A 72,089-nucleotide genomic window follows, 5' to 3' on the forward strand; every position below is an offset into this window, starting at 1 on the left:
TAATTAACCTCCATTTGCTTCTGAGAGTTAACTAGCTTTTAATGTTAAGAGCCATTGGAAGGCATTAGAAAGATTTAAATTTAAGCTTAGGAAAACCTTTCATAACTGACTAAATTGCTCAATATTATTGCAAAGCCATTAGTATAATAACTAAAGGAGTTTTTTTGTGTTGGGTTCACAGCAGGCAAAGCTGGGTGAAATTATCATACTGCCCACCCGATGGCACTGGCAAAATGTTTGAACCACTTCATAGTTGAGCCTCAAGAGAATTCATGTGGGCCAGCTGCCAGCACTCAATGAGTGCTAATGGACAGTATGCCAATCTGGGAGGGCTTGCTCTTCTGTACAGTCGAGCAGGTAGTAGGCCCTTAAAGGAGGAGGCGATCCAAGGGGAAAATCGCTGCAAAGTGCCTGGCAGCAGGTGGGAAGATTTTTGTTGAATATGATAAACGTTCATGTTCCTTTTGGCTTCAAAGAAATCAGTCGCACAGCTTATTAAAAAAAACGCTTTTCAAGCAGCCTGAAGCGGTCATTCTAAGGACTAAAAAAAAACAAAAAAACTGCGGATGCTGGAAATCCAAAACAAAAACAGAATTACCTGGAAAAACTCAGCAGGTCTGGCAGCATCGGTGGAGAAGAAAAGAGTTGACGTTTCGAGTCCTCATGACCCTTCGACAGAACTGTCGAAGGGTCATGAGGACTCGAAACGTCAACTCTTTTCTTCTCCACCGATGCTGCCAGACCTGCTGAGTTTTTCCATTCTAAGGACTGTTGGTTTGGCCACATACAATCAGTTCCATTGAATGATGCTTGGCTCTAATTGAATGCAAAAATTACATCAGGAACCTGCAGGTGAAGGAGGACTCTAATTTGCATATGTATGCTGGTCCCACCTCTTTAAAGTGGGAGTGTGGCATGCCTGCTTCCTGGCCTGGTCAAAAACCACAATGGACTGGATTTAGAAGGGAATACAGTGGCAAGTAATGCCCCAGCGATTTTTGGCATAATACCAGCCCATTCCCATTTGAACATGGGCACAAATATTTTTTTACCAGGATCTTGTTTAGAATTCAAGGTGCGCAGTTTTGAATGGACAATCTCAGGAACAAGGCTGAAGCTAATCCTTTCCAATATGCACAAGTAAACTTTCTTTTAACACAGTGCTTTTGAATTAAAAAAAAATTTTCCCAGGGAATTCAGACTTGTTATACAGCCAGCAATCAATGGTTACCTACACCAAAGCAGCATAAGAGTCCTTTGTTCTGTGTACTGAAGGAGAACAATAGGCACAATGTTCAAGAGCATAAAAAAGAAAAAAGAATGAAAGCAGCAATCTGAATTAATGGATCTACCAGCTAAGATACTCGAGAAAAACATTTGCTGGTGGCAAGGTCAAGAACAATCTGTGCGCAGCTTAAAGCGAAAGGTCTTACTTTGTAGTTTTTAGAAACCTGGCGAGTGTTATATGAATGTGAACATGTAATAAGCTCCCAGGCAAAACAAGGTGGTGAACAAAAACTAAACAATAATGAAATTCACTTATTTTAATACAGCGTTTTATGAACAGTGATTATTTTCTCCCAATTAACAGCATCATTCAGCACAAATGCAACTTTGAAATCTAAAGGAAATCTAAATCTTATTCATAACAATGTTTTTGGCACTGCCTTGGCATGAACACATTAAATTGCTAAGTCTTATAAGTTTCAAAGCCAACACTGCATTTTTGTCAATATTTGGCTGGAAAATTTTCCTGAACTTTTAGTATTTTTTAGTTGCAATAACTATTTGTTTTTTGATGATTTGTATATGCTCTAATTACGCATCAAAAAAATGCACATTGACCCTTTTTGTCTTCACAAAGTTATAAAGTTATAAAGGCAATTTTTAAATTTGGGGACTTATTTTTTATATAAAATTTTAAATAAGTATGCTGAGCAATTTATACACATATCTGAAGTAGACTTTATACAATTGTAATCACTTATACCCACAATTACACTATCAATCGTCATTTAGGCCAAGGACAAACCAATTTAGAATGAAATTGCTTAGAAAGAATTGTAGACACTCTTCCTTTGAAGTCCATAGAAACAGATTCATGCATGATATTAAGAAAATTAAAATAGAGAGAAGCTATGCGTTTAAAATCGTGCATAACACATTTACAGCCAAAGCATTACTCCATACATTTTCATGTCAACATTTAAATTAGAAAAAACATATATTAATACTTGTTCAGAGTTTGATGAAGCAAATTAATTCCCAGATGATTAGCAAAATAAAAATTGTCTAAATTAACCTATTACAATTTTTTTAAAAGGTACATCTTTCACAGTACATTTGCCCATTACTTTTTCTTATTCTTATCTTCTTCTTTAAGCCTTTTCTTCAAGGTGACAGACTCGCAAAAGCCTGGGCTTTGATTCCACACTTGGAGGGAGGTTTTCAACCACATATTTGCGGTTTATAGAATTTTCCAGTATGTAATCTATGCAACAGGATTTGAAGTACGTGTCCCTCCACCCTGTGAGAACATTCGTACTTCTTGTGGCTCCATAGAAACCAGTGACATAGCCACTGAGTGCTCAGTAATCTCAGAGCCACCTTCAATGATCTCTTCCACTAAGCCTGGATATCAAGACTACTGCATTCAGATCACACTTCTGCTTTTTCCCCAAGTCAAGTGTATAAACAAGGCCAGTGGTATTGTTTACACACAAGGAACTTAACTTAGATCTTTCAAGTTAGCAAGTTAATCCTTCAAGTTATTTCTGCAAACTATCTACTTCATTTAACTTTTATATATCCTGGTAGTTCCTCAGTCATCATTACTGCTAGTAGCTTTTTATTCCAGGATGAATTAACTTCTTAAACTTCACTAGTGGGATTTGAACGCATGTCTTCTGGTCAGTAGTTCCGACCTCTGGATTGCTAGTCCAGTAATAAACACTATGCTACCCTACCCCATATGATACCTGGAATCTACGTGTTAAATTACAAGGAGAGATTACAGAAACTAGGAATGTGGTCTGAGGAATTTAAGAGATGGTTTGATTAAAGTGTTCATGATATTAAGTAGAACAGATAATGTAGATAGAAAATATTTCTGCTGGATGGCAAGCCCAGGGTTATAGGGCATATTCTAAAAATTCAGCATAAAATTAAGGAACACTTCTACACAAAGAGTGGCAGACATTTGGGACTTTCTTCTGCAAATGGCAATTGATGTCAGATCAACTGTTAATTTTCAATCTGAGGCTGATAGATTTTTGTTAACTAATAGCTATTAAGGGACATGAGACAAAGGCAGTTATGTGGAATTAGGTCACAGATCAGCAACAATCTTACTAATTGGCAAAACAGGCTCGAGGGGCTAATTACCTTAATTTTGTTTCTATGTTCTAATTTCCATCAAATTACTTCAATTCTCATTTTTCATAAGTGCAGCCAAATTTTTTTTGCCCTCTCAATGTTCGCACTTCTGAAATCATGATTAATTGTGCAAAATCTCCCAATTCTCAAAATATTGTAAGGAAACCTAATAAACAAATTTTCTGACAAACTGAGCATAAGACTCAACTTTGTTTGGAATCAATACTGGAGGAACAATGTAGATTATTACAACTCCAAAATGGCTACATGTACTGCGATCCTGTATCACAATGAAGGAATTCAAATGTTAGCAACAAGAGCAAAGCTTATTCCAAAGGAGACGTGACTGCCAAAATATTATAGCTTTGACACTCAGTATTAGTTAACTGTTATTTACAATGCATAATGCATGACTGGAACTTTCAACTTTAAACCCAATGCTTGTTTACTGGTTGTCGTAGTTAAGCGATATTGTTATGGTGAAGGTGCAGTGAAAAAAATCTCCCAAGACATGTATTTTTAAATATGTATACTTATTACAAATCCCTCCATAGCTTTGTTCCATTCTACCTTTGCAACCTTATCCCATCGCAGTTGGCTCTTCTGATTCTGGCCTACTGTGCATTCCACCTCTCTCTCCACTGCACTAGTTGTGACAGAGCCTTTAAATATCATGCCCCTGAACTCTAGAATTCTCATCTGCCTTCCTACAACTTTCCCCCAATTGAAATGCCTCCTCAAAGCCTATGCTCTACCACACTTTCAGTCACCTCCTCAACATTTCATTCAGTTCCTGCTCCGTGCCCATTCATTTACACTGCCCTCTTCTACATCTTCTGAAACATCTGTTTTAAACGTGCTATGTAGTAAAGCAAGATTATCTAGTTGCAAAACCCCCAAAAAAGCCACATCTTTATTCTCTTCACTTACTAAACAAATGCAGCTCTCTAACTTATCTGCCTCCATTACCCAGATGAGTAATATACTCCACACACTGACCAAACTCTTTAGTTAAATATCAATTTTGTTCACCTTTACTTTGAGCACAGATCTGTGCCCCATGTTACAGAATTTGGCATTATGCAGAATAATTAATCAGAAGTCAGTTTATCTGTACCTCAAAGTCTTGAACGTTTCAGTGAAGTCTCCCACTTGTTTCTCCATTAGAAACATTTATTTTTATTTATTCATTCATAGGATGTGGGCGTCACTGACTAGACCAGCAATTTATTGCTCTTGAGGTGGTGGTGAGCTGTCTTCTTGAACCACTGTAGCCCATGTAGCGGAGGTACACCCACGGTGCTGTTAGGAAGGGAGTTCCAAGATTTTGATCCAGTGACAGTGAAGGAATGGTGATATATTTCCAAGTCAGAATAATGTGTGGCTTGAAAGGGAACTTCCAGGTGGTGGTGTTCCCATCTATCTGCTGCCTTTGTCTTTCTAGATGGTAGAGGTCTCAGGATCGGAAGTTGCTGTCGAAGGAGCCTTGGTGAGTTGCTGTAGTGTATTTTGTAGATCGTAAAGACTACTGCTACTGTGAGTTGGTGGTAGAGGGAGTGAATGCTGAAGGGGATGGATTGGGTATCAAACAGGGTGCTTTGTCCTCGATGGTGTCCAGCTTAAGTGTTGTTGGAGTTGTACTCATCCAGGCAAGCAGAGAGTATTCCATCAAACTCCAGAATTGCGCCTGGTAGATGGTGGTGGACAGACTTTGGGGAGTCAGGAGATGAGTTACTCACTGCAGAATTCCCAGCCTCTGACCTGCTGTTGGAGCCACAGTATTTATATGGTGGTCCAGTTCAGTTTCTGATCACCAGTAACCCCCAGGATGTTGATAGTGGGGATTTGGTGATGGTAATACTATTGAATGTCAAGGGGCACTGGTCAGATTGTCTCTTGTTGGAGATGGTCATTGCCTGGAACTTGTGTAGAACAAATGTTACTTGCCACTGATCAGCCCGAGCCTGAATATTGTCCAGGTCTTGCTGTACATAGACACCGATGGCTTCAGTACCTGAGGTGTTGCGAGTGGTGCTAAAAATTGCACAATCAGCAGCAAACAACCTCAATCTTATGATGGAAGTAAGTTCATTGATGAAGCAGCTGAAGATTATTGGGCCTAGGACACTACCCTGAGGAACTCCTGCAGTTATGTTCTGGGGGAAGATGATTGACCTCCAACAACCACAACCATCTTCCTTTATGCTAGGTATGACTCCAACCAGTGGAGAGTTTCCCCGGTTCCCATTGAGTCTAGTTTTGCGAGGGCTCCTTGAAGCCACACAGTCAAATGCAGCCTTAATATCAAAGGCAGTCACTCTCACTTCACCTCTTTTGTCCAAGTTTGGACCAAGGTTGTAATGAGGTCAGCAGCTGAGTGGCTCTGGCAGCACCCAAACTGAGCATCAGTGAGCAGGTTATTGCTGTGTAAGTGTCGCTTGAAAACACTGTCGATGACACCTTCCTTCAATTTGCTGATGATCGAGAATAGACTGATGGGTCAGTAATTGGTCGGGTTGGATTTGCCCTGCTTTCTTTGGACAGGACATACTTGGGCAATTTTCCACATTGTGGGTAGATGCCAGTGTTGGAGCTACATTGGAACAGTTTGGCTAGGGATGCGGCTAGTTCTGGAACACAAGTCTTCAGTGCTATTGCTGGAATGTTGTCAGGGTCCATAGCTTTTGCAGTATCCAATTCCTTCAGCCATTTCTTTGTATCATATGGAGTGAATAGAATTGGCTGAAGGCTGGCATCTATGATGCTGGGGTGTTCCGGATGAGGCTAAGATGGATCATCCGCCCAACACCTCCAGCTGAAGATAGTTGCAAATGCTTCAGCCATGTCTTATGCACTGATGCGTTGGGCTTCCCCCATCATGCTGAGGATATTTGTGGACCCTCCTCCTCCAGTTCCTTGTTTAATTGTCCAACACCATTCACAACTGGGTGCGAAGGGACAACAGAGTTTAGATCTGATCCATTGGTTGTGTGATCACTTAGCTCTATCACATGCTGCTTCTGCTGCTTGTAACACAAGTAGTCCTGTGTTGTAACTTCACCACGTTGACACCTCATTTTTAGATATGTCTGGTCCTGTCATACCCACCTGCACTCTTAACTGAAGCAGGGTTGATCCTCTGGTTTAACGGCATGGTGGAGTGGGAGATTTCCGGGCCATGAGACTAAGGATTATGGTTGTAAACAATTCTGCTGCTGCTGATAGCCCATAGCACCTCCTGGAGGCCCATGTTTGATTCGCTAGATCTTTTCAAAACCTATCCCATCCAAACCAGCGAGTGCCACACAACACGATGGAAGGTACTTCTCAATGTGAAGGCAGGATTCATCTCCACAAGGACTGTGTGGTGGTCACTCCTACCACAATTGTCATGGATCGATGCATCTACAACAGGTAGATTGGTGTGGACGAGGTCAAATAGTTGCTGGTCCCCTCACCACCTGCCGCAGACCAGTCTACCCTTTAGCACTCGGCCAGCTCGGTCTGTAGTGGTGCTACTAAACAACTCCTGGTGATGGATATTGATTGCCCCCCCCCCCACCCCCCCAACCCAGAGTACATTCCATGCCCTTGTCACCCTCAGTGCTTCTTTTTAGTACCTCATGGAGGAGGTACTATTTCATCATCAGAGGTGGAGTGAGGGTTCTAGGTGGTAATCAGCAGGAAGTTTCCTTGCTCATGTTTGACCTGTCAAGACTTCATGGGACCCAGAGTAAATGTTGAGGACTTCCAGTGCAACTCCCACCCAACTGTCCACCACCATACTATCACCTCTGGTGGGTCTGTTCCACCGGTGAAACAGGATGTACCCAGGGATGGTAACGATAGTGCCTGGGACATTGTCCGTAAGTTATGATACCATGAGTATGACTATGTCAGGCCATTGCTTGACTTGTCTGTGAGACAACTCTCCCAAATGTTAGTAAGGAGGGCTTTGCAGGGTGTTGCTTCTGGTGCCTTGGTCAATACTGGGTGGTCGTCCGGTTTTGTTCCTTTTAGGATTTGAAACAGTGAAATAATTGTCAGATTGCTGTGGATCTGGAGTCACATATAGGACATGAACGAACTAGATAGGTTTTTATGATAAACAACAATGGTTTCATGGTCACCATTACTGAGATTAGCTTTTTAATTCGATTTATTAATTGAATTTAAATTCCTTGGTGGGATTTTAACCCATGTTCCCAGACCATTAGCCTGGGCCTCTGGATTACAGGTGGTGACATTACCACAATGCTACTGCCCACCCATTAGCATTCTCAGCTTTCTCTGTAGTTCAAGTGCTTAATCCCCAGTTAAATTGTCCTCTGCTATAACCCCTTAAAGCGAGAACATCCTTGCCATAAGAAGCTACAACTGTACACAGTATGGCGTAAATGAACCAGTGGATTATACAAGCCCATTCCATTACACCACTGGGTAAACATATTTAAAATTGCTGAAGAAAGACATTTTATCAAAGCTTTTCATCTTGCACTCATCAGAGCAGCTACATAAGAAACCAGCAAAGCGATGAAAAACTTCACAAGTATTGCTGAAAAAGAAACATACTAAAGTTCTGTACTACCAAACAACTATCTTTTTAAATCTTATTTGTTTTACTGCCTCAGAGTGCACTGACTGTTTCAATGAGCGACCCATGATCATTTCTGTAGTGTGTTAGAATCTGCTTTTAGTCATCATGTCACATTGTCATTCCTGTCCCCCAGATTTATTAATGTTCATTCCTTAGCCATTTGAGGCATGTAGAAATCTAGAAACACATTTCCCCAATATAGACATCCTAAACAAACTTGTTATTGATTAAAAACTAGGATTGATACCCTACTTGGCGGCTTATAGTAGAATCCAATTTGTTCCCATTTGTTTCGTATTAATTAATTTACTTTGATCCAAAATCAACACTGTCAACACTAGTTATATATTTCTGTATCTCATTTAAGAGCTACACTGATCTCTAGAAAGCAAATTAAATCCTGAAAATGTACCCAATTTACATTACTGAGCCAAATCTTAAATGGTGCCTATGAAGTCGAGTTTCCCTTGATAAAATAAGAATCTAGAGGTTTATCATATTTAAGATTCCTAGTATTTGTGCACAATCCTGAGGCACATTATTCCACTTCCTTGCCAAATTCTTTTCATTACTTTGAAATAGCTATATCTTATTTTAATTTCACTGTCTACACTCAAACTGCCATCTATCATGCCTCACAGCTCCACAATATCCAACTTCAATCTTTTCTAGCTCCAGCATTCAGTATTTCTTTTTGTTTAAGCTTGTCCGCTTTCAGGACCCTCTTGCTAGTTTAAATTGACCTCCACTATTTATTCTGTCTACAGAGGCAATAGAACTCCTGCTTGTGAAATTGCCTGCCTTTTACCCCAACATGGGCAACATGCCTTCAGTCTAGGGTTTCCAACTTCAATTAAATGTATCCACGGAGGTTTAATCACATGACTTGCCCCCACACTCCAGCCATTAGTTGCCAACATATCCATCCTAGTGATGCATTGCCTTCCTACACCAATGGGAAAGCAAAACGACTCATTACCTAATTGGATGATGCTTCACTGTCAGTTAAACAGCCCTTTTTGCCCCCCATTTTCAGTATTTTTACACCTGGTAAAGAGAAATGTTCAAAGAAAATGACTAAGCATTTTTTCTAAAATTCCCAATAATTTTTCTCTAGGGTTGTACACAGCAATGCCCGGGGGATTGATCTTCAATTCCTGGAGACTCCAGGCCAATTCTGGAGGGCTGGCAACCCTACTTCAGTCACTAAGCGCCACACCCAAGTTCTGCTGTTTCTCTATCTCCATCCCACCTTTAAGGTTCCTGTTGAAACCCACTTTTTTGGATCACACAATGGTAATCCCTCCTCATATCTCTTCTTTTAGCTCAAAGTCCACAATTGTACTTGGGCAACAGCATAACGAGTTGCAACATTGTTCTATGCTACAGATGCCATATAAATCCAAGTTGCTCTTCAAATGTTCTTTGCTATGGCCTCAGCCTTTCACTTCAACTTGAAAGAAACATCATAATTTGAATGTTTAAGCAGCTTTCCTATGCTGCTGGGGATATATGCAGCTGGTGACAGACAGGTAGTATGAACTAGTTACTGATATAGATCTTTGGAGATGCAGCAAATATGGAATAATAGAAGCTAACAAAAGTAAAAATACATTTAATCGCATCAAATCAGACCACATGAAGTGCTTGCACAACCTTTAACCCGATCAGCAAAAGTACATGATCCTAAACTTTCAGCCAAGGCCAATCTTATCAATGCATCTGAAGTGTTTAAATTTTGAGTAATTTATGTTAAGAATAAAACTAAGCATCTAAAAATGTTGTGCACAATGCAAGGGAAGTAAAAACAATGGTGTGTGTGTGTGTGTGTGAAAGTACAAGAAAAGGCACAATTTGTGTGTGGATGTATTTATTACAGCATTAGCTTCATCATATGACAAGAGCAACAGTACATCAATCACCCACAGGACAATTATTTGACAAGTCGATTGTACAAGTCAACAAGCTATTATATATGACACGGTATGCATCAACTTCAATTATTTATTAGCTTCTTAAAACTGCAGGATAAAGGATTCACTTAAAACCAGTTACAGTTCAAGAAAAACACACTACAAGCTATTAGTCCATCATTCTCCTTATACAATAGCAAACACTGCTAACCATTAGCTTTTACAGCCAAGTACCTGTATGTAAGCAAATTACTATCTAGTACAATATTTATCACAAATCTGTATGTTTTAAAAATTTCAACGATTTGGTTTAAATCTGTATGTACAAAACTGCAATTGAAAACAGATTGTAAACTTATTTAAAAAAGGTAAGTCACAACAAAAAAAACAAGCTTGTCACCTGTCATATTACCTGTCAAAAGTAAAGCTACTTCAATGTGCAACTATAGGGATGTGCTATTAATATAGCAGCAGTTTAAACACTTAGGGAAGCATGCAGGCAAAAAAGCGAGAAAATTAAAAAGTAGATAATAGGAGCTTGTCTCATTTCCCCATCCTGAGTAGATTTCTATGCTTTAATGGTGCTTTAAAAAAATTACATGCATATCAAAAAAAATCTTCAAATCAGCTATTAAGCATGAACACAATTTATTGTATGTGGCAAGGATCAGTGAAAACTAGTTCAAGCCACTTCGCTGGACTTGTGATAGTGCTAACTTTTACAAGGTCACAATGCACATTTTACATGTCAAATAACAGAGAGAGATACCAAACTGAAATAATATATGGAGTCTCTCTGTAGTCCACCATTTGCCATTGTTAGAAATGACAAACAGGCTTTCAGTAACAAAATATCCACACTTGAAGGGTAAAATTACACATACATACATGAACTCAAGGCTATATTTATTCCCTCTAATGTTTTCCCCAATTAGGGTTGCAGGTCTTGTAAATGACAATTACTTACCAACTTCAGATGTTTGTTGAGTGCAAATTCAAAGCCAGATATCTGGCATTTGCTAATGCGAATCCCCAAATAATTGGAGGGGTGTTGAAAGTTTTCTTGTAATGAATCAGTAAAACATTCATCACCTTACTGTATATGGCAGATTATATAATGACCACGTATCTTCTCTCTCCATCATTTACCATTAACAGGCATTCATCGACCGGAGTCTTTTATATTGACATCTAAAACGTCTCACAATTAAAGGTACAAGAGATATGGCTTCTCTGTAGATGACCTGCATTGACTTTCTCTATATATATATATATATATATATATATAAATATGTTAGTCACTGTGTCAAGTAGCTCCATACTACCCACAATTATTTTTGAGGTGCAAATAACAAGACTAGCCTTGTTAGGTGGAGCAATGAAACAAATGTATATTTGCTCAGTAACAATTGGGCCACTGCATGAATCCCCTGAGCATGCTCAGCTGATGCAATGGAATGTAAATGTGCTTCCTCAATGGCAACAACTGTGGCATTCTGATAGGAGTTCCATCCTACAATGGGGCTTCATAAGCATGCATATTAAAAATAAAAACATCCCATTTATTCAATAACAAAACCCCTTTCAAACTGACAGTGGGTAAGTTTCACAAGATCAGATTTAGTAACTCAGCTTAATTATATAAAAACATAAAAAAAGTGCAAAATAATATTGTACACTCTCTCATGATAAAAACTTTAATTTGACCTCAGTGTTGTCGGACAGCTTTCTAAACTTTCTTTCCAGGGAAGGAGGTCGGGATTAACTATGGCAGGTCCTGGGCGAGTAAGAAATCAACATCCTTGCTTTCAGCTGCGCTTGGTCTTTGAGTGTTGAATGAGCCACTGTAGTGTTATATCTGAAATTAATTTGTAGAAAAAGAATTAGAAATGCAAGTGGCATAAAAGTCTACAATAAGCGATTTGTAATACAAAACGTCACTGAAAGCCAAGTGCAATTTTAAAAACACAAGAAGCAAATCCCAAACATGAATTGCTTTCTGCACTTAAAGTTTATTTATGAACTACAAATTTCTTCAGTACCCAATGTTCAAATTTGGTAGCCTCTCCCAAAGACCTGCCAATGTATTTTGGGTTGAAGTCTAATATATTAACCAGAATTCAATCCATTGATCAGTGCATATACATACCTAACAGTACAAATAAAACCAAATATATTTATAAACTATCTACTCTGATTTTTAAAAAGCCTTTCACTGCTTTTTAATTATAAATATAAAAAATAGGCTGATAGGGTCAAAACGTCTAATTTATTCCTAGTACAATAACATGCATAACTGAAATGACAAGATCTGGAAAGAACTCGAGCTTTTTAAAAATTATGCATTCAGGGGATTTGAGCATCACTCGTATTTATTGGCCATGTCTATTGGTTTTTTTGGCCATTTCAAAGGACAGTTAAAAATCAACCACATTCCAGTATCTGGAGCCATACATAGCCTAGAATGATTAAAGATGGCAGATTTATTTCCCTTAGTGAACCAGCTGGGTTTTTACAATAATCCACTAGTTTCATGGTCATCATTAAGATTACTAGCTTCTTTTATTCCAAATTTACTTAATTAATTGAAGTCAAATTCCCCAGCAGCCACGATAGAATTTAAATTCATGCTTCCGGATCATTCGTCCAGGGCTCTAATTACTAGTACAGTGACAATAACTATGCTACCATACTTTATTCGTGAATACATCACTGCTACTAGAGTTCCATCACAGGATCAAAATGCAGTTGATGATTCAGAATTTGGCATTCATTAGTTTTGGTTTCCTCAGGCCCTCAATATATTTACTGCTTTACAATGCATTCCACCTTGAGGAGTTTGACATATTACAGTGGAATCTGCCTTTATTGTATACCATATCAGCTACTAAATGCAAATGAAGAAACAACCACAAGTTTGAAGTTTGCAGCTTATCTACTTCAGGAGTAGAAAAACAGTAATAGTAAAACGAAGGAGACTACATATTTAAAAAAACCTTTTATCTTCAAAGACTATTTCCAAGAAAAATAAAAATTTAATTGGGCCAAAACCATGGAATGAATACTGGATTGCCTACTTTGTAGGGGTATCCCACATAATGCAGTAAAGAGGAGTGTCATAGAATTTCTATTTTTTTTAGTTCACCATACAACTGCAAGAATGAAAAGCAAAATAGACAGGTTTCAAGCAGGATTTTTAAAACAAAATTGAAATAATGCCATACCCACAAAACGTTTTGAGCAAGTTTTATGTAGTGAAAGGGACTTATATAGTACTTTTAATTGATCACTGTAAACACTGAAGCTGTACTTGGCTTGCTGACTTTGAAAATAACCTTCTCCCTTTTAGCACTATTTCCCACTTCCTTTCAAGGCCACTGAATGGACACTGACGAACAGGGAAAATCAAAAGTTGGTCAATCAAGCCTGTCCTATACAATCATTTGATGCAAATCAGCATCATGACCCCAATGCTGTCGCTGCCAGTGTCCACGTAATCTCAAAGAGACATGATCCTAATTGTGCTTCTCACATCCTTCAATGACCTGTATCTCACTGCTGACTAGGCCATCCTCTAAACAGCAGTTAATTCCTCATCTGAAAGACAAGTGGTGCAAAATCAGGATAGAGAAAGATCAATAGATTAGACTACGGGAAGACAAATGGTTCATTATTTTCAGCAATGACCATAACAATAATGGCCATGAAAAACTAACAATGGTGTCGCCAACATACCGTTAAGCAAACACTCAGTTTACATGTTCCTGGGCTTGAAGATCTCATCTGGCCTACCCTAGGAAAGTAACTAGTGAAAGTAACTGGAAATACTGCCAGAAGTGTGGCAATCTGCAAGAAAGCTGAAGCTTCTTTTATCATCAAGACTTCAGGTCTTTGACAAATCTTATTTTTGCTTGATGCTGGAATATCGTAACCCTACATGCCAGGGACACAGAAATCTGATCTCTTTCTCAACAGACTAAAGGAAAACCCATATTGAGAAATGGATTGGGTAAATAATAGTATATTGACTCATGTCAAATTAACTTCGATGATCGCACTCTTGCCCAAGTCAAAGTTGCAAGATTAATCCTGGTTCCAGGATTAAAGCACATATTCTAGATTGACATCACAGTACTATGTTGAATCAATGGTTACATTATCAAAGGCGCATGCTTTGAATTAAATGCTAAAACTAGGCCAAATTGGCTGCTCTGTTGATTTAAGTGAATGTTAAAGAATTGGCATTATTTGAAGGGGGGGGAGACGGGGACTTTGTTTTAGCTAATATTCTTCTGCCAATCATTAATTTATTCAGTCATTCACCTCATTGCTGTTTGCAGGATCTTGAATAAAATGGGTGCACTATATACCTGTTAACAGAGGCTACATTTCATAACTTATCGGCAATAAATCACTGAACTTTGGAGAAAAGACAGTACATGATTACCAGACTCTCTGACTACCACTATCCACTCTCTGCATCAGAAAGATGCTGCTGGACATCAGCCCTCTACAAGACTACAAAATAGTACAATTGTTTATGCTTAAACTAAAATTCCAAAGTGATGAAACAAATTAGATTGGTGCTTCCATGATTCAAATCACAATTAATTCCAGCACTGGAAATTGTTATAAATGTGCAAACTTTGCTAGTTTTAGAGCGTTACACTGGTGAGAGCAAAACGTCTTGCATCAGTTGCAAACAAACTATTATCTCAGTCGAAGCCAGTATTTTTTTTTAAAAACGAAGAAATATGAAATCCCAGTTATTTACTGAAAGAATGAAGCCACAATATTCCACTCTTTAAAACAGGAGAAGTTTTATCATGCAAAAGTCAAACAAAGTAAACACTAAATACCATCTTAGGATAATCACCCATACTTTCAAACCCAGAATCAACAGGAGTTAAACATGAATTAACTGGCAAATTATGGTACAACTAAGTCAGATCTTAGGAATTGGCTCAGCAGTCCACACAGCACATTGAGGTCAACAATCTCAGGCACAAAGTCCTTCAAAACTCTGCCTTCCTCATGAAGAATTTGAGCTCCTCTCCTAGGAGACAGCCTACTCCCCATCTAACAGCAGTGCACAACAAATCAAGTTCCATGAGCATGGTCTTAACTTAAAATGACACATACCCACAGGACCTCCTCAAACGTCTGGATGGTGTAGATCCAATGTTATCTTCAAGTAAGAGAAACAGCTGCACTAACCATGTCTTAACTTATTCCCAACTTCTGGAACTAGCCTCTTTTTTCTTCAGTCTGCCTGTGCTGCACCACTGGACTTTTTTATTTTTGCTACTGAGCTTGGATGGTTTTATGACCTTTGTTATGGTTCAACAACTGTGTCTCCTCAGGAGTTTTGGTTTCCAATCTCAGTTTCAGCCTTGATTTCCTTTAGAAAAAAGTTTAGTTTCTCTTTTCAGTTAGGGTACATCTCAAAAAATACAAGCTTTGAAACCACGGATTCCATCACACTAAGGGATTGCATAACATGTAAACCAAGTGAAGCTTTGAGCAAGCAAACATTATGATACTCCAATACTACAGGATTGAATAAAGCACATTGTCTACCCAGGAATGTATCTACAAGAATCTAAAAACAAACATTATTGTTTTCTGATGCAGAAAAGATATTCAAGACGCCAGAGAATAGAAGGCTTGAACAACACACTGCCAAAAACTGAAGCTGCTTTTCTCCCCCTCGTACTCTCCAGGCTCATCCACTTCCCAATCCTCCAACTACTTAAACTCCAATTTTCAGCCTTTGCTTCTTTCCTTCAAAAACTATCAACCTTGCCTCGAATAACCCACCTTTGAAGTGTGCAACCTCTAAGATCCTTAAGCCAGTTATCACTTCAGTAATATATTCATCAGTCCCCTCATTCAGCATTCAAATCCCTTCATTCATTTTCATCCTACTAATTGCAGCAAGACTGGTCAAAGATACCAATGACATTCTTTGTTGTAAACTATTCCTCCATGACCTCAGCTTTTCAATAGTGTTGACCTCACCTTCCTGTTCACTGCATCTCCTCTATAGTCAACCTTCCCAGGACCGCTCTTCAGTGCTTTCACTCAAACAGATTCACCTTCTACAACCTCCTTCAGTTTTACATTCCATTAGTTACCTCTTATTTTCCACTACTGCTTGCTATAGGCTTAAACCTGTTTAAAGCATCTCAGAATGTTTTCTACATTAAAGACACTATATATTATATAAAAATAGGCGATTATTTTAGGACAATGATTTCCCAGGAGGACTCCAATGTGGGACTTGCACTTTGATTCAATTTCAACCAATAGGCACCAAAATTTAGAAAGAAGTCAAAGATGAGCAAAAGTAGAGGCTTCACTATCCAAAGACATTTCTTGAAAATGATGTGCCTTAACAGGACCGGGACTAATGTCCTCACAGGGAGATTTGCTTGTGCTGTTGGGGAGGGTTTAAACTAGCTTGTCAGGGGGATGGGAACCTGAGGGGTAGCTCAAATTGGAAGGCAATAAAGCCGGTTACAGGAAGTAGAAAAGTAGTAAGCAAAATTAGAAGGCAGGCAAAACAAAGTTGAGCATCAATTAGGCTTAGAGTGTGGAATAACTTTTTTTTAAATATATATGCATTCATGGGATGTGGATGTTGCTGGCTAGGCCAGCATTTATTGTCCATCCCCAATTTCCCAAAGGTCCTTACCCTTTGTCAAAAAGACAAAGTTAAGGGCACTCTACCTGAATGTATGCAACATTTGCAACAAGGTAGATGATTTAAAGGCACAAATAGAGGTAGATGGGTACGATCTAATTTCCATTATGAAAACGTGGCTACAAGATGTCCAAGATTGGGAACTGAATATTCAAGGATATTCAATATTTAGAAAGGACAGGCAAAAAGGAAAAGAAGATGGTGTTGCGCTGACAATACAGGATGGGATCAGTACATTAGCAAGGGAAGACCTCAGATCAGAAGAACAAAATGTGGAATCTATTTGGGTGGAGCGAAGAAACAGCAAGGGGCAGCAAACATTGGTAGGAGTTGTTTATATGCCACCAAACAGTTATGTTAGTGTGGGGCATGCTATTAATCGGGAGATTAGAGAAGCATGTAGCATGGGCAATACAGTAATCATGGGTGGCTTGATTCTGCATGTAGACTGGGTAAATCTAATGAACACTAATACTGTGGAGGACAAGTTTCTGAAGTGTGTTAGGGATGGTTTTCTAGAGCAGTATGTTGAGGAAGCAGTATGTTGACTAGAGAAGAGTCTATTTTAGATCTAGTATTATGTAACAAGAAAGGGCTAATAAATAATCTAGTTGTAAAAGAAACTCAGGGATGAGTGACCATAGTATGATAGAATTTTACATTATGTTTGAAAGTGAGGTAGTTCAATTTGAAGCCAGGTGTTAAATTTGAACAAAGGAAATTACACAGATATGAGGGGCAAATTGGCAGAGGTGGATTGGGGAAATACATTAAAAGGTATGACAGTATGACAACAATGGACAGTCTTTAAAGAATTACATAGTGTGCAGTAATTATACATTCCATCAAACCAAAAAGAAAATAGTCAGTCAACCTTAGCTAATAAAGTTAAGGATTGCATAAGATTAAAAGAAAAGGCCTATAAAGTTGCCAGAAATAACCTGAGGATTAGGAGCATTTTAGAATGTAGCAAAGGAGGACCAAGAAATTGATGGAGAAAGGGAGAATAGGATATGAACGAAAACTAGCAAAAAACAAATAGGCTGTAAAAGCTTCTATAGGTATGTTAAAAGGAGGCGTCTGGCTAAGACAAATGTGGGTTCATTACAGCAGACTCAGGAGAATTTATAATGGGGAATAGAGAAATGGCAGAGAAGCTAAATGATTACTTTGTGTCTGTCGTCACTGAGAAAGATACAAGAAATCTCCCAGAACTGGAGGTCCAAGGAACTAGGGAGGAATTGAATGAAATTAGTATTAGTATGAAGGATGTTTTGGAGAAATTAATGGGACTGAAGAGTGATAAGGCCCCAGGACCTTATATTCTACATCCCAGAGTGTTGAAAGAGGTAGCTATGGAGATAGTGGATGCATTAGTGATCATCTTCCAAAATTCTATAGATCCTGGAATGGTTCCTGCAGATTGGAAGGTAACAAATGTCACCCCACTTTTTCTTTAAAGGGGAGGGGGGAAAAGAGAGAGAAAAAGCAGGAAACTATAAACCTGTTAGCCTTACATCAGTAGTAGGAAAATGCTAGAAACTATTCTAAAGGCTGCGATAAATGGATACTTGGATAGTAATGATCTGATTGGGCATAGCCAACATGGATTTATGAATGGGAAATCATGTTTGACGAACCTTTTGGAGTTTTTTTGAGGATGTTACTAACAGAATTGAAAAAAAGTCAGTGGACATAGTATGCTTGGATTTTCAGAAGGCTTTTGATAAAATGCCCCACAGGAGGTCGGTCAGCAAAATTAAAGAACATGGGACAGAAGGTAATATACTGGCATGGATTAAGGATTGGTTAACAGGCAGAAAACAGTAGGAATAAATGGGTCACTCTCGTGTTGGCAGGCTGTGACTAAGTGCGTTCACAATATATATATCAATGATTTGGATGTGGGGAGCAAATGTAACATTTCCGAGTTCATGGATGACAAAGCTAAATGGGAATGTGTGTTGTGAGGAAGATGCAAAGAAGCTTCAAGGGAATTTGGACAGATTTGGTGAGTGGGCAAGAACATGGCAGATGGAATATAATGTGGAAAAATGTGAGGTTATCCACTTTGGCAGGAGGAACAGATATGCAGAGTGTTCCTTAAATGGTACAGATTAGAAAGTATAGGTGTACAAAGGGACCTGGTGAACTCGTCAATAAATCACTGAAAGCTAACATGCAGGTGCATCAAGCAATCAGGGAGGCTAATGGTATGTTAGCCTTTATCACAAGAGGATTTGAGTACAAGATTAGTGAAGTCATGCTTCAATTATACAGAAGCTTAGTTAGGGCACACCTGGTGTACTGTGCGTAGTTTTGGTCCCCTTACTATAGCAAGGATATTACTGCCTTAGAGGGAGTGCAACAAAAATTCACTAGACTTGTTCCTGGGATTGCAGGTATGTTCTATGAAGAGAGATTGGGGAAACTGGGCCTGTATTCTCTAGAATTTCGAAGAATGGGAGGTGGTCTCATTGAAACCTACAAAATAGTTAAAGGAATAGGTAGGGAAGGTGCTGGTGTTTCCCATGGGTGAAGAGTCTAGAACCAGGGGGCACAATTTCAAAATAAGGGGGAAGCCACTTAGGACCAAGACAAAGAAATTTCTTTTATTCAGAGGGTTGTGGGTCTTTAAAACTTTTTACCCCAAAGGGATGTGGGGCTCAGTTACTGAGCATGTTTAAAGCAAAGATTGGCAAATTTCTAAATACCAATGACAAAGGGATATGGGGATAGTGTAGGAAAAGGCATGGTCATATTGAATGGTAAAGCAGACTCGATGGGCTGAATGGCCTACTCCTGCTCCTATGTTGCAATGCGTTACAAGCTGCTTATTGTACTTCTGAGCATTGTATTGATAATATTTTGAGTTACTTTACGCTTCAACCTTCCACTTTAAATGAAATAACTGAAGTGTGCGCACAGGATAGCACAAAAGTACATTTAATTTAATACTGCAAATAGGATAATTGTTACCTCTGAGGGTCATGCAACTATGGCAGATTATTTAAAAGGGCACAACTTCAGATCCATTTACTTACAGGAAGTGTAACAAAACTGTTGGATGATTTGACAGAACAGGATCCTGACCCAATCAAATGGCTTCCGAGAACCAATTTGCTTTTTATACACCTTACGATTAGCTTTTGTGGGTTTTTATAGTGTGCAACAAAATAACTGTCCCTTTTGTATTGTCTATCTCATCTTTCATTCCATTTTACCAGGCCCTCTCTCTTTTCCAAATTTGTGCCGAGTGTATATGCCCAAAACTGTTGGTATATGAAAGCAGAGGGGAAAAAAATCCTTCAACAAAATGCAATCATGGCCTGACCGAAGAGCAAAACTGAACTCCAGCTGACTATTTTCTTTAGTTTGCCCACAAGCCCTTACCTATGTTATCCTTTTCCTTACAGGAGATGGAGTAGCAACAGATTTCTCGGTCTTGGATAGCAGACAGGTTCCTAGTACAATGAAATAAAGAGTAAATTTAATATTTTTTAAAAATCTGTGTACTAATAATGCAACTATCAATAATCAGTAACTCACCTCCTGACTCCCCAAAGCGTTTCCACCATCTATAATGCACAAGTCAGGAGTGTGATGGAATAGTCTCCACTTGCCTGGGCAAGTGCAGCTCCAACAATACTCAAGAAGCTTGACATCATCCAGGACAAGGCAGCCCACTTGATTGGCAACCCATCCACAAACATTCATTCACTCCAGCACCGACACACAGTGGCAGCAGTGTGTACCATCTACAAGATGTACTGTAGCAGCTCTAAAAGGCTCCTTAAGCAGCACCTTCCAAACCCACGACCACTATCATCTAGAAGGACAATGGCAGTCAACACATGGGAACACCTGGAAGTTCCCCTCCAAGCCACTCGCCATTCTGACTTGGAAATATACTGCTGATCCTTCACTGTCACTGGGTCAAAACCTTCTCGAGGACAATTAGGGATGGGAAATATATTCTGGCCTAGCCAGCAACGCCCACATCCCGTGAATGAATAAAGGAAAAAAATATGCACATGAAAAATTCAACATGAATGGCTATATACTAATGGCACACAGGTGAAATGCATGATAACTTCAGAAAATTTCAAATCTTACTGCATTTTAATAGGTAAATAACTTTACTTTTATAATAGTTAAACAATCCTTTCGTAAAAATGTGGATGAAAACAAGGTTTCTTTAAAAGGTTCCTATATAGCTAGATATGCAAAAGTTAACATTTTTATTTTGTGTAAAAAGATCTGATCTTGGTTTTCTTTACTGCGTTATGAAATTAAATAATTAACGAAGCCAGAAGTTCAAAACAGCAGTACAATTATTTTTGCTCTATCCACCTATATTCTGTTTCGTATTTGTAAATGTTTTCAATTCCAAAGCTCATTATATATGCATGACTCCACAAAATGCATTTTAAGAATTCTCATTAAAGTAATCAGTTTTTAGAAGGGGGATGGATAGGAATTCGTTTTGGTTGTGAGTCACTTCAGGATGAAGAGAAAACCTCAGCCCAGCAGCATTAATTAATGCACATTAGTTGAGTTGTAGCAAGGTGAATAGATAAATTTAAAATAACGTCACAAATTAGCTATCACAGAAAATAAAAATGACGACAAGTTTCAGACATGCATTGCAACAATAATTAGCATCTACATAAGCCCCTTTAACAGAGTGAAATGTTCCAAGTGCTTCACAGGAGCGTTATCAAACAACATTTGACACCGAACCATACAAGGAGATATTAGGGCAGATGGCCAAAACCTTGATCCAAAAGGCAGGTTTTAGGGCATGTCTTGAAGAAAGAGAGGCAGAGATGCATAGTGATTTAGGACAGGGATTCCAAAGCTTACAACTTTGACAATTGAAAGCACAGCCATCCATATTGCAGGGATTAAAAGTAGGGATGCGTGAGACTCCAGAATTGGAGGTGCGCAGATATTTGAGGGCTGTAGGGCTGGGGCCATGGTTGGGGTTGGGGGGGGGCATGCGGAGATTTGAAAACATGAATGAGAATTTTAAAATCAAGGCTTTACTCAACTGGAAGCCAATATTTGGTCACCTAGCACAGGGGTGGGTGTTATACGCACAAGAAGCACACAGCAAGCCAGCACAGAGACAGCAGAATTTTGGTTGAGCTCAAGTTAATAGATGGTGGAAGGGGGAGGCTAGCCAGGAGCGGGTTGGCATAGTCAGCTATAAAGGTAACAGAGGCATGGATGAGTGTTTCAGCAGGTGAGCTGAGGCATGGCAAAGTCAGGCAATGTTAGGAGTGCAAACCACTGAAGGGTGAGCAATTATGATACTAAATTAGGAATATCTACCTGACTGTTGATCAGCGCAACACTTTTTATTAGCAACTTTAACATAGGAAAATGTCTCAAAGTCTGAGAAAAACAGAGACTAAGCCAAAGGAGAAACCAGGAATGGTATGGCTTTCCAGTAAAGATGTTTGATTTTCTTCTGATAACCAAAATTTAAGCACTTGTCAACCACTGCAAGGTATAAAGAATTACACTTTTACAAATGATCACTTTAAAGAAATACTATTCAAATAATTGCAGATACCAGAGAAAAAAGACAATATTACACACTTAGAAATCTGGAATTGTTCACTACACAAGTGCCCTAAGTCTATGAACAGCTCGTTGTTTTCATGACTGTTGACATCTTTCTTAAATTGAGGGGTAATGCTTATTTGCAACAAGTGACACCTAGCAAAATGGAAAGTTTTTGTGTAAATACTTTCATTGCTAATTTTACACACTTTTTTTAAACCGTTAAAACTTGACTTAAAATTCAATGCACAGCTTTGCAAAATATATCAAACCCAAATATCAGAACACACTCTCAAACTGTTTGAGCCATATGCTCTTAAATCAAAACAAGTCAGTTCACTAAATTCTGGACTGAGTGTTAAGTTTGAGATACCACCAGGAGGCGCCTAACCCCATAATGGGCTGCCTCCACTACAATACATCTCTGATGCCAGAACTACTTGAACAGCTTGCTGTCCTAGAAAACAAAAATTTGAAAAAAAACAGCATTCTGGAGTTGTGCATTTCATAATATTCCCACAGAACTACAGAAAACTGCCAAAAAGCAAATTGTTAAATGTTTTTTTATTTACAAAAATACCAAGAAATTAAACAGTTTATAATTAACAAAGAACGAAATGGCTTCAATAAGAAAATTCATTACCAAGATTGAGGCAGTTAACTGATCAGAATAATCCTTGCACAAGGAATAGGATAAAAATGTTTATATGGTCACTATCAGTGATAATACAAATTACAGGTTTGGTCAAAATGGCTTATATGACCATATTTCCTTAAAAAAAGTCCATTGTGTTTAGTCTTCCAAATGCCTGTTGCAATTTCAAAATGCTTATTAAAATGGACATCGGACAAGATTCATTAAAATATTTTAACTGTGCTTTCATTTATAACTTTAAAAAGTTTTTATGCCCATTATCTTAAATCTGTGTCCTCTGGTTACCAACCCTTCTGCTAGTATATCCTTATTTTCTCTATCAAAACACTTTTGAACACGTCTATTAAATCTCTCCTTAATCTTCTTAACTACCTCTAAGAGAACAATCTAAGCTTCTCTAGTCTCTCCCCAAATCATTCTAATAAATTTCTTTTACTCCCTCAACAAGGCCTTGAGTTGGTGCCCAGAATTGGCCAAAATACCCCAGTTGTGTCGAACCAGTATTTATTACTTTTGCATGTTCCATGTATATGCAAATATAGGTCATTAATAAACATCAAAAAAAGAGAGGCCTGGGGGACACCAATGTATACTTCCATCAATCTGAAATACAACTTCACCATGTATCACTGCTCTCAGTCACTTGGACAATTTTGCATTCATTGCCCCTTCAATCCCAAGAGACTCCCAAGCCCACAGTAATCCTTCCCCTAGATCTGTTCACTTTGATACCTCAATACTTACCCGAAGTCTCCTTCCTTTCTTTTTGCAACCACCTTTGCAATCTTACGCAACCAACCCCTTGACCTATTTCCATTTCTTTGCCTGTAACATCACAAGACCTCAGCACCTCTAATACAAACATTGACAAGACCACCTTGGATTACTTCATTACCTCCTTGGCTAACAAAAACTCCGCTATTGCTGTTCATCAATGTACAAAAAAAGTCTTCTCAAAGACTCAAACCACACGCCCCCCCCCCCCACCCCCCCAACTGCCTCAGCCAATATCTCTTCATTTGCAATTTTCCCCATTAGCCTCTAACCTAGCCACAACTCATTTTGCAGTTTCCGCCCTCAACAGCCCTCTTGATACCTACACTGCAAACTCAAATCATCCCCATCCAAATTCTCAGCACTTGACTCCCTTGCCTTCACCTAGTTTGAAGCAGTTAATCACATACTTCCCACTCCCAATCAAAGCTACCATCAACCCTCCCCAAATCATCCACCTTTGAACCTATCAAGCATTAGCCCCTTAACTACTGCCCCATCGCTAACCATATTATCTAAGATCCATAAATGCATAGGATTATCTAGCTTCATACTCATTTCAAAGACAATTTTCTGTAGAAAACCTTTAAAACTAATTTCCACTGACACCATCCTGATCAAAGTCATCAACTTCTGTGATTCAGATTGTAGTACATTGACCCACTTTAATCTTTCTATGGCATTCAAATCAAAGAGCACTCTGTTCTCCTCCAACATACACTTTCATGGTTCCAACATAATCAGATCTTCAGCATCGGACATTCAACATGATCACCACCTCCTTCTCCTGATTTACACACCTGACAGAGTCCTTAGTTCTATCAATTTAATAGATGTACCTCTCCACCAAACTTGACTGTACAACTTCAGTTATCAAGTTATTTGATCAATAACAAACGTACAGGAGTCAGAGCTCCTACTTTACTCCTTTCAACTGGACCATTATGATTCTATTCTCTCCCCTCACTATTACTCACTCAAATTGAAACATTTAGTGTACAGGTTCAATGGCCTGCAAGGCCATTTACTTCCACCTCTACATCACGTGCCTTTGCTTTTATCTAATGCCACTGAAATCAGTATCCACACTTTCATTAACTTCAGACTTGAGTTACCACACCTGCTTCAGTGGCCGCTCACCTTCATTGTACAACACTGCAATTTATGCTACACTTCACAAAATGCTGGTCAAGCATTATTTCGTTGGCTCACTGCTAACTAATGCACAATTAAAAATCCTTATCTACAATCTCTTCACGGCCCCATTTCAGTCTAGATGTGCAGCTCTTCCTACATCCTAGCCCGTACCCATCAGTCTTTTATTACTTCCAATGCATCCCACCCTGCCCCATCACCAGCTGATGGTTTTCAGGCATAATAGGCTCGTTTATCTAGAGTGCTCTCCTAAACTTCTCTGACTTTAAAAGCTTTCCTAAGACCTGTGTCGACCATGCTGCTATCTCACAACATAGTTGCGATAGTCTGACATCCATTTTAGCTGTGTTCAGTATTTTGGTGGGGTGTTTTCTATGTTAAAGACACAATATGAGTACAAGTAATTGCTGTTGTACTTGAAGGTTAAACAGAAAATGTGACAAAGCGCAAAAGCTACTCACATTTTTTCAATAAGTTCTTTTTCATCCAATGCATCAGGTAGGTCTCGCTTGTTCCCGAGAACTAGCACCTAACAGAAAATAAGAGACTCATCAGATTATTCAAAATGTAGTACACTCTACAATATTTAATAACATAAATTGTATAATAGCAGAGTTTATACAAGTGCTGTGACTCCACCAACAGCCCATCAATGCAAGGAAAGATACATTTAAAATACTGGCAGCAATAAAACATGTCTCCAAATAAACACCCCACCAATTAAATGATCCTCAGCATTACTATGATGGGTCATTTAAGAAAGTGCGTTGAGAGAGTGGAGGTTTTTTTTTAAAATTGTAAATGAAGATTCTCACCTATTCCAACTACCTATAGACAAATACAATAGAAAAATGTATATTCACAATTTGAAATTTAGCCCGTTTCTCCAGTCATCCAGTCCTTCTTCGAATTCAGAAAGGAAATGCTCAGCTAAAGTCTATGGCAACACAGAAAACATCAATTGCCTTCTGCTTTCATTCTAAATGCTAATTAAGAGGCATACGGCTCTTACAAACTTCAATAACATTTTCAGCCTTGCAAGTCTTTCAATTTGGTGTCAATTATAAAACATGTCAAGATGTATTACTCCTCCCTGGGCAGCCAACTGACATCAGCAAAGCAGTTTCTTGGCGATTCTGGTGACCATAACTAAGGTGCCTCCACAGGAAGCTAGTTATTTGATGCAACTTTCAAGAATACAACCAAACTACTTAGAGGATCTTAGTGCAAAATTTGCATTTAATAATCAAGGCTAAGTGATGTGAGGAGACTGTCAGAATCAAATTGTGTGAGACAGCAATTAATGGAATCTCTGCAGACATTAACTGTGATCCCCGTCTGTGATCTAAAGAATGGAAGGACAATGTCCCAACCTACGACATCTCACAAACGACATTTCTTATTTTCAACCCATTCTACCCATCTTTTGCAAGTCAGAATTCAGAAGCTAGTTGTTAATACCAGCATCATGTAATCCAGTGACCTTTGTGGTCTAGGACACTATCTTCACCATAGTCTTTCTACAATATCTGGTCTTAAGTGCTCAAGGTATATTAGTGTCGATAAACTCAACTACTTAAAACGGAGCTAAATTGCCTGTAAAAATCATCTAATACTAGAGATTTTTCTTCAGCAAAAAAAAAAAGAAAAATGTTTTGTGTCAGTCATTGAATGTAATGATTTGAAGGTAAACAGCCTGTTTTCGTGTTAACTTCAAAAGGTTGTTTTTACTTGTAAGAAAAATAGAAAATGCTGGAGAAACTCAGCAGGTCTGACAGCATCTGTGGAGGGAAAACAGTTAACATTGAGTCTGTATGAACCTTCTTCAAAGTTACTTTTAATTGTGTTGTCTTTAACGGAGATCAGGGTGCTAATTCTTCAACTTTTATTAAAAATTGTATCAGAGCAATTGCATATTTCAGGAATTGGAATCAACAGATCAAATTGATTTAACTTCCAATTAGAATTAAGCCATATTCCATTTATAATCAAATGTCAAAATTTATCTGCTCATGTACTTTCAAACTGTACTTAACCAACATTAAAATTGAGTTTGCAAAAACAGGTAATTCAAGTTGATTTATGCATCTCAAGGTACACTGAGTTGGGCATAGGACAAATCATCATATCCACTGGATCACCAAGATTACTTATTCTAATCTGGTGTTAAGTACATAGCACGTCCATGGTACTTACTAGTATGATGTATGTAAGATTTACATATTCAATGGAATCTAAATTTACTAGACTCCCATCTGTCTATAGGCTTAAAACATTGGTCTAAATGTTAGATTCATGGACTCAAAAAGCGTATATCAGACAGTAACAGAAGTTTGTATCTTTTATTAATTAGTGCAACAGTAAAGAATTGAACAATCACCTATGTTTTTTTTTACAATGAAGCAGTAAAAAAAATAAGCACACAGTCTTATAAAAGAAAATCACTACTACTTCACAAGCATTCATTAAAGTCAGTTTTTAATTACAGATTTAAATTCTTAGGCTTGTCAGCAGGAGGTCTTGTGGCACAGTGGTGACATCACTACTTCTGGCCAGAAGCTGCAGGTTCAAGTCCCACTTCAGGACTTGATGGCCATGGAAGGTGCATCATAATATGGCCAAACAGGTTATCATCAGCTTGTAAATCCTTCCAATATGCCTGATGGCAGGCAGTAAGAGATGGAGAGTTTCCTGGTCAGCCATACTGCAGAAGGCAACAGCAAACCACTGCAGTACTTTACCAAGCATAATCATGGACCAATTCAATGGAAGCCCATCATCACCAAAGCTTTCTTAGAGCACAGTACCTGAAGGAGGTGGTGGTGGTTTTGTCACAGGTGTTCAGTCTCTCTCTTGTTTCACACCCATTTCCACACAAATCCACAAGATCAGTCTCCTGCACCGTGGTCTTAGCTCCAATTTCTTACCACGTCCCCCTTGGATCTATGTTTTGCTTCCTACTCTTCCTCACCTATATGCTGCAAAGTCAGCATCCTTGTACCTCCCCGCCCCCAACTCTGCATCCCTTGTCGATTCTAAACCCTGTCTAGTCATTGTCGCAGGTTGAACCAGACTGCTTGCCACACAAGAACTCTGATTTTGAGCAGAGTTATGGATCTCATGTTAATCCCAGCTACAATAGCTGTGTCACAATTTTGTACTGTATGTTTATTTCTGCCCTTCTGTGCACAAAGGAACATTGACAAGTTGCAGACAGGTCTAAATTTAAGTCTATTACTACAATTGTTCACACAAGAGAAAAAGGCAAAAATATACTTGCTTTCTACCTCTAGCAAAAACGTCATTCCTTTTTCCAATCCATATTAGGAAAAATCAGCACAAGATTGATATCTCTAGTATTTAAGATTAGAATGTTACATTGGAAGGCAGAATTGTGTAGGAAGTTAAGGAAGCATTGTCTTGGTTATCTTGAAGAACACCCAGAAAAGTCTCGTAATTTTTATCACAATAACATCCATCACAAATCATGGATGGCAGGTTAGCAATACAATGTGCTTCACTTTGTTTGACAAACATGAAATTGTTTATCAATTATTGGCAATTATCCTTCTTTAAGGCATTGGTTTAGACTAACTATCTTTTGGTTTATCATCAATGTTATGCTTTTATTAGATAATTTTTTTCTAACCCTTTTACATACGAACATATGAATTAGGAACAGGAATAGACCATTCAGCCCCTCAAGCCTGTTCCGCCATTCAATAAGGTCATAGCTGATCCAATTGTGGTCTCAACTCCACATTCCCACCTACCCACGATAAACTCTGACTCCCTTGTTAGTCAAAAATCTATCTAACTCTGCCTTAAAATATTCAATGACACTGCCTCCAACACTCTCTAAGGAAGAGTGTTCCAAGGATTCACGAGATAAGGAGAAATTTATTCACTCAAAGGGCTGTGAATCTTTGGAATTCTCTTCCCTAGAGTGTTGTGGATGCTCCATTGTTGAATTCATTTAAGGTTGGGATAGACAGGCTTTGGTCTCTCAAGGAATTAAAGGGATATGGGGAGCAGTTTGGAAAATGGAGTTGAAGCCCAAGATCAGCCACGATTGCATCGAATAGCCAAGCAGTCTTGATGGGCTACGTGGACTACTCTTGCCCTTACTTCTTTCTGTCTTATGTTTGCTCTGGATCACAGTGATGTCCAGGAGCTTGCACATTCTGCAGTCGCAACACATCAACTGCCCTGCTGCCTTTATGTTAATTAATTTTTCTTAATTTATAATTAATAAGCCATACTGTTCTCAATTAGCTTTATTATCCCTAAAGTTAATAAATACCAATAAAACTTGCAATTACTAATAAATTATTCAAGTTTTAAAAGATAAGTGAGCAAAGCACTCACCAGCCAATCTATTGGCTTCCCTGTGACGCCACTCATTTTAATTTTCTCCAAACGCAATCTGTCTACAGACCAACTCTTTTAGCCTCTTGTCGGATCTCTACCTCCGTCCCATGCTCTTTTAGTCTCTCACCGGGTCTCTCTCTCTCTCTTACTCGCTCTAACGCTTTTTAGCCTCTGGCTGGGTCTCTCTCTCTCACTCCCTCTCTCATGCTCCTTTAATCTCTTGCCAGGTCTCTACCTCCCTCTAGCGCTCTTTTAGCCTCTAACCAGTTGTCTCCCTCTTAGGCTCTTTCAGCCTCTTGATGACAACAGCACTGAAGTGAAGGGGTGGTATTACTGTGAAGAAGCATCGTAAGCAATTCCAGGTTGAACCAGTTCCAGCACTAAAACCACCAGGGAGCAAGATAAGAAACAGCCCAAGGCTCAGGTCAACTCATATGTATGCAAGAGAAATGAATTGTGTATGCCTTCTCAGTTAACTACAAATTTAATCACTGAAAAAACAATATTTTACAGATCAAAATATTGCAGCTTCACAAGTTTAAGGGAGCAGTATGCATGCATTCTGTATAAATATTTAATTCCATATATAATTTAAGAATCTTCCCAATATATTTCAAAATTACTTTCTTTCCCTCTGATGTCAATGAATATGGATGAGCATTCCTTTTGCAACAAAATTAATATTCATAGTGCACTTTTAATGTAGCAAAAATATTTCAAGGCACCTGATAATCGCAAAAAAAAATGGAGTCGAGGTATCCCTAAAAGCTTGGTCAAACACGTGGGTTTTAAGGAGTCTCTCTAGAGGAGGTGGTAAGATTTTGGAAGCAAACTGCAGAGCATAGAGCCTAGATGGCTGAAGGTACCACTGGCAATGGTTAGAGGCATTGTAACAACCAATGTGGATCTCGCGGACAGGAGCGGTGCACGATCTGACTTAGTGCAGGATAAGAGTTGAGCAGCAGAGGTTTAGAGCTGAGGCTTACAGAGCATGGGCAAGGAAAGGCCAGCCAGGAGAATATAGAAGCCTGGAATGGGTAAATAGAGGTTGTACACTGTGATGCAACATCTTTGAGTTATGAACTTAAGGTGCAGCTTGTAAATAAAGAGGCAGGGGCCAAGGATAGATCCTTCAGGGTCGCCAGATGCAGTGGTGCAAGGGGGACGACCAGTGATTTTCACTAACTCCAGACATTCTAAAAATGTTTCTTAGCCAGTGATCTAATTTTGAAGTTGTCACTGTTGTAATACTGGAAACACAGCAGCCAATATGCACGTAGCAAGGTCTCACAAACATCAAACTGGTAAATGAAAAGATAACCTATTTGTGATGTTAGTTTAAAGGTGCATGTTTATCATGGCACCAGGAGAACACCCCTGCTCTTCTAATAGTGTCATGGGACCTTATACATCTACAGGAGGCGTTGTTTCATTCTAAAGATACCACCCCTGACAGAGCAGCATACCCTCAGTACTGCATAGTCAGCCTAAAGTTTGTGCTAAAATCTTTGAGGTGGAACTTGAAACTACAACCTCTGATTGAGACAAGAATGCTACCGCTGAGCTAGGCTGATTACTTAAGAGTTAAACTTGCTTTCACAGTCACATGGCACAATAGATGTGATGGTGTACTTCATTATACTTGGAGAAAAGACAGAGGAATGATTTTCTTGCGGATTAAAACATGACTGTTCATTTCAGCAATTAAAAACAAACAATTTTCAAAAGCATGCCAAGTTGTTGCGTGCCAAGTCTTTGAGAGAATAGTCACAGAAGCCATAGAAAAGTTATGGAGCAGAAGTTTTGGAGCCCATCATGTATGTGCCAGCCAGAAAAAAGATGAAAAAGGAAGAAGTTTAAAATTCTCTTAAAATTTCTAGAAACATGCTATCCTATCGTGGGATGCTGTTCCAAAGTACACCAGTGAATACATGGGACAGCAAATAGCCTGGAGACTGTTAAAACACAAAATATTGAAAGCTAGTCAAAGATCTTAAAGTATAGATACAGTTTTCCAAACACTAAATTAATGTTGAAATGCATCCCTGATTTATTAGTTATAATTATAGAATTCATGGAGGCAGTTTTGCACTCACTGCTACTAAAGCTTTGGTTTTCAGTAGAGAGCAATGATAATTAACTTGTCATTCATCTCCACAATTTGTGGCACAATAAAAATAGCTGCTAAATTCACCTACGTAACAGTGACTATGACTTATAGTACTTATGTGCCAATCTAGTAAACTCACAAAAGGTGAGTAACAACTTAAAAAAACTGGCAGCTCAAACAAGAGCTCAAATGAAATTTTAAACATGGACCCAAAATGGAGGCCACTGCTTTCAAATAACTAAGTAAAATTGTTTTTTTTTCATTACTACAGATTTCTGGATTTTATCAATGTTTTAGAGTTTACATTCTACAATTCAGTTTGCTTTTCTATGAAAACTGAAATCGAAAATCCACACCTGTGACACGTTGAAACAAAAATTAGTTGTTCAGATGTGCAATAGCACAGAATTTTGGTTGCAGGTATACCCAGAGTTCAAAGTGAGCTTTGAGGGTGCAAAATATATTTGAGTGTAATCTGGGGCATGCCCCATAAATGTTGATGCATGTTTGATTCTAAGAACAGTCACCAGGAGGCCATTGTTACACCACCATCTAATGCAAATGACAAAAATAATAGCTAGGACGGAAATAATGGACAATCTTTTCCTTACATTTTCAAGACAGACAGGCAGACTCAGCAAGTTTCTGATCAATCCCTTTGGATTTTGGAAATGGATTAAACATATTGGATGAAGTCCAACACTTAGTCTTACACAGTCAGCAGCTTCTAAGCAAAAGGCTATACTTGGTCCTCAAAGGAAGGAATTATGAAAATCAATGACAGAAACGTAAATGGATTTCTCTCTAGCCTTGCAACAATTTACCAACTCAAAGCAACAACCTGATTATGTTCACATGAGAGCAAAATCCAGTTTGTGCCTTTCCGATTATTCTGCAAATCACTGTAGCATTTGATGTACATCCTACCAAGGTCACCTTAAAAACCTGTGCTAACTGGACTAAAAATCACAATTGCACTCTAGTAGATGAGTGATATTCATATTGGACACAAAATCCTCAGGAAAAGGCACCTCAAAACTGACTCAATGATTCCTGGAACAGTTCTCGAAAAATCATACCATTCCCACCTTCCTCAAATAGAATATTCGTTAGCCACTGATGGTTGTCAAATGTCAATTTCCCAATTATTAATTTTGCATGTCTCCAAAATATTTTCCTCATTCACTTATTTTATTTCAAACTTTGATGCAAACTTCCCACTGAGTCAGATTGACTTTCAAGTACAATTTATGCAGCCAATCTCTGAATTACATCTCCCCTGATGACCTGAAGTACATGGATACTGCCTGGTGCTATTTTATCACAAGCCAATGTAGAAATCAGTTGAATGGGTGCTGTACACAAGTCGCATATGCAGTGTCTCGTTCTGCTCATGTCCTGATAATCCTGCAGCTTTGTGGGACAATTTCAGGGGAGCAGCAAAGCAAAATGTGCCCACGTTAATTGTGACATAAATTGCTCATCATACAATGCAAATCAAGGAACGTTAACAGCATGTAAGAATGCTGGTTGGCATATACAGAACTTAAATGATTTCGCTTTTTTGGTAGCAATGCCAGTCTTCCCACATCACATTGCTTTTTTGCAGAATTGTGTAAATTTGTATTCATTTGGTCAAATAACGAATGTGCAGTTGTCACACATTGGAATTTTCTTTGTCAGTTAATTTCAGATAGCTGCTGATAGGAAACTCATGAATACTCATGTGGCTCCTTGAATACACACAAAATACGTTTTTGACATTTGATTCAACTCTTTCAATTCTTCACAAGCACTTAAAAATGCAATCTTTCTTCAGCAGGACCTTACACATAGATAACACTATTAAAAACACTGGTGGCCCAAACAAACTGCACAAAAGTTCACGTCTATGAATGCAATATGTTCTACATGACGTGCCTTGGGACAAATGTGGGCACGGTAATATGCTATATAAATGAAACTACTTTGTTTTCTTCCAAGTACATTTCTTTATTGCGCTCCATTTACAAACAAGGTGTTCTCACATTTCTGCTGGTGGGAGATGTGGTTTGACAGGCCTTTGACACATTGTGCATGGATGGTGCAATGCTGAAGTTAAATTGTTAGTCCTTGCAAGACATACACAATGGTGATATAGGCATATGCAATTATTTAGTACAGTACCATAGTATCACGAGCTTGTCAGTACTGATGGTATACGGTTAACTGATGAATCATGGTTCTTGGATTGATTAGCCTTAATGAAATTTGAGACCCTTGTTGGTTCCAAGTGTTATTTGCTACTAGTGTTTTAGATGCTGGGGAGAAAGCAGAGAATAGAAATAATTGGAAGTGTGCTTTTTTTAAAACAAAATAAAACCTGTCAATTGCAGTGTCCAATGAATGATTGATTAGTCATGCAACTGAGCAAGATTCACTTATGACAATGCAAGGTATTTAAGCCCATACATTAAGCACCTCAGAATGTTTCAGAAGATTATCTTTGGAAATTATGAAAATTGAATGTAAAATTGAGAGAATGAAGAAAGGACAAGTTGTTTAACATCAAAATAGAAGCATAATACTACAGTTAATCTAGCAGAATAAGTTCCAGGTAGAGAAAAGGACAGGACAATCAAGAAAATCTACGCATACAAAATTAGCAAAAGCTAGAAAGCGATGAGCAAAGAGAGCCCCGGCACAACAAACTCAACGTGGATCTCCCCAGACAAAGATGGAGCTATGCTTCACCCAACCTCCAACTAGACATGATTTCATGCTTATGTCAAGAGACAATTTCAACACAGGAAACCTTCCAACTTCCACTTATATCTTATGTAATGTTGCCAAACCCATACTATAATCTTAGCAACAAGTGAAATACAACTACTACTGAGCTAGTGTGATACAATGAATCTATTAGATTTTCTTCAATTCACTGAAGTTAATAATCAACATTCATCTTAATCTTTCAATGGTAATAACTGTATTAGTGCAAATATTGTTAATTAAAAACAGAATTCTGGAACTACACAGGTCTGGTCACATCTTTGGAGAGAGAAACAGAGTTAACATTTCAGCTCTGTGACCTTTCATCAGCTGCTAGTGAAAGGTCAACAGATCCAAAACTGTTTCTCTCTCTCCACAGATACTGCCAGGTCTGAGAGCACTGACCCTTGTTCTGCTATCTTACCTTTATGCCACTAGTCAGCGCCTTCTTTAGTCTTTAATATTACCATTAACACTCCCTTTGTCTTGTGTCCATGACATCTTTGGCAATCTCTCCTGCGCTCCTACCTGTCCTTGGCCTTCTATTTTGCTGCACCCCCTCTTAAACAGTATGAAACTTAACACTTCCCTTTAGCTCTGAAGAGTGATACAGACTCGTAATGTTAACCATTTTGCTCTCCACAGATGCTGCCAGGCCTGCTGAATTTTTCCAGCATTTTCTGTCTATAACTTTCCACTGTGATTAGATGGCAGACTTAGAAATCAAATGTAAAGTCCAACTGTTAACATTATAACACAGTATTCTAAATATAAAATATTTTTCTTTCAAGAATACTAGAAACAGCGTAGAAATATTCTTAAACCAGAATTTGATTGAGCTGCATATTTTATTGCAATAAAAAACTACTTGATATATTAGTAAAATTTTTACTACATTAAGAGAACTTCTATGCATCACACTACATGCAATGAACTCTTTCATTGCCAAAATGAAGCAAGAGCACAGACTATTCCCTGGAGCTGCTGACATTCTTGGGTTAAAATTGCAATCCCAGTTTTTAAGCAAAACCAGAGTACTGATGACCAAATTTTCTTTCACAGTCTCCTCACCCCAAAGATGTGATTCTTTACTGGGACACAGTTTCACAGAAAGCAGTACCATACCATGCTCCGGTGGGCATTATTCATATGAAAGCTTCAACTGTTACCCGATTACATGGCCAATGGGGCAATAGAGCTATCAGAAGCTCACTATGTGTTACATACACACAGCTGGCACCCTTGGTGACGATCGGAAATGAAAACCTTAATTGATTTTCACCTTGCTAAGGTACACCAAGTAAATATAGCTGAGAGCCACTAACCCAATCTGGGGAATAAACCTTAGATCTTCCAGCTCTGCATGGTTCAGTTTCTCACTGAATTCTACTTGCTGTGATATTAGAAACCACTAACTGATTTTCAGTGCTCAAATAAATCAGCATAATCTAGAGATGCAGATAGAAGGCTGCAATTACTATTCAAACAAGCAGAATTTTTTTTTTGAAAGTACAGTTATGCAAATGTCATTGTAAATAATGTTGTCAGCCTGAACTTGTGGTACCATTCATCCTTTTGAGTCAAAAGGCTGTGATTCAGAGCTTTTCTACACTCCAGAACTAAGCACATTATCCAAATCAGTGTTGTCCAATACACTTGCCACATGTGGACAATTGATGCTCTTCATCAGGTGAACGATTTTAATCAAATGCCGGTTTGGGCCTTGCAGCTGAGGAGGCAGATCTGAACTCCAACACAATCCATGGTCACATCAAAAGCAAGTAGAAAATCCTGCAGGTAAACCGATCCTTAACATTAATAACTGTAGCCTAGCTCCATTAGGTATGTGGTAAAGAGGTCCTAATTGAAGGTAGAAAGCATGCTGAAATATTTTAGTTATTACACTGCAGCTGAATGCTGTGTTGTGATTAATTGCTGCCATTAAAAATATTCTCTAACAGAGCTGCTGTCATAGTGCAATGCACTATTGCTCACCTTTAGTCCTGTCTCTCAATCCCAGTTCAATTCTGGAAGATTGTCACAAGATTCGCCACACCCTTGTATATATTCTGTATCATATGGCGAATATGTGGATCCGATTGCTCACCAAACTTACGGCATCAAAATCCTATTGAACAACAATGACTTAGACTGACATTGAGGGAGTATTGCACTGTTGGAGGTACCATCTTTCTATAAGACATTAGGCAGTGATCCTCTTCCTGTATAGATAGATGTAGAAGATCCTGCGAGACTTTTTTTTTTGAAGAGAAGCAAGGAGCTCCCCCAGTGCCTCTGCAAACATTAATTCCTCAAACTTAGCATCAATTTTTTTTAAAACATCACCATCGGGGGTCACAGCTCTGCACATACCTGTAAGGACACGTACGCAAAGCTCCCTAGTGGCGGATGGAATACATGTCTTGTTTGCTGCACTTCATATTCCAGTTATCAGATTCAGGCTGCAGCCCAGAACTGAATCTAAGTTCTGTGTTTTTATCAGCTAGTTAGATTTCAGCCAGGCTTTGGTTGGGATGATTAGATAAAGTTACAAACCTACCTCACAGTATAGCATCATAAGTCAGAACATTTGAGTCAGTGTTGTAACACACTCCAAACTGCTACCTATTAGATACCCTGCTCTGAAACTATTGCTGATTTCTTCAAGTGTTGGTACAATAGTTTGCGTGCTTGAAGGAATTAAGACCCCGTATCCAATCCTGCCCCTTTGCTAACGTACCATTGTAGCAAACCTTTTCAGGTGGATTTGCTGCCAAAATGTAACTTTTGATCCTTTCAATGAAGACAGTTCCCAACAATATAACATGAATGCAATGAGGATGAAATAATTCTTAACAAAGGAGTGCAGTTTTAATAACACAATTAAATGTTATTGTTTTCATATAGATCTTAAATGATCAAAGCTGAACACACACTTAGAAGAGTGAATATCCACATTTTCGTATACTTAAGGAACAAGAACTGAATAGTTATTTTGCCTTATGTTCATGATTTAAATATGTGTAGCAGAAGGAAAACGTGATCAGCAAATAAAATGAAAGCAGTGCTTTGCATGTGGAAAATGAATGCAAAATGGGACTATTAATATATTAGTTTCCTTGACAGCAATCAAGGTTGCATTCCTTTAATCTAGAGTTTTAAAAAATGATAATTTCCTAAACCTTAGCCACATATGGAACCATCCGTATCTGATTAAGGTTCTATAAGTCCGTCATCACTGACATGCATACATTAATCACAATAATAGCATAATAGTAGAAATGTTTGTACGTTATCATAAACAGTGCACTGTCCTTAATAGTATTACAATGAAACATTTAGTATATGTAGTACAATAGTAAAAGCAATTTATGGAGACCATGTCACTATTTCTTAATGGCTAGGTAAGAAGAGTCAAACAGTATAGTACAGATTCCATCTTATGATTTATGTCCACCTTCTGCAATATGTCTTTCCAATGTCAAAACAGGTTTTTAACTATAGTCTTTATATTTAATTAGCTTCAAATGAGTAATCACAAACTTCTTTTTTATTGAACCAATTAATTTTAATGGATACAAAAAGGCAAAATACTGGAAATCTGAAATATAAATAGGAAATACTCAGCAGGTCAGGTAGCACAGGGAAATAGAGGGACAAGAATTAATGTTTTAAGTCAGCGAACTTTTACTGACCAGAAACTTTAACTTTTTCTTCATATATGCTGCTGACCATTTCTGACATTGTGTTTAATTTTAAATGGATTTCAACTTACATGATGTACTTTAGCAATTTTTGATAGTTGAGCATTTTCAATATTTTTGTTTAACAAGAGGAAAATTGCCAAGTGCTTGGGTCACAAAAATAGTGCATAACCTTTGAGTGTTTCACACTACCCAACTACAGATTTCCTTATTGGGTGTCAATCAGCTCAAAATCAAAATTATAAAGAAATCATGCAAATCTCTTTCCTAAAAAAACTTAGGAAATAGTTCACTTATAATAGTGTGAATGTCAACAGCAACAGAGTCATCATTGTAATCACTGAATTGGCACTTCTCTTCCTATGTTACAGTATAATAGTCATGAATAGCACGTTCTAGTGGATTATATGCCATTGCTCTGGACACTGAAATTTTCTTGATTTCATGCTTTTAACCATTTTATTAGAGCCTTGCTGGCAAATATGTTTATGTTCAATGATTAAGGTGCCTTTTTTGTCTGCACTGAAGCTATATCAGAAGCTATAATACCAGTGGAGGCAGTGGCATAGTGGTACTATCACTGGATGAGTATTCCAGAGACCCAAGGTAATGCGCTGGGGACTTGGGCAGATGGTGAAATCTAAATCCAATAAAAATCTGGAATTAAAAGTCTGATGATGACCATGAAATCATTGCCAACTGCCGTAAAAACCATCTGGTTCACTAATATCCTTTAGGGAAGGGAATCTGCTATCCTCACCTGGATTGGCCCACATGTGACACCAGGCCCACAGCAATGTGGCTGACTCTTAAAAGCCCTCCAAGCAAGGGCAATTGGGGATGGGCAATAAATGCTGGCATAGCCAGCAAACCCACATCCCATGAGCAAATAAAAAAATACCATTGGCTCACACCGTGGGGAAATGGTTTTCAAGAGCAGATGATACTATTCCAGTAACAGCTAAATACCAACTGCATACACAACATTTGTCTTTTGTCTATATACTGAAGTGTTTTTGCTAAAGTTTATTAACCATTGCATCACCCTTTCCTCTTATAGTTTAAAAATATTTATAATAAATATTAGAATTTTCATTGTTGCTTTTACAGAATTCAAAATCTTTAAGTGCAATTATTGCACAATGCAAGTTTTGCACCATCACAATGTTAGAACTCCAAATCAGAGTGAAACAAATGAACTCTAAAAGCATTCTCTTCCAATTCCAAGGCTTTGAATATTACTGTTTTTCTTGTTAAATACTCATTACAAATTTAAAAGGAATAGACATACCGGGATTCCCTGCAACTGCGGTTTCTCTAATAAATTATGCAATTCATTCTTTGAAGCTTCTGTCTTCTCACGGTCTGCAGCATCCACCATGTACCTGAAAAATGCACAAATCGGAGACATATTAAAAATTCTGTTTGAATGGCATTCCACAGTAGCTCCAATGAGTAGCTGACCAGAAAAATCAGGTTGGATATCTGGTTTGTGCCAAAGTAGCTCATTTCAAACAGTAAAATAGTAGGGGTACTACAAATTGGTTCTAGTGCCCTAGGTTAGAAATTGAAAAAATGGCCAGTGATTCCGTTCCCAATTACTGCTCAGCAACCACTGAAACAGCAATCACCACTAAGCAAGCATGTGGGTGCCATATAAGCACAGGACTGGGTCTGGCTTTAATGCCTAGCCCAATACTCACCAAAGACCAAGTCATTCAATACATCAATCAGCGGGCAAGGTCCCGTAGAAACATAAGTAGGACAACATTTTCAGAAGAGAAGGGATGAGAGGTGGGAAAGTGAAAAAAATTGTTTCAAAGGACAAGGTGTAGAAAGAAGTGTTTAAAAAATGTGACATGGCAAACTTCTGACCAAGGAGAGCCAAGGAAGAAAGGTGACCTAATTAGACAATTGTGTTGCGATATCACCAAACAGTCTAAACTACAGAACAGGCCATCAAATTAAATGCGTATTGTAATTAATTTTCCCCATTAATAAACCAATTTAAGGTACTTACACAATTGCACTGACTCCTCTGCAGTATCGTTCCCACATGCTTCTAAATCGAGGCTGCCCACCAATGTCCCAAAGCTAAAATTAAGGTAGGAAATTAATATAAAGTATTCTTTAAAATAGTGACATTTATATAATAAATGTAGTCCACGTTTGATTCTGCTTAGCCTTTGTTTTATCCTTTGCTTCCTACCATACATTCTTTCGTTTAATTTTCTAACTTTTTCTACCACCATCTACTCAGACAATAGGTCTGCCCTTACTGACCACCATGCAATAAATTGGCTACTGATTCTTCCTTCTCTCATGGACTGTTTTATTATACAATGTTCTAACTTGCAGCACGACAAAAATAAAAACACTTTTCCAGAGGCTATCAAATACTGAAAGACAGATCTAAGCATTTAACATTAAGGCCTTTATGGGCTTTTTGCAAAAGAATCAAAGGTACATCACACTACTACCCAAGTTTCTATGTTTTCAAGATCCTACAGCCTTGAATCCAAAATAGTCCAAAGTATGACAACCAATATGGTGGTCTGGCAGTGGAGTAGTTACCACTTCCATCTGAATATTTGCAACTAAAACACCAAATAACCCAATGCGTATTATGTTTTACCAACACATACTGTAGCGGAAGTTTACATCTACTGAGCCAAACTAAACTACTCATACACAATAACATGGCCAGTATTCACTCTGCGCTCCAAAATCAGATGAAACTTTTAAGTTATGTTGGACACAACCTAGAACGCACATTTTAGAAATAGCAAGTGCATAGAACTCTGAAGCAATTTTAATTTGTGTCATCATGACTCACTGCATTAGATTAGGTTAGATTAAGAACATTATTTTGAAAAGCAGCACCTCTAGTGGCAATCCATATCAGAACAGATGTGCTATATAAACAGTGCTTTTCCAGCAAAAGAGTGCTTACACTTCCCAGCAATGTTGTGTATTTGATCCACTTCCAAATCAATCAGTAGCCACCATTACAACTGGACGACAGTTTTCATCAGCATGCTGCATCTACACCAGACTATTACTAGCTTGAACTGGCAATCGCAACGCAAACTGAAAGAAACTTGGCGGTTTCATCCACAGGTATTTAGTAACAAGATCATGCTCATGGAGATGATGCAACAGGAAATGGGAGGATACTGTATGCTCATGAAAGGAAAGGATAGCAGGTTAAAATCATCAACCAGCTCACCACCCTCAGCCCCCAAATAGAGTACATGCAGACATATCATTGATCAAGTGTGCCAGGCTGATCTACAACATAATATAATAGAAGATCTGTAGTACAAAATAATGCCAACATTTACAATTTTAAGGAAACAAGTTTTAGAAATCTGAAGTGAGAAATCTATTTAAGAAAAACTTAATTATTAAATATTACAATTGAGAAATGCACGAAACAACTTGGACCATTATATTGTGATAAATTCAGGATATATCAGGTAATTTACGTACTACATATTTGACTTATCTAAAAATCATGCCACTGCAAGGAGAGTATACTGGAAAAATCAGGAGCCGTTAAGTACCTTGATGGTAACATTTCCTTTGGTGATTTTTCTCATGTTGAATCCAACTGTTGGTATCATGTCTTCACTGAACTGTCCAGACTGTTGGCACAAAAGATAACAAAATATTTAACAAAAACAAAATTGACTGTAGTAGAAACACAACCTTACTATAGAACAAATGAACTGTATTTCAATATGTTACAGCTATCCTCAAACAGCAACACTGCTTTATATTTACCTCTTTTATCACATGGTGGGTGGCATTTGTCAAAGCACCAAAGGGGAAGTCACAATATTATTCAACCGTATTTACAAAAAAAAATTAGGTGACAACTTTTTTTAAAAATGATTACATCAGAGTCACCAAAGTACAATTATATGAGTATAGGTATCTGCGTATTTCAGATTTGCAGGTGCAACCTAAAGAAAAATATTGGAAATAAAGGGCATATGGAATTTAGCTTCTAAAAAAGTTTCCAAAGGAAAAAGAATGAAAGACTAAGATCACCATAAGGGCCCTTCTCAGTGGAAGGGATTTCCTAATGTGCACTGAAGACAATTCTTTTTGCAGCAATTTTTACTGTATATTGACGATATTCACTGGATTTGTCAAGTTATTGATATCTGGGGAAACCAGCAGTGGAGAACTAATTCTGCATCAAACACTGTGATCAGACTCATTTTCTAGAAAAGAGATGGTTGCACATTTGCACGAGGTGGAGGAGGAAAGACATACACAAAGAATCTATCTTCACATTTAATATTCACCATATTAGTATTATTTAGTGAATGCAAATCCCCAAAGCCTAGCAATAGCCTTCTCATTTGCTGAGTTTAAAATGATTAGTCTGTAGAGAGGACACTCCTTAGTAATGTGCAGCACTGTGTTCTTCCACAAATACATAAAGAGTTTGTACTGAGGCCCCAGAGTTAGAGGTTGGCTGCACCATATTCACCATATGAAACCTGCAACACCAATACTTATCTGAATTCTGACACTGAGACTTATATACACCTGAAGGGCAAAATATCTTCAGTGGACTGCTTTCAATTCATTGGTCTTCTGTTCACAGCAGTTTGTTGGAGCTACTTTTATCCACAATGCACATAAATGATTTGTTCTTAAGAACTAATGGAACAACACTGACATTTTCTGATTGTGAATTGTGAAAGATTGAAAGAAGACATAGATAGGATAGCATAAAGGGCAGGCAGGTAGTTGATGCAATTCAATACTGAAAATGCAAAGTGGAGATAATGATAGGGAAAGGAAATATACATTAAATGAGAATATTTTAAATGAAGTACTGAGCAGACTCCTGGACATTCTCTTGTGGGAACAATGTAAAAGCAATGGAAAAGATAGTTTCATCAGGATGTTGCCAGAGATGAAGGGTTACAGTTATGAAAACAATGCAAACCAGAAGGCTTTTCTCAAGAGCAGAGATGATTAGAGGATGATCTGATAAGAGGTCATGAAGGCCTAACAATAATAGGTTGTTTCTACTATAAAAACAAAAAAACTGCGGATGCTGGAAATCCAAAACAAAAACAGAATTACCTGGAAAAACTCAGCAGGTCTGGCAGCATCGGCGGAGAAGAAAAGAGTTGACGTTTCGAGACCTCATGACCCTTCAACAGAACTTGAGTTCGAGTCCAAGAAAGAGTTGAAATATAAGCTGGTTTAAGGTGTGTGTGTGGGGGGTGGAGTGATAGAGAGACAGAGAGGTGTGTGGGGTGGGGGGGGGTGTGGTTGTAGGGACAAACAAGCAGTGATAGAAGCAGACCATCAAAAGATGTCAACGACAATAGTACAATAGAACACATAGGTGTTAAAGTTAAAGTTGGTGATATTATCTAAACAAATGTGCTGATTAAGAATGGATGGTAGGGCACTCAAGGTATAGCTCTAGTGGGGTTTTTTTTATAATGGAAATAGGTGGGAAAAGGAAAATCTTTATAATTTATTGGAAAAAAAAAGGGGGAAACAGAAAGGGGGTGGGGATGGGGGAGGGAGCTCACGACCTAAAGTTGTTGAATTCAATATTCAGTCTGGAAGGCTGTAAAGTCCCTAGTCGGAAGATGAGGTGTTCCTCCAGTTTGCGTTGGGCTTCACTGGAACAATGCAGCAAGCCAAGGACAGACATGTGGGCAAGAGAGCAGGGTGGAGTGTTAAAATGGCAAGCGACAGGGAGGTTTGAGTCATTCTTGCAGACAGACCGCAGGTGTTCTGCAAAGCGGTCGCCCAGTTTACGTTTGGTCTCTCCAATGTAGAGGAGACCACATTGGGAGCAACGAATGCAGTAGACTAAGTTGGGGGAAATGCAAGTGAAATGCTGCTTCACTTGAAAGGAGTGTTTGGGTCCTTGGACGGTGAGGAGAGAGGGAGTGAAGGGGCAGGTGTTGCATCTTTTGCGTGGGCATGGGGTGGTGCCATAGGAGGGGGTTGAGGAGTAGGGGGTGATGGAGGAGTGGACCAGGGTGTCCCGGAGGGAGCGATCCCTACGGAATGCCGATAAGGGGGGTGAAGGGAAGATGTGTTTGGTGGTGGCATCATGCTGGCGGAAATGGCGGAGGCTGGTGGGGTGATAAGTGAGGACAAGGGGGACCCTATCATGTTTCTGGGAGGGAGGAGAAGGCGTGAGGGCGGATGCGCAGGAGATGGGTCGGACACGGTTGAGGGCCCTGTCAACGACCGTGGGTGGAAAACCTCGGTTAAGGAAGAAGGAGGACATGTCAGAGGAACTGTTTTTGAATGTAGCATCATTGGAACAGATGCGACAGAGGCGAAGGAACTGAGAGAATGAGATGGGAGTCCTTACAGGAAGCGGGGTGTGAGGAGCTGTAGTTGAGATAGCTGTGGGAGTCGGTGGGTTTGTAATGGATATTGGTGGAAAGTCTATCACCAGAGATTGAGACAGAGAGGTCAAGGAAGGGAAGGGAAGTGTCAGAGATGGACCACGTGAAAATGATGGAGGGGTGGAGATTGGAAGCAAAATTAATAAATTTTTCCAAGTCCCGACAAGAGCATGAAGCGGCACCGAAGTAATCATCGATGTACCGGAGAAAGAGTTGTGGAAGGGGGCCGGAGTAGGACTGCAACCAGGAATGTTCCACATACCCCATAAAGAGACAGGCATAGCTGGGGCCCATGCGGGTACCCATAGCCACACCTTTTATTTGGAGGAAGTGAGAGGAGTTGAAGGAGAAATTGTTCAGCGTGAGAACAAGTTCAGCCAGACGGAGGAGAGTAGTGGTGGATGGGGATTGTTCGGGCCTCTGTTCGAGGAAGAAGCTAAGGGCCCTCAGACCATCCTGGTGGGGGATGGAGGTGTAGAGGGATTGGACGTCCATGGTGAAGAGGAAGCGGTTGGGGCCAGGGAACTGGAAATTGTTGATGTGACGTAAGGTGTCAGAGGAATCACGGATGTAGGTGGGAAGGGACTGGACAAGGGGAGAGAGAAGGGAGTCAAGATAACGAGAAATGAGTTCTGTGGGGCAGGAGCAAGCTGAGATGATCGGTCTACCGGGGCAGTTCTGTTTGTGGATTTTGGGTAGGAGATAGAAGCGGGCCATCTGAGGTTGGGCGACTATCAGGTTGGAAGCTGTGGGAGGGAGATCCCCAGAGGAGATGAGGTCAGTGACAGTCCTGGAAACAATGGCTTGATGTTCAGTGGTGGGGTCATGGTCCAGGGAGAGGTAGGAGGAAGTGTCTGCGAGTTGACGCTCAGCCTCCGCGAGGTAGAGGTCAGTGCGCCAGACAACAACAGCACCAAAGTAACAAGAGGGCATAAAACTAAGACAAACCATGAAAACTTTGAAAGGAGATAATAGAACAATGTCTTTACACAGAGGATGGTTACAATATGCATTTTTTTGCCACAATCATTATTGAAGTACAGGCCATAACTTCTTTAAGGGAATTATTAGCTGCTTGAAAATAAGGGCTAAAGAATATGGGAGCGAGTAGGAGATTGGGATTCAACTAGGTGACATGTGGGGGAAAAAACATTTGCCGTCTTGGGAAGCCGAATACCCTGCCTCGGCACTGTAAAATTCCATAAATCCAAGCAAATTGGCAACACTTTCATGCTTGATACTCAACCTTTTGTAATAGATCTCTCAAAACCAATGAAGCTTTAAATAATTTCTAAGTTTCATGCGTTGTCACCATTTTACTTCATTAACCAGGTGCACAAAGATCACAGTAGTATCACAAAGTAGAATTTATACTGAGTTTTATAAGACAATATATTATTATTACAGGAGCACTTGTCATGTTATATAGAACTTTAAAATTCTCAAAAAGATCATCTGGGAAATGAAAAAGCCATCAGAATGCTGAAGTCATCAACTGCTGGCATTACTACAGTACTGGGAACAACAAAATCATGCTGAGTCAGTTTAGTTACTACCTTTATTGGCAACATATTTACTGAGAGAAAAGGAGGCAAAAGGTCACCAGTCTGCATCATGATACTGAAGATTTTCACAGTCCCCTACAAGTTGGGCAGCAAATACTAAAAAGACTATGCAATACAAGAGTATTGTGTAAATAAGTATCGCAGACAAGGTTAGGTAAAGTGTTTTGCCAAATTGTCTCCTAAAATTAATATAAAATGTACAGCTGAATAAAGTACACCCATACAAATTATTTTACAACTCTAGCTTTCCTGCAAGAGATACTAGCACAAGCAATGAATAATAAATACGTGATAAAACCCAAGGCTGATCTGACCTACAACACTAATGGAATTTTTGTGGGGTACCACAGAAATTGTATCATTTTATTTGTACCAGTCATAAGAATTACTGATATTTCACCTCCCCTATGCGACAATTTACATGATTGATGCTCTGAAGGGTACTGAAAACTTCAGCACACAGACTATCCCCTACTTAGTGAAGCGGAAGATTTATTTTCATCTTTTTACCAATACCGTTGACTATTTCCAGCAGAGAATGAAAGCATCCTGTGTTAAAAATGTTCTCTTGTTCAGTCCCTGAGAACAGGCAACCAGATTTTGTTCTGCACCTATTTTTGGCTACGGGAAACTGGACCGGAAAGCACTGTTCCATTTTAATGTTGCTACAGTATTTCAGAAAGAAGGGTCGCAATTGCACCTATCTAAGGATGGTATAGGGAACATATCTCACTCGCAAATGCACATGATACACAAAAGTGTGGATACAAATTGCCGTTGCTTAAAATCTGTTCCAAAAATCACTAGAGGCAATTTAAACTTCAAGTCAACTTAGTATAGAATTGATTCAATATTAAAAAAAATACATTTTGCATTGTGAATGAATAACTTGTATCATTCTAATAAATTCTAAGTTACTGATAATTTGAAGTTAGAATCAAGCAATGGAAATAACTCAGATCATTTATTGCTCAAAAATCTAAACATTCAAATTAACTGATTTTATTGAATAACACTATTATGAAAAGGGGCTTTCTTGAGAATCCAGTCAATTGAGTTTCTCTGGAAGGCAGCTGTGCTATGAGGGTCCCCAAATTTGATTGCTAGTAGAAAAATGGCTAGGCAATAGAAAGATGTACATTACTTATGAACATTATGTTAATAGTTAAATTTTGTTAAATGCTACTTCCCAGAGGCCCCTTCAAACATCAACATGCTGGGGATATTAACTTGTAGCAGTCAGCATACAAAATAAAAACATGACAATCTCAAATCCTGTATGTGGAAATGGAGACAAACTAAATCAAATAAATTATAGAAGCATCTTTTGTACAACAAGGTAAAGCATTATTAACAATGTATATAGATTAGGGAGCTTGATATTGCTTGGATGAGAATAAACAGAAGTCACATACTGCTTATTTGCTTCGCTTGGTTTTAAACACAATGTACACAATAATTGTGTAGGATGCCTCCACAGTGATTTTTTTTTGCATTAAAAACTGTTGCATCGGAAGTCTTTGAGGAATCATTTAAAACTAGTGCACAGGTACAAAATTTAAAATGAAATGTTGACCTTTATCTCAAGTGGCCTGGAATAAAAGGGAAAGCTTCAACTGGAGAGCCTTGATTAGACCCCATCGGGAGTTTAGTTTTGGCAACTGCACCTCAACAACTTGTATTTAAATACCACCAAAAATGTATTAAAACGCACAAACCGCTTCACAGAGGCATTATAAAACAAATATGACACTGAGACACTGAGGGGTGGGGTGGGGGGGGGTGGGGTGGGGGGGGGGGGGGGGGGGGGGGGCGGGTGTGCGTGTGTGTGTGTGTGTGTGTGTGTGTGTGTGTGTGTGCACGCACGTGCGCAGAGAAAGGTTTAGTAAGAGGAGTCCAGAGTTCAAGACTTGGGGAACTGGAAGTATAGTTACCAACGCAATAGAAATTAAAATCAGGGATGCACAAAAGGCCAGAATTAGAACAGCACAGAGATCTGAGAGCTGTAGTGCTGGTGGTGATTACAGAGATTGGGGAAGAAGGCAGGCCATGGATGGATTTGTAAACAAAGATGGGAATCTTAAACTAGAGTTGTTGTTTAACTGGAATTTGGTGTGAGTTAGAATATGGGCAGCAGTGTTTTGGATGACCTCGAGTTTACAGAGGGTAGAATGTGGGAGGCCTGCCAGGTCTGCATTAGAATAGACACGTCAGGAGGTAACGAAAACATGGATAAGATTTCAGCAGCCAAAGAGCTGAGGCAAGTGCTGAGATGGGCGATGTTCTGGAACAGAATGATACACTAGTCTTGGAGGGTGCATAACTTAGATTCGCCAGAATGATAACAGGACTAAAAAGGTTAAATTATGATGACAGACTGCATACATTGGCTTGTATCCCTTTGAGTTTAGAAGGCTGAGTGGTGATCTAACTGAAGCATACAAAATGATGAAGGAATTTGATAGGGTAGAGAGAAGCTACTTCCACTGATTGGGGATCCAGAACAAGAGACATCGTCTTAAAATTAATGCTAGGCTATCCAGGAGTGGAATCAGGAAACAGTTCTACACAAAAGGTATTCTCTGAAAGGCTGATTCCAAATTAATTGAAATTTTCAGGATCAATGGATTTGTATTAGGCAAGGGTATCAAGGGTAAACAAGATTGGGGTACTGATCAGAACTCATCTTCTGGTATGGCCGAACAAGCTTGAGGGACTGAACTGCCTACTTCTGTTTGAATTTTAAAAATTAGATACTGCATTTCAATGGTTGAAGTCAAACAAGTCCAAGTTAACTCACCTCATATGGGAATGTATTTTTTGAAGAAAATAAATACACCATTGCCTGAAATTTCTATTTTTTTAAAAATTGGGTTCTACTAATATGAGTAAAGTAAAATGCAATTTTAACAATAATCTAATAGGAAATTATACTTTTCAAAATAGCATACCGAAAAGCGTCAAATTTGTTTTCCTTGGTACTAACACAAAGATGCTTTATGCCTGAAGGTGCTGGTTTAGTTAAGATAACATGAGCCAACACCTCACTCCCACTTAGAGACTCAAATTCTCCAATGTTCAACTTGTTCACCTCCCAAATTCCACTTTCATAAAATTCATTTTGTCTAAACCACGACCATACATATCCTGTACTATAGTAAGGTGTGCTCATCCATCACACTCGTATTCACTGACACAAAATTCAGAATGCTCATGCATGCTTCAAATCTCTCCACCGCCTCTTCCAAACCTGTATCAGAATCGCATCCAGATTTGTGCTAAGTCTACATCTTCTGGTCTTCCAATTCGTGAAGTTTCATAGATTTCCCCACACGCATGATTTTTGGTGGCAGAATTTCCAGTTCCACGCCTACCATCCAGAATTCTCTCCTTAATCTCCATTGCTTTTCTACTTCTGCCTCCACCTATCTAAACCTTCTTAGAACTCAAACTTTGGATCACCTGTCCTAACTACTAAATAATGATTCTCTGTCTATTTCCATATTGTTTCTTTATTTTTTCCTCCTTCTCCCCATTGTAAAGCATCTTTGCTATATTAAAAATGGTGCTACATAAACACAAGCTGTCAAGATACACAACATGGCCAACTGGATATGGATGATGGTCAGTGTTGGGACCACAACTTTTTACTTTATACATTAATGACCTAGATGAAGGAACTGAGGGCATTCTGGCTAAGTTTGCAGATGATACAAAGATAGGTGGAGGGACAGGTAGTATTGAGGAGGTGGGGAGGCTGCAGAAGGATTTAGACAGGTTAGGAGAATGGGCAAAGAAGTGGCAGATGGAATACAACGTGGGGAAGTGTGTCAGGTCATGGACTTTGGTAGGAAGAATAGAGGCATAGACTATTTTCTAAATGGGGAGAGAATTCAGAAATCTGGAGTGCAAAGGGATTTGGGAGTCCTAGTCCAGGATCTCTTAAGATTAACTTGCAGGTTGAGTCGGTAGTTAGGAAGGCAAATGCAATGTTGGCATTTACTTTGAGAGGACTAGAATATAAAAGCAGGGATGTGCTGCTGAGGCTTTATAAGGCTCTGCTCAGACCACATTTAGAATATTGTGAGCAATTTTGGGCCCCGTATCTCAGGAAGGATGTGCTGGCACTGGAGAGGGTCCAGAGGGGGTTCACGAGAATGATCCCAGGAATGAAAGGCTTAACATATGAGGAATGTTTGAGGACTCTGGGTCTATACTCAATGGAGTTTAGAAGGATGAGGAGGGATCTGATTGAAACTTACAGAATACTGAAAGGCCTGGATAGAGTGGACGTGGGGAAGATATTTCCATTAGTAGGAGAGACTAGGACCCAAGGGCACAGCCTCAGAGTAAAGGGAAGACCTTTTAGAACAGAGATGAGGAGAAACTTCTTTAGCCAGAGAGTGGTGAATCTATGGAATTCATTGCCACAGAAGGCTGTGGAGGCCAGGTCATTGAGTGTATTTAAGATCGAGATAGATAGATTCTTGACTGGTTAACGGGATCAAAGGTTACTGGGAGAAGGAGGGAGAATGGGGTTGAGAAACTTATCAGCCATGATTGAATGGCGGAGCCGACTCGATGGGCTGAATGGCCTAATTTCGGCTCCTATGTCTTAAGGTCTTTCCTATTAGCATACATTCTTTCCACTTTCTACAAATTTCCACAATTACTTCGGAACTAATGTTGGAAAATCGCTGCACAGGCCTTAATTTCAAGTAGATTTTGATAATAGAAAAGGTTAGGCTTGAACGCAACTGAATTGAATTTTTTGCATTGCTTTGAAAAGGTCCAGTTAGTCTCATTTGGATTAAGCTGTTGCCTCTACATGCAGAGAAAAGGAAAGCTATTTTCACATATCTAGTGGCCTGGCTTTCCACACCATTAAGACTCTTACTACTACTACACCAAACAACAGTTGTACATTTTAAGCATTTCATTTTATATGTTTAATCCTTGACAATGAGGGGAAGAAAGAGTAGAGTCAAAGAGAGAGGAAGAAGCATATATATTCCTTGGCAGGACATACATCCAACTAAATGGAAAAGGGAGGGAGCAGGTGATAAATCCATCTGTCCAATCTCTGGTGGTCTGGGAAGGGAGTATGTGTGAAAGGCTGCAATGCAAATGTACTGTATCCATTTCAACCTATCTGGATGGAAGGATACTCAAACACATGTTACAAATTCCTGGGAGGTAGAAGCATTGGGGGTAGGGAGTGTGGTCCTGAAAAATCTATTTTAAAAGATTAACTAAACAATTAGTTCCAGGTGAAATTTTACTACAAATGCAGCATCAACTAAATCAAACACTGGAATTTCTTCTCACACTTTATTACATTTAAATGCACAATATGAGCAATGCCTTATGAAATTTCATAAACTGATGGTTTTATAAATTGTCTGAACCATTTATTTAGTACCAGAAAGAAAGCTGGATACATTATACTCTAGCGCATAGAGAATTGGAAAAGTTGCATTTAACAAGATGGTGTTAATATTTAATGCTAATGTGAACAAATTACATATTCAAGTAGTCATCACTCAGCTTCACTGTTTCCAATACCATCTTTACTAAAATGCAAATCAGGGTACTGAAATATTATACAATTTAGAAAGCAAAACAGCGAACCAAGTGATGCAGAGGGGAAGATACTTTGATCTCGGACTGAATTCAAATCCAGCTGAGACCTGAAAAGGTCTCCCCAGTCTACAGCCTGTAAACATTTTCCAGTGGTTTGAATCCAGTTCTTCATGGGCATGGGTCTTTAGCATAAAACCGCTCCTAAATGCCTAACTTGGTACTATCTGGCAGCCTTATCTCCAGATCGTCAGTATAGCAAATGAAAAACCATATATTAGTGCAGCAGGCTGGAACATAGTTATGGACAGGGTAGGGGGAGTTTTACCCTGTAGCTAGTTATCCTATAGGTGACCTGCAAGTGCTTGATGCTAAGATTGGGTTCCTGATCAATACAAAAGAAAACCCCCAATACAAGCACAATATTTGATTATCTCTACCAGAGGACAGATTTAAGTACAATTCAAAAATCTGGCACTTTGTCCAGTCAATATACTAATCCTTTTTTGTGTTGTAATTAAGAAATTAGTAAATCACAATGATAAGCATGTGAAATTTTTATAACAAATCCGCTCAAGTAAAGCTACTCAGCAGTACATTATAGATTTTGTCCTACAGAATTGGTGTCTGCAGAGAGTTTGGAGTTGTCTCATACTGGGAGGTACTGGTGGTTATGGATGTGTCAGTGGTGGAAGCAATTTAAGATGATGAATTAAGAGCAGCTTGCAAAAAACTTATTGCACAACATTAAAGCATACTGGCTCGTAGCATTTTGCTGCAGTATTTTGATACCACTTGAGTTATTGACTGGGTAACACTACAATGATACAGTTTATTAAAGTATTAACAGAATTCTCAGGTTGCAACCTCTAAATTTTCATTTTATATGACTACTTAAACAAAATGAGCTTTTCTGCTTAAAACCTAATGCAGAAACACTAATTTTTATTAAGAAAAAATGGACCTTAGAGATCTTGGGCCTATATTTTAATATCAACTTCCAGCAGCTTTACATTGAGATATCTCATTAAAACATATGATACATAGTAATTTAAGACTCATATGCCATTTGGGAAAAGCTCCTTTGCAACTAAGAGGGATGCAGGGGAAAGAGTAGGAAAGGAAGGTCAAGTAAAAACTTGAGGCAAGAGATCTTCAGCCAACAAAGCAGCAAGAACAGAATTGGGATTTATGGAGTTTGGAAAATTAGAGGTCACAGAATGTTGTGTTTTCTTGCTTCTAATAAACACAGCAGCTATACCCAGTTATATATATTCCACAATATACAATTACATTAATGCTTCTTGTGCCAAATGGCCTAATCCTGCTCCTAATTAATATGTTTGTATGCCTGCAGGTGCCTATGGACACAACTTTTGACTTCTATACGTGTTGATTTTGATATTTAAAATCTTAATTACATGGCAATTCTAAAAGTCCAAACCCAAGCAATAATTTTTTCATAAGGTCATTTACTTCCACCTGGAATAATCTTGATTACCATGTGCTGAATGTAGTCATCAAGGGAAACCGTAGCAACGCAGTATCTCAGAACTGCATGCTATAATTAAATGTAGCTGCATTTGTTTTGAAGTAAACCAAGTGTTCCATTAAGAAATACAGAATTTACGAGAAAAAGGTACCTCACAGCACGGCCAGTTTGAGAAATATTTTTCCTTGCTCTCCAACTAGGAAAATGTTTGTGCCACCAATTACAGGAAGTTTGAACATATAACAGAGTGGCGAGATTAAACGACAGGAAGAGTCTATCTCTCCTTCGCCAATGAAGTTAAAGGATAGAGAAAGAAAGAGGAATGATGGATAAGGGAAAAGGGTGAATTAGATAAAAGGGAAATAACGAGGTAAAGAAAGACTGGATGGAGAGAAAAATGAAAAACAAATAAATTTAAAAACCTCTAGGAACAATTTACTACCTGGAGTGAGACTCCAAAGTTTCAATTGTACCCTTTCTGGGCACCAAGGTTAGGCTTCATTATAATAACATAAATATTGTCATCAAAATCGTGCCATTAAATACCAGTACTAACTACTTGCTGTTCGATAGGTGGGATGTTCAGTGATGCAAAACTTATGTCATCACAGTCATGTCTAACGAACCTAGTTATTGCATTCTAACAGTGCAAATGTAACAATTTCTTGAAGCTCGCTGGGAGGTGATAATGCAATAGCTCAAACAGTCCAACAATTTGTGGCTACTCGCAACTCATGTCATCTCACTACCTCAACACAAAGTGCTGGATGATTTATTCATTAATAAACTGGCTGCACATTTAACTCACTTTTATATTCCGAGCCAATTCAGGGCTTAAACCATGATGCCTTAACTACTCCAGATTGTCCTGATTAGCATATCATTTGGGGGAAATCTGTCAGGACATACAGATTACTGCAAATGAAGAGACAAAATCTAATCAAAGGGATTGATTTATGCAAGTCGCATACTTGTTCTTCACTAACCAAGGATTTCTCCTTCTGACCTTTGTAACCGGACACGATACCGGTCGTTTTTCACAATATAAAAAAGGTACCCAAAAATAAATTACCATTCTATAGGGCCCCTCAGATTGGGGTGAGTCTGGAATACATGCAGAGCCCTACATCTTTTTCCGGATAGTCCATCAGCAGCATCTTTGCTGCCACATGCTTCAACACCAGATAAACCAAGAATCTGAAGTGCACTATTGCATAATACAGCTTAGTTGATAGAGAACCAGTGACACAGTCTAAAAACAATCAGTTTCCAAACCTTGTAGCAAGGGGATTCTGTTGGCATACGATTTCCAACATGGCGAGAGCTTGTCTTTAGCCAGGCTGTGTTCAGTGCTGGCACCTTAGGGGTGAAGTTTTTTGCTGCTAGGAGGGGACAGGAAAATGAGTCACCTAGTTGTGTAATACTTGATCATTTACTTATGCTTCTTGCAAGCTAATTTCTACAATCAACAAATAGGTCTGAAACACTGGAAGAGCAGCATAACAATAGTTTGCGGAAGGAAGTAACTAACATGGTGAATAAGGGAGTGATTATGTATGGCATTTTGAAGTCCACATAATTAACATTTGACAAGATTTAAGAGGCTTAGCAAAAAATGAGTAGCATGGAGTTGGAAGCAACCTATTGGCTTGGATAGGAAATTATTTAGAAGGCAGGTACTCAAATTGGTAGGATGCGACCCCAAGCAGTGATCTCTACTGAGGCTGTAATTTTTCACCAGTTTCAGCAGGTGGTAGAAGCCTAGAACACATAACCTTATGAATACATAACCTTAAAATTAAGTTAGGTTGTTCAGAGACGATGGCAGAAAGCACCTCACACAAAAGGTAGTGAAAATTTGGAACTCTCCCCCATAAAGCTGTTGCAGTGAATTAGAAACCTCAAAACTGAGGTCAACTGCCTTTTGTTAGGCTAGGGTATTAAGGGTTACGGAACCAAGGCACATAGGTGGAGTTAAGATATGGGCCAGCCACAATTTAATTCAACAGGCTGAAGGGCTGAATGGTCTCCTTCTGTTTCTATATGCAACACTCACTTTGGTGTCCTGGGCCTAGTTTCAACTGTCTTAAAAGTGCTAGAGGGAATTTGCCACAATGCTCTTTCTCTGAAACGGTGCACTTTTAAAATCTGTTTTGTTTTGCCTCAAAAGATTATATAGTGGTTGATGAATAGGGGATCACATATTCATATGAGGCAAGCTGATATTTTCCTTTCACTTTAGTGTTTGTATTGCAATCAAATCTGAATCTGCAACTTCTTTCACCAGCCATATAATTATTTCCTTAATTCTGTACAAGGGGCTATGTTGTGTTGACCTCCCCATGACACACTTGTCCATTTATTTATTAACACTGTTTTCCCTACCTGTGGAAAGGTAGCCAAAACTCAAACAAAACACCACAATGTTGAATAGAAAAAGCAATGGGGCAAGGAAGAATGATACACACGCGAGGTGAAGATTATTCTTTCTTGCATACACGGCCAAAGTGACCTTCCAACCCAATAGCTGGGAGTTGGAGCGCCCATTCTCAGAAACCTAAAATATTTGGTAATTTGTACAAATGTAATACAAATTATAAAACCAGTGTCAAATATAATTATCAAATATAATTTGATGAATACAATCTCTAACATTTTAAAAACTATAAGTGCAGAAATTTAGCAACTGTTGTTTTCTACTTCTGCTTTATGTCAGCTCACATGACATGTTCAGTCAAGACATTTGAGTCATGTGAAGTAAACCATTTAGAAAACAATTGTGGTAAATATTGTTTGAAAAAAAATATAGACTCATTTCAGCTAATGCTAAGCTCTAATATAAAATAGCTCCTGTACCAGAAGCAATAGCTCCTGAAGAAGCAATAATTTGCAGAATGCCTGAACAGTGGAAAAAATATCACCCATTTAACCTACATAAAGCTTGATGTCATCTAATTACATCCATTCGATTTATCTCGTCTTCTCTCTTCCTTTGTTCAACCTTGCACTATGAGCTTTGACTTTTCAGCTGCGAATTTCAGTTAAAAAGGCTACCACAACAATAGACACTAATTAACCAGTTTAAGTATCAAGATACTGTATATTCTAAGTGCAACTGAATTGATGCTTTGATTGTGGGAAATAATCTTGCACCCAGCTCTAACCTGATTCCCCATTAAGTGTTCAGTAATATGGTTAAGGGGAGGTGGAAGTAGGTTTAAAAAAAGCTAGCAATCCAATCAAAGAGCTCAAACGACATCACGCTGTTTTCCACAAAAGTTAAGCAGGCTGTCTGTTAGCTACAATTCAAGGACAAAGGATCAATTTGACTCTAAAGATTGTCAGCTCCTGCCTCACTCACATACTTTACATATAACCCAGTCAAACACTTCATTACAGCACTCAAGGGAATGCTGCATTGGTGAATATCAGCATTCAAAAGTTTGGTTGAGAGGCCCAGCTTACCTGCTCAAGCAGTGCAAAATATCCCACAGCTCCATTTAAATAGAAGCAGGGAAGTTGCCCTGGTGCCTTGGCAGACATTTATTCATCACACAAACTGTAAAGAGAGATTTACTTGTCCTTCATCTCAATTGATATTGGGACCTTGCTGTGCACATACTGGCTGCACTTGCAAAATAAATTGTTTTCCGTGATGCTCTTTGGAATGCAGCATGAATGTAAAAAGCACAATACATAGCTGCTTCAGCTACTGATCTAGTATTTTATATTTTATATTTTGAGGGTTGGTTAGCTCAGCTGGCTGGATGGCTGGTCTGTGATGCAGAGGGACGCCAACAGCATGGGTTCAATTCCCGGAACGGTTGAAGTCATCCATCTCAGCCCGCTTCTGTGCTGTAGCTCTGCATTTACTACAGCTATTTGTTAGCCTTGCAAAATTGTACTGGCCTTACAGTAAATGAGTTTTGTGGTATAAAGTGTACAAAACGTCGCAGGATATCAGCATTCAAAAGATGAATTACAAAAGGAACTCTCACTCTTCTATTTAGTGCAACAGGGCTAAATACCTCTCTGTATAACAGAGCAGTAAATAACAGTAAGGTGGTTTGAAACATCCCACAAATAATAAAATGGTTGTGCTTCGTCTAACCTTCATTCCTCACTTCCTGAAATCAGAGGCTCACATTAGGGTATGGTTTTATAGGAGCAGACAGCCATCTGGTGCATCATCCAAGTGGCCACAGTGTGTGTGAAGCTAGATCCAAATTCTTAAAAGCTACCTGGCTGTAGGAAAGCAAAGCCAATATACAACTGTAGCACCATAGAGATTAGGGATGAAATGTAGAATCTTCCAGGTATACATAATTCAGTATCATAATCAGGCAACATGTTTACTAAAAAGGACCATCCAAATGAAGAACAACTTCAAAAACTATAAAATTAAAAAGGTTTTGATATCAGAAACACACCTTCATAATGATGTCAGTGACAGTACATAAATTAGTAAAGTGTGGGTTTATCCTCCACAAAAAGCTCTGAATTAAGTATAAACACCAAATACAAGCTGTACAAAGACAAAACCAACATGATTGCAGCCAAAAACAATTTGTACAATAGGAAAACTATACTAAATCAAATATTTGGTTAACTTTCATAATTAACATTGCAGCATATTCTACTAGGTAATTTACATATCAACAGCCAATAATGTAAAAACATTTCATTAGTGTAAGATTACAAACAAATTTTACTGATTAACAACACTGCTGTTAAGTGAAAGGTGGCCTCATGGCTGGGTAATAACAGAAGTATTTTCAACATATAATTTATTCATCTTCAACAATATCCTTCCAAATACTCAAGATGATTATCCATATAAGTTATGTGAAAACTTCCTTTTGCTAGTAAAAGCTTAGCTGAAGGGTTCTAAAGAGCGTACCTTTCAATTAAGAGCAAGTGAAAATAACATACTGACATGAATCAACAATTTTAATATAGTCTCTCTTTACAAACTAGACCATAGGATCTTAAGGACAATCCTCCACCTATACTCGGTTTATATCAAAATATGAGTGGGGGCACTCTGATTAGTGTGATATATTTTATTTTTATAAGTAAAATCACAGGCAGAAAGTAAACTTATTCCAATATCAGCGAGTTCTGTTAGCAAAGAGCATCCACTCCAACCTCTGATATAACTACCCTCCCAACGCCACCCCTCACCTCACCTCTAAACTTGACAGACAGGCCCAACAGCCAGCTTTCCTGTGGGTTCAAATGTGCAATTATACCAGCGTAGAATTGAGTCATTAGACAGGGAGATGCTACATTCCACTCACATTCTGTACTGAGCTGGTAGATCTCAGCTAAGTTAAGGGATAGGAAAAATACCAGACATCAGGCAAAATCAGAATTAGGATAGACTGTAATTACCCCTACCAAAGCTCTGAGTCTGCAAGCTATTCACAAATTGAGCTTTACATGAAACTTGAATGATATACTGAAGGGCAATTAGTGCTCGTGGAGAGAGGCATTTTTTTCAAGCAGCAACTAATGATCTATTTGAAAAGAAAACTGGGATTTACCATAAGGGGGGGAGGGGGGGGCACAAAGATATCTGTTATAGTTTGAAATTAGTAACTTGGCAATTGAGTGAGTTTTCTCCTTTTGATTCAGTTATTTCTTACATTGAGTTTTAAAAGTGATTAGCCTTGGGCTAAAAATATCCTGAAGATATTGCAAAACTATTTCAACAGCACTACAGGCCATTTTTTTCCTCTTCCCTGTTCCTCAATGTGCAAGGGTAGGGTGGGAGGAGAGAAAGAAAGCAAAGACGGAGTTGCAGTCAGAACAGTAAAGAGCACAACTCTACTCAAGGAGGAAGCAAGACAGACAGAAAAAGATATCCTGTGCAAGAGAACATGTGGCTCCTCTGGGATTGGGAGAGACAGTTGGTGTCAAGACTCAGAGAACCCAGGTTACAAAATAATGTATTCTCCAATGGTTCCTGTCACAGGAAATCCAGTTCTTTATAATGAACGTTCTATGAAGTTGTATCACTGGGATGAGAGAGAAATCTAAACAGATTAAAGATCACTGCTATAATAATGACGTGGCTTATGTTCTCTATTTCTATTCCAAACAGGATTGTTTTGTCACCACAATGAGCTGTACAAACACAGTACTTAGATAAAGTAGGCTCAGGGTCATATAAACCTTATTGACTTGTCATATGATGCAACTAAATTGCCATCTATCTATTGAAACGAAATTAATTTCTACAACATGCCAATCAAATCTGCACTAAAAGATACTCAACAATTAGAGTATGTAAAACATTGCAGGGTGTTTTCATTTCAGTAAAACAAGCCTCTGTTTGGATATATTATAATCATCAAATGATACATGAATACTCATAACCAGGGTGTAACCCTAAAAGGAGCTAACACTCAAAGACACATTCTCTCTTGCTCTCTCAAAGCCCTCTATGAATTACCTTTATTTGTTTTTCAAATATGTTAAACGTTCCATATTTTCGGTGTGTGCATTGTTTAGAGAGATTACAAGCATTACATGTTCAATGCGAACCAGCAAACATCTTCATAACACTCACCCAGGGAATGAGAACGAAATTAAAACCACAAGCCATGTACAACAAGGCAATGTTAGCTGAACGTACGGACAGGCAGCAGAGGGTTAAGGAACTAGTCAGGAAGTTAAAGCTGGAGGTGCGGATCATGCGCAGAATTGTGTATGTGTTTTTTTTAATAAAGCACCATCTTTTTTAACAAAAAAACTAAATGGAATTGCACATTTTCAATCGCTGAGATAAAACAAGGCAAGTATTGCCAACATTGCAAAAATCTTCAAAAACTGCTGGGAAACGTTTTTATTTCAACATTCATTTTTTAAAAAAGACTAGTATAAATAAGTGATTGCTCAAACATAATACAATTGAACTGAGCTGATTTCTATCGGGTTTTCCGGCAGCACCTCCCTGCCCTCTGCGAACATGTATTATTTTGCTGACACTCTTACCGCTATCACATTGACAAACGTCGTCTTGCCCGAGTACTGCAGCCCCACCAGGGTCAGCTCCATCTCCTCCTTCCAGAAGAGGGACTTGAACCAGTCCAACAGCTTGTTGAAAAGGGCCAACATCTTCCCGGCTCCCTGCGTCTTCCTGTTGCTCGGGGGCTGAGGGAGGGGAAGGGGTTGGGGTGGGGGAGGGTGTGAGGAGGAGGAAGGTGGGGAGGGGGTGGAGGGAGGAGAGGCTGTCTTGACGACTCTGTTATTTGAAAGGAGCTCCAGCCAGAAGGCCGCTTCCTCCCGCACTCGCTGCTTCCTCAATCCGGAGCTTCACAAGAAGCTGGGGCACGGGGGAAGACAGAGAGAGAAATCAAATATGCTTCCTTCCCCCTCCACACACACACACACACCAGCAAGAGGAAACCTGGCTCCCCGAGCCCGACTCCTGTAAACACTCCGCCCGCCTCCGCCCTCAATCCCTGGCGCCCCCTGTCCTGGAGGAGTGGGAACAGCCCATCCACCTCAGGGTGGGACAGGGTCATTCACTGCGCAAAGCCTCAGCCCAATCCCAACTGGGGATCAATTACTTACTTTCCTGCCACTTGCTAGTGATAAAGTAAGTCAGGTTTATCCTGGCAACGCAGCAAGAGCTGCTGCATTAGAAAATGTCAGGATTGTTGGATCCTGTGCCCTGGTTTGTTGGGGCTAAAGGATCCGGATTGTTTTGGGGCGATCGAGTTGGTGCCAGGACAGAGAAGATCGTTAGACCATTCTTAGAAGAAACACATTTTGTTATTTACAAAAGGAACTCAGCAGCTACACTTGTGTGCTTACAACTCAAAACTCTGTCTTTACTCTTCAGGTTCTAACTGAAGGCTACTCACTACAGAGGTAGCTCGCACTACTCTGCTATTGGGTATCAAAATCATGTGATCTTATACAATGTTTGTCTTAAACGTTTATTACACATCAGATTACTACATCCCTTCCCTTTTACTCAAATACATTTTACAATTTTTCTCAAAATACCAACTTATTCACACAGCTAAATAATTTACAAAGTCAGTCTTTCTGGGGCTTTCCTTATGCGTGTAGAGCATCTCAGCTCTATAGCTTCTGATGTTTGATCCAGAACTTCCCTCAATGTAGTCGTCTGAGCATCTGGTTCTTCAGTAGGTACCTGCAAATCTGTTTCTTCAACTGTTTCAGGTAAATTTGGCCCATCGGTCACATCTATACTTAGTTGAGTTCTTTCAGCAGGAGATGCTGAATCAGTCACAAACAATGGTGGAATAATTTATGGGTATTTTGTTTCTCCTCTTATATGATACACATGTCTTCTTATGACTCAATCTTCCTCTTTCACATAGTCAGAAAAATATCCTGTTACTGCACTTATTTCACCAAACAAACATGTTGGTCCTTCTCTAAAATTTTTCACAAATAGTTTCTCTTCTGCGTTAAACATCCTGTCATGACTGTGACAGTCATGACCAATTTTCTGACTTCCCTGACTTCTTTCCACCTTCCTCCACAAGTTTGGCATAATTAGGCTCAATCACAATTAGAGATGGCACTTAATCAACAATTCCACAGGTGTGACACCTGCTGTTGTATGAGGGGTGGTTCTAGATGGAAAAGAAAATGTGCTAATTTAGTCACTATAGAATCTCCAGACAATTCCTTCATACCAGATTTGAACATCCGTGCTCCTCTCTCAGCCAGTCCATTTGAAAAAGGGTGGTATGGTGAAGTTTACACATGAATAATACCGTTGAGGTTGATAAATCGGTGAAATTCAGCACTCGTGAATACTGTTCCATTATCTAATACAGCCACTTCAGGTAGTCCGTTGATTGGAAAATGTTGGCATGGCTTGTCTATTGTAGCAGAAGATGTCAGGAACCTCACTTCATATATGTCCATCCATTTTGAACGTGCATCAACAATAAGTAGAAACATTGTTCCCATAAAAGATCCCACATAGTCAATGTGTACTCGCACCCATGGCCTTCCTGGCGTCTCCCAGGGGTGTAGGTAATTCTTGCACTTGCTGATACTGCATACAACTTCTCAGTAGGTTTTCTATGTGTGCTATGGCCTTCATTTTGGAAATTCCAGGATGTGCACTGTGAGTTAAATAACAATGGCTTTCGTCCTTTTGGGGAAATAATCACTTGTGCTCCCCATAATAAGATACCTTCCTGGCTTGTTATTTCAAAACTTCTTGGGAAATGTGGTTTCATTTAATCAAATTCTTGTTCTTGTGATCAACCATGAAGAACTTGACTTCGCACTTTGGATAAGACAGGATCTCGATTTGTCGTATCTTTTATCTGTCTAGCACATATCGGTGATGAGTCCAGGAAGTTCAATAATAAAACAAATTCTTGAGGAATTGGAACATCCTCATCTTTTACTTGCATGGGCAAACGACTGAGTGCATCTGCATTTGCAATTCAACTCCCAGGTCTATGAATGAAAGTATGCTCATACGCTGCCAAGATCAATGCCCATCTTTGTACTCTTACTGAGGCTATGGGGGTATAGCCTAGTCTTCGCTGAATATTCCTAATAATGGCTTGTAGTCCGATATGATGACCATGTACATATTGGTGAAACTTCTTAACACCAAAAATGGTTGACAGGCCTTCTTTTTCTATTTGAGAGTACCCTTTTTCTGCAGTATTGAGTGTTCTCAATACTATTCTACAGGTCATTCTGATCCATCATCCATTCGTGGGAAAGAGCTGTTCCCACTCTATTAGGGAGGTGCGTCACACATTAATACCAACTCTTTTTTTGGGTCAAAATGTACCAGAAGTGTAGATAATTGTAACAACTGTTTCACTTCAGCAAAAACTTCTTTCTGTGGTGTTTGCCAAGACCATCGCTGATTTTTCTTGAGCAAGTTAGCAGAATAGTGATACATCATAATACAGTAACACAATCAAGTCAGAGGGAGTACAGCTGCAATAAGCTTCAAGGGAGTAAGGCAAGGCTGGAAAGCCTCTATTTAATGCCAGGAGTATTACAGGTAAAACGGATGAGTTAAGGTTGAGGATTGACATGTGGAATTGTGATATAGTAGCCATCGCTGAGATGTGGTTGAGGGAAGGGCAGGATTGGCAGCTCAACATTCCGGGATATAAAATCTTCAGGTGAGACAGGGGAGGAGGTAAAAGAGGAGGAGGTGTTGCATTATTAGTTAAGGAGTCCATTACTGCAGTAAAGAGAGATGATATCTTGGAGGGGGCATCGAATGAAGCTTTGTGGGTAGATCTTAGGAATAAAAAAGGAGCAACCACATTATTAGGTGTTTATTATAGACCCCCAGATAGTCAGCAGGAAATTGAGGAGCAAATATGTGCACAATTTGTGGAGGATTGTAAAAGCAATAACAACAGGGTAATTATATTAGGCAATTTCAACTTTCCCAACATTAATTAGGATATATATAGTGTTAAGGGCTTGGATGGAGTGGATTTCTTGAAATGTGTACAGGAGAACTTTTTAGGTCAATATGTAGAGGGTCCAACAAGGGATGGTGCAGTGCTGGACCTAATTCTGGGGAATGCAGCCAGACAGGTGGCTGAGGTGGTGGGCAAGCATTTTAGTGATAGTGATCACAACATGGTACAGTTTAAGTTTGTTATGGACAAAGAAATCGACAAGTTGCAAAAAAAATGTTTTGGATTGGGGGAGAGTGGATTTTAGCAAAATAAGGCAGGATCTGGCCAAGATAGACTAGGAACTGTCACTTCTGGGGAAATCTACAGAGGAACAGTGGGAGGTGTTCAAAAAGGAAATGGGGAGGGTACAGGCTCAACATATTCCCTCTAGGGTGATAAGAAGGTGTAACAAGCCCAGAGAACCATGGATGACCAGAGATATTCAGGTTACGATGAGAAGGAAAAGAGAAGCTTTTAGCAGGTACAAGGGAAGCAAATCAGCAAAGGTATTAGTGGAGTAAAGAAAGTGCAGGGTGGCGCTTATGAAAGCAATTAGGAGAGCAAAGAGTGGATATGAGAAAGCTCTAGCTGGTAAATTATGGAAAATCCCAAGATATTCTATAAGTATATCAATGGGAGGAGGATAACCAGGGAAAGAGTAGGGCCCATAATGGACCAAGGGGGCATTCTATAGGTGAAGCCAGAGGACATCGCTAGAGTGTTGAATGAATACTTCACATCTGTCTTCACCCAAGAGAATGAGGATGAAGGTATTGAACTCTGGGAGAGAGATTGCGACATTCTTAAGCAAATTGATATAGGGAGTGACAAGATATTGGAGGTGTTGGCAGGCTTAGAAGTGGACAAATTTCCAGGTCCGGATGATTTATGTCCCAGACTGCTGAGGGTGGCAAGAGAGGAGATCGCAGGGGCTCTGGGCCAAATTTTTAATTCCTCTCAGGGGGAGGTGCCAGAGGACTAGAGAACAGCTAATGTGTTCCGCGATTTAAGAAGGGTTGTAGAGATAAGCCAGGGAACTACAGGCCAGTGAGTCTCACGTCAATGGTAGGGAAACTATTGGAGAAATTTCTGAAGGAGAATATTTATCTCCACTTGGAGAGGCAAGGTTTGATCATGGATAGTCAGCATGGCTTTGTCAGAGGGAGGTCAAGCCTAACAAATTTGATTGAATTTTTTGAGGAGGTGACCAGGTGTGTAGATGAGGGTAGTGCAGGTGATGGGAGACTTTTGAAGAAGGCAAAGGCACATGGGATACAGGGTAATTTGATAAGATGGATTCAAAATTAGCTTAGTTGTAGGAGGAAAAGGGTGATGATTAGTGACCGGAAGCCAGTGTCCAGTGGCGTACCACAGGGATCTGTGCTCGGTCCCCTATTATTTGTCATTTATATAAATGACATAGATGACTATGTTGGGGGTAGGATTAGTAAGTTTGTGGATGACACAAAGATTGGCTGGGTAGTTAACAGTAAGGTTGACTGTCTTGGGCTACAAGAAGATATAGATGGGACGGTCAAATGGGGAGGTAAGTGGCAGATGGAATTTAACCCTGAAAAGTGTGAAGTGATACACTTTAGAAGGAATAATTTGACAAGTAAGTATTAAATGAAAGGCACAGCACTAGGAAGTTCTGAGGAACGAAGAGACCTTGGCATGAGTATCACTAGATCTCTGAAGGCAGACGGGCATGTTAGTTGGGCGGTGAAAAACACATATGGGACACTTGCCTTTATCAATCGAGGCATAGATTACAAATGTAGGGAGGTCATGTTGGAGTTGTATTGAACCTTGGTGAGGCCACAGCTGGAGTACTGTGTGCAGTTCTGGTCGCCACATTATAGGAAAGATGTGATTGCACTGGAGGGGGTGCAGAGGAGATTCACCAGGATGTTGCTTGGGATGAAACATTTAAGTTATGAAGAGAGGTTAGATAGACTTGGGTTGTTTTCAAGCAGAGAAGACTGACGGGCTACCTGATCGAGGTGTACAAGATTATGAGGGGCATGGACAGGGTGGATAGGGAGCAGCTGTTCCCCTTAGTTGAAGGGTCAATCACAAGGAGGCTTAAGTTCAAGGTGAGGGGCAGGAAGTTTAGGGGGGAATGTGAGGAAAAACTATTTTACCCAGAGGGTGGTGACGGTCTGGAATGCATTGCCTGGGAGTGTGGTGGAGGCGGGTTGCCTCACATCCTTTAAAAAGCACCTGGATGAGCACTTGGCACGTCATAACATTCAAGGCTATGGGCCAAGTGCTGATAAGTGAGATTAGGTAGGTAGATCAGGTGTTTCTCATAGGTCGGTGCAGACTCGATGGGCCGAAGGGCCTCTTCTGCACTGTGATTCTGTGAAGTATTGCAGTGGTGCCAGTTCTGTCGACAAATTAGGCAAGAAGCATCTATTGTAATTGATCATCCCCAAGAACGATTTCAGTTCGGATGTATTCTTTGGCACTGGTGCTTTTCTAATGGCTTTCACTTTTTCTTCAACTGGATGTAGGCCTTGAGAATCTACATTGTGACCTATGTAAGTTACCTCTTTTGCTTGGAATGTGCACATTTCTTTTTTCAACCTCAGTCCAACCTTACGAAAAACGTTTCAAAACTTCCTCCAAGTTCATCAAATGTTCCTTTTCAATGAGTCCAATCACAAGAACATCATCCAAATAAACTATAATGTGGGACAATCCCTGTAGTAAACTTTCCATGGTTCTTTGAATTTTGGCACAAGCTGAAGATACGACAAAAGGTAAATGGATGTATTGGTACAAGCCTTTATATGTATTAATGGTGACAAACCTCTGTGAAGCCTTCTCTAATTCCAATTGTTGATAGGCATGACTCATATCAAGCTTCGTGTAGGCAGTTCCACCTGCCAGTTTAGTGTACAAGTCTTCACTTTTTGGTATGGGGTGTCTGTCCAACTTAGCCACTTTATTGACTGTTAATTTGTAGTCCCCATAAATTCAAATACTTCGTTCGGGTTTGAGAACAGGTACAATTGGTGCTGCCCACTCTGAAAACTGCACTGGTTGTATCACTCCCAGCTTTTCTAATCTGTCCAGTTCGGCGTCTACTTTTTCCCGCATTGCATAAGGTACTGGTCTTGTCTTCATAAATCTTGGTGTCTTTGGATCTACATTAATTTTTGCTTGTAGCCCCTCAATCTTTCCAAGTTCGCCCTTGAAAACTAAGGCATATTTTTGTAGTAGCTCTGATCGCCCATTAGTTCTCAGTTGGAGGATTTCAGTCCAACCAATTTAATTTCTTTCAGCCAGCTTTGTCCGAGGAGACTAGGTCCCTTGGCTGCTACCACCATTAACGGTAATTTCACTGACGTCCGTCATGAATTGTGACTTTACATATGCCCTTGACTTGTATGTCTTCTCCCGTATAAGTTTTCAAATTTGGCATCAGTTCCTTCAAAATTTAGTTTACGTTCCCCATGATTCAGGTATTTAAAAGTATGCTCACCTATCACCGTAGTGGCTGCACCAGTATCTAGCTCCATTCTGATATCCTCTCATGTACTCTCATGGTTACATAGGTAGGTTCTGTTTTTCCTATGTTTAAATTATATAACAATTAAAAATCAGAATCTATTACATCAAGCTTTTCAACACTGTTAATCTTATTGGGTTTTTGCTTTTGTCTGAAAGTCTGCCTGATTCTATCTTTACAATGTCCCATGAGGTGTCCATTTCGATGACAGAAAAACATTAGATCTTTTTAAGCTATGATTCATTACAAGGTTGTCTGCTTCCATCTCTGTTACTATTATGCCATGATTTTGCTGCTTAGTTATCTCTTTTAATTTGACTGTTAGTGATGACTGCTTCCCGATTCTGAATAAAGCTTTGAACGTTCACACTCTTTTGGCTGAGGCTCCCCGCCCAACGTGATGGATGGCACCATTTTGCACTCCCTATATGGCTTTCGAGTCTCACACTACACCTTTCATTGCCAAAGTGATTTCCAATGCCTTCTGAAAATCTAAATCTTCTGAATTGCATCTTCATTTATACCACACACCAAACGATCTCTAAGCATATCATTGATAGATGTACCAAATTCACAATATTTAATATTTTCAGACTTGCCACATTAGAATCAAATGTCTCCCCCGCAGCTTATTCCTTGAGTTAAATTTGATCTGTTGTATAGTCACCAATGGCTTGGGCTGGCAATGATTCTTTACGAGGTTAACTAAGTCATCAAAACTTTTCGAATCTGGGGCACTGCGTGACAACAAATTTCAAATTAATGTATATGTCTTACTCCCACACGTGGATAAGAGGATGGCACATTTCTTCTCCTCCCCCGCAATGTCATTCACCTGGAAGAAGAACGTGGGGCATTCAACATAATGAGGCCAATCGTCCAATGTTGGATCACTCTTCCAAATTGCAGCATGCTCTGAGGGGATTGCTTCGAAGATCAGGAAGGAAATTTTTCTTTCCTTACAATTACCATGCGAGATATGGCCTGATTTCAGTTCTTCTGATTTCCTTTGTTCTTTCTTGCTTTTTTACCTTGTCCTTTTATGTCTTTTCTTGCTTTTTACTCTTGTCACCAGTTAGTTGGATCCAGTGCCTTGGTTTGTTGGGGCTAAAGGATCCAGGTTGCACGCTTGTTTCAGGGTGACTGAGTTGGTACCAGGACAGAGAAGACTGGTAGACCATTCTTAGAAGAAACACATTTTGTTTATTTACAAAAGGAACACTTGTGTGCTTACAATTCAAAACTCTGTCTTTACTCTTCAGACTCTAACTGAAGACTACTCACTATAGAGGTAGCCCAAGCTGCACTGCTATTGGGCATCAAGATCATGTGATCTTACATTACAACATTTGTCTTAAAGGTATATTACACACCAGATTACCATAAAGATCATTAGGAATTTCAGGTTACTTTCTTCTGTTAGCTCAGGCAATAAGAGGTTCTGGGCTGCCCATTGTGATGGGCAAGACTAATCACGATGGTCCCCACCAAGAATTGCTGCCAAGCTAACTGTGAGGCTAATGGTGCTGCTGTTATTGAAGTGCAATTTTAGGCAAGGGTGATTAAACATGGAAATAGAAAACTTGACATTTCTGCTGTTAGCTTTGCGAAAATGGCATCTCGCTGTTTGGCTCTCCATTCAGATACATGGAGTGGTAAGTAATTCCTGCACTTGCACTGTAGTTACCGAGTAAACCTGCCACAGAAAGTTGTCATTTCAAGTTTCAAGCCTCCTTGAAACAAAGTGATAATTGTTAATTATTGCCAGTCAACATCTCTGACACTGAAAATTAACTATTACAAGTGTAGAATCTCATTCCTGCTTGATTTTTTTAATGCAGTTTTTTTTGTTTTCTTTCTGTCCCTTATTCTCTCTCTATTGTTCCAATCTTTCTTGCCCTTTAATAAAAGCAAAATATTGAGATCTGCAATAAAAACAGAAAATGCTGGAAAAACCAGCAGGTTTGGCAGCATCTGTGGCGGGTGAAATATAGTTATCATTTTGAGTTCTTTGGAACCCCAGTTACTGGCAGACCTGCTGAGTTTTTCCAGCAGTTTCTGTTTTTATTTCTTTCACTTTATTTCTGTTTCTGTGCCTGATTGACATTGAACAGCTTATTCTAATTTACCTTAATTTTTCTTCCTCACACTGTTCATTTCACAATGTTTCAAACCTTGATTCCCTCCTATTTCTTCTCAACATGTTGCCACTCAGCAATGTCATCTGAAAACACAGCATCAGGTTTCACATGTACATTGACTTTTAACACTCAACTCTCCCTCACCCATACCTCCCTCAACACTTCCTCTAATCGATCACACTGCTTGTCTGACATCCAGTACTGGACAAATAGAAATTTCCTCCAATTGAATAATGGGACAACTGAAGCCTTTGTCTTCAATCTACAATACTAATTCCTTTCGTCTCCCTAGCAGCTTTCTGAGGCTGAATCGGACATTTCACAACCTAGGTGTCATATCTGTCACAGAAGTGAGAAATTGACTAAGATAAAAGCAAAATACTGCAGATGCTGGATATCTGAAACAAAGACCAAAATAGCTGGAAAAACTCAGCAGGTCTGACAGCATCTGCAGAGAGGAATACAGTAAAGAGAAATAAATGTTCTGATGGAGAGTCATACGGACTCGAAACGTTAACTGTGTTCCTCTCTGCAGATGCTATCAGACCTGCTGAGTTTTTCCAGCTATTTTTGTTTTTGTTTGAGAAATTGACTACCTGGCCATCCCATCAAAAAGATTACCTAACACACTTCTGTAATATTGCCCGACTTGAGTGAAGGTCACATCATGCCCATATAGCTAATTGGGAAAGGGACACTTGACTTTAAAAACAACATGAAATATGGACACTTTCCTACACAAAATGGATTCCGGAAAGTCAGGTGACTTCTGTTGTGGCTTCTGGAGACACAAAAACAATGGGCCGTAGCTTCCAACTAGCGTCAGAAACAGATGGCCCACAGGAATTAGAAGAAAGAAATACATACTCACCTTCCCTTGAAATTTACACTGACACTTCTGAATGCTGGAGCTGCTTGGGGCCTGCATCAAAAGACTCCTCACAGGCCCCAGCCAAGTGCAGCTCTGGTGGATTGAAGGAGGCCACACCCCCTTTTTTATGGCACTAGCTGCCATAAAGCAGGTAAGTTTAAAGGTCCCAGTAGAATTGACAGGCCAGGAAGACTGACCTCCACGGCAGTTCCCCTACACTCCCAACCTCCCCCATGGGACTCCCCCCCACACCACTGACCACAAGGATTCTCTCCCCTGCAGGCCCACACCCCCTCCGATCTCAGATTGGGCTCCCATGGCCCAAAAAAATAGATAGAACTTGAGGCGGTGTGGGGGAATCAGTGGGCAGGTGGGTGGGGGGGCTCCTGCTGGGGGTGAGGGGTGTCGATGTCAGGGGATGGGGGGTCAGAGTTCTGGAGGTTGGGGGGTTTAGAGTTCAGAGGTGGGGTGTCAGATGTCAGGGGGTGGGGGTGTAGGGATCAGAGGTCAGGTTGTGGGGGTCAGAGATCGGGGTGTCGGAGGTCGGGGGTATAGGGTCAGGTCGGGGGGTGGGGAGGTCAGAGGTCAGGGATGGGGGTGTCGAAGGTCGGCAGGGGTTAGGTCAGGCCTGCAGGGACAATCGGAGATTGGAAGGGGCATGGGCATGCAGCGGGGAGAATCCTTGTGGGGGATGGTCGGGGGTGTTGGGGGAGTCATGTACTGGAGGTCAGGAGTGTGGGGGGAGTCCCGTGGGGTCAGTCTGGGTGATTACAATAGTCACCCAGAAGTTAGAAGAGGTTTTAATTCTTATAACTTTTTCTGGCTAACTATTGGTTTAATCCTGGTGGAACCATCCAAAGTTTGAACTTTAAGTCACATTTGAGCAATTATCCAGAGGAAGTTTGTACTTCTGGGCAATTGCCATGCAAACCCTTAACTGGGAATTTCCGAGAGGAACTCCCCAGCACATCTTCAGGTTACCCCCCAAATATGATGCTGGGGAACTTGGAAGGTACGGCCCAATATGTCTAGGAGGTGACTTAGAAGGCAAATGATTATCCCAGATGCTAATTGGCTACCCCTCAGTATTTCAATGGAAGAGCTTTAAAATGGCAATTGCTGCTAGACTTGCCAGTCCCTTGAACATGGGTCATTCAGTGAGATGCTTATAGCTGGAATGTTTGATGTAATATCAAACATCTCCCCATTGCCAATTGTGTCAGTCAATGGCTCCAATCCATTGTGTGGGCAATGGAATGCATCAATACTGCCATCATTGAAACAAAACTTACTGAAGATGAAGCAGATACCTGATAACTCCACAATGGAACCCAACAAGGCAGTCTAGAACCAACACCTCATAGGGAAAGATCTCGTCCAGCAAAAAGAAAGAATTCTGCCTCGAAAATACAGTCATCTCAGGCAGTGTAAAGGGGCTAATTCGTTTTATCTACAGGAGCTAGGGCACAATTTCATCGGAAACAGCCAGAAACTTCCACCCTCCGTTTGTCTTCAAGGAACAAGGAGAGAATCCTTCAGGCCTACATTTTCAACTGCCACCTTGAGGACTGTGAACTAGTAACTAGTTTCTTGTTAATCTGTTAGTAATCCAAATGCATGTTACAACTCTAGAAATCATCTTTTCTTATGTGTGTGTGTGTGTCTGCATGTTTGGGGAGTGGGTGATTGCTGGATTTACATTTGGAGTGTTGTGAAAATAAATGTTTACACTTTCTTTTGATATAAACTTACAAAGAAGCCTATTTGTGTCTATCCTTTAAAATACAGCACTCAAAAGCCAAGAGGTGAGAAAAGGGGAAAATTATCCCACATCTCATGTGCCTCCACCTCAACTCAGCTGCTGCTGAGGCCCTTATCCATGCCTTTGTTATCTCTTGAATTGACTATTCCACCCACTACTGATGCCCTAACTAAGTCCATTCATCAATTATCTCTGTTCTTGCTGCCCTACATTGACTCCCAGTCTGGCAACACCTTAATTTTAAAATTCTCATACTCCTTTTCAAATTCCACTATAGGTTCTCTATTCCTTACCTCTGTAACCTCCTCCAGTCCTACAACACTCTGAGATCTCTGCACTCCTCCAATTTTGGCCTCATATCCCTCTCTGATTTTGATTACTGTACGCTTGATAGAGTGCTTTTAGCTGCCTAGGCACTAAGCTCTGGAATTCCCTCCCTAAACCTCTCCATCTCTCTGTCCTCAATTATGACAGTCCTTAAAACTTATCTCTTTGACCAATCTTTTGTCATCTTGACTTAATATCACCTTTTGTGGCTTGGTGTTAATTTTGCAAGGTATTTACAGCAGAGAAACAGGTCATTCAGCCTAACAGGCCTTTGCCAATTTTGTTTGGTAATGATCGTGCGCA

General features: G+C 39.4%; 1 protein-coding gene across 3 annotated transcripts; it reads right to left on the reverse strand.

The window, feature by feature from the left end:
• Positions 1–9,825: 9,825 nt before the first annotated feature.
• LOC121281961 (ADP-ribosylation factor-like protein 8A) lies at positions 9,826–60,182 on the reverse strand. Of its 3 annotated transcripts, none has more exons than XM_041195244.1 (7): positions 59,726–60,182; positions 41,249–41,329; positions 39,703–39,776; positions 38,974–39,067; positions 25,208–25,275; positions 19,985–20,055; positions 9,826–11,743 (listed from the first exon to the last, which is right to left on the reverse strand). In XM_041195244.1, exons 1-7 carry the CDS (start codon positions 59,846–59,848, stop codon positions 11,694–11,696), a joined length of 561 nt encoding a protein of 186 aa, XP_041051178.1. In that variant the 5' UTR covers positions 59,849–60,182; the 3' UTR covers positions 9,826–11,693. The 3 variants fall into 3 exon arrangements, with proteins under 3 accessions (XP_041051178.1, XP_041051179.1, XP_041051180.1); XM_041195245.1 differs by lacking the exon at positions 59,726–60,182 and adding an exon at positions 59,301–59,351; XM_041195246.1 differs by lacking the exon at positions 59,726–60,182 and adding an exon at positions 54,002–54,064.
• Positions 60,183–72,089: the final 11,907 nt, after the last annotated feature.

The sequence above is a fragment of the Carcharodon carcharias genome, chromosome 9 (assembly GCF_017639515.1).
Source record: "Carcharodon carcharias isolate sCarCar2 chromosome 9, sCarCar2.pri, whole genome shotgun sequence".
Classification (NCBI taxonomy): Eukaryota; Metazoa; Chordata; class Chondrichthyes; order Lamniformes; family Lamnidae; genus Carcharodon; species Carcharodon carcharias.

Coding starts and splice junctions, on each gene's coding strand:
- LOC121281961 (XM_041195244.1), bottom strand. CDS start 59,848: ATGTTGGCCCTTTTCAACAAGCTGTTGGACTGGTTCAAGTCCCTCTTC. Junction 39,068..39,702: donor AGAGGAGTCAGTGCAATTGT/GTAAGTACCTTA, acceptor TGCATTTTTCAG/GTACATGGTGGATGCTGCAG. Junction 25,276..38,973: donor CGCAGTTGCAGGGAATCCCG/GTATGTCTATTC, acceptor ATTTTCTGTTAG/GTGCTAGTTCTCGGGAACAA.